Source organism: Oncorhynchus nerka, linkage group LG14, assembly GCF_034236695.1.
Source record: "Oncorhynchus nerka isolate Pitt River linkage group LG14, Oner_Uvic_2.0, whole genome shotgun sequence".
In the NCBI taxonomy this organism is placed as follows: Eukaryota; Metazoa; Chordata; class Actinopteri; order Salmoniformes; family Salmonidae; genus Oncorhynchus; species Oncorhynchus nerka.
Genome location: NC_088409.1, coordinates 75,432,988 through 75,505,076, shown reverse-complemented (window position 1 = coordinate 75,505,076; position 72,089 = coordinate 75,432,988). Strand labels below are relative to the sequence as shown.

General features: G+C 42.9%; 2 protein-coding genes across 3 annotated transcripts; both read right to left on the bottom strand.

Annotated features, from left to right (window-relative positions):
* Window positions 1–28,232: 28,232 nt before the first annotated feature.
* Window positions 28,233–41,611, bottom strand: LOC115141905 (homeobox protein BarH-like 2). The gene is made up of 4 exons (XM_029681285.2): window positions 41,180–41,611; window positions 33,326–33,641; window positions 30,180–30,264; window positions 28,233–29,867 (listed from the first exon to the last, which is right to left on the bottom strand). The coding sequence occupies exons 1-4, from the start codon at window positions 41,364–41,366 to the stop codon at window positions 29,568–29,570; spliced, it is 888 nt and encodes a 295-aa protein (XP_029537145.1). The 5' UTR covers window positions 41,367–41,611; the 3' UTR covers window positions 28,233–29,567.
* Window positions 41,612–56,885: 15,274 nt separating this feature from the next.
* LOC115141904 (RNA-binding protein 7-like) lies at window positions 56,886–59,427 on the bottom strand. 2 transcript variants are annotated; one of them, XM_029681284.2, is made up of 5 exons: window positions 59,215–59,427; window positions 58,574–58,736; window positions 58,388–58,469; window positions 58,194–58,269; window positions 56,886–57,955 (listed from the first exon to the last, which is right to left on the bottom strand). In XM_029681284.2, exons 1-5 carry the CDS (start codon window positions 59,305–59,307, stop codon window positions 57,608–57,610), a joined length of 762 nt encoding a protein of 253 aa, XP_029537144.1. In that variant the 5' UTR covers window positions 59,308–59,427; the 3' UTR covers window positions 56,886–57,607. The 2 variants fall into 2 exon arrangements, with proteins under 2 accessions (XP_029537144.1, XP_029537143.1); XM_029681283.2 differs by having other exon boundaries at window positions 56,886–57,973; window positions 59,215–59,424.
* Window positions 59,428–72,089: the final 12,662 nt, after the last annotated feature.

Here is a 72,089-nt window from a genome sequence, read left to right as displayed (position 1 = left end):
ATTTCCCTTCGAGTTTTTTCTTGGTCAAACACATACAGGACACCGTATCTCCTCCGGTCTAGGACCGGATATTTTCGTTGAGTTTCTAGCCGGACATTTTTCCAGACGGACAGCTAATGATCTTTACATCGCCTCCTGATGAATTTTATCGCTTATTAACGTTTACTAATACCTAAAGTTGCATTACAAACGTATTTCGAAGTGTTTTGTGAAAGTTTATCGTCGACTTTTTGAATTTTAAAAAATGACGTTACGTTTTGAAACAATGTTTTTTTCGTTTATCACACAGTCTACATATAACGATATCTAGGCTTTATATGGACCGATTTAATCGAAATAAAGACCCAAATAGTGTTTATGGGACATCTAGGAGTGCCAACAAAGAAGATGGTGAAAGGTAATGAATGTTTTCTATTTTATTGTGCGGTTTGTGTAACGCCGAAATGCTAATTATTTTGTTTACGTCCCCTGTGGGTCTTTTGGGGTGTTGCATGCTATCAGATAATAGCTTCTCATGCTTTCGCCGAAAAGCATTTTAAAAATCTGACTCGTTGCCTGGATTCACAACGAGTGTAGCTATAATTCGATACCCTGCATGTGTATTTTAATGAACTTTTGAGTTTTAACTAATACTATTAGCATTTAGCGTAGCGCATTTGCATTTCCAGAGCTCTAGATGGGACGCAAGCGTCCCGAGTAGAAGCAACAGGTTAACAAAAGGCTAAGATTGAGAGCTAATATATTTATTTCATTTCATTTGCGATTTTCATGAATAGTTAACGTTGCGTTATGGTAATGAGCTTGAGGCTATAAATAGGATCCCGGATTTTTTTTATTTTTGTATTTATTTATTTAACTAGGCAAGTCAGTTAAGAACAAATTCTTATTTTCAATGACGGCCTAGGAACAGTGGGTTAACTGCCTGTTCAGGGGCAGAACGACAGATTTGTACCTTGTCAGCTTGGGGGTATGAACTTGCAACCTTCCGGTTACTAGGCCTACGCTCTAACCACTAGGCTACCCTGCCGCCCCAGGGATTGCTCGTCGCAACAGGTTAACCCCATCGCGACGTCCCCCAAAGGCTAACTTTCTAGCCCCTGCTATCTGCTTGCCTGCTAACCCGGCCTGCTAACAGCTAGCCTGCCCCGGTCTACTAACTGCTAGCTTGTTTAGGCCCGATCTGCTAACTCCTAGCTTGTTTAGCCCTGGCCTACTAACTGTTAGCTTGTTAGCACAGGCCTGCTAACTGTCTGAATTGCCCTGTCCCCAGCCAGCCCAACCACTCACTGGACCCATATTTATTTTCAATCTCTTGTCGATTTTAATTTGATTATACCTTCCGGTAACCTGCCTCACCCAATGTGATACGGAATCGCTGTTATTTTTTATTTTAGAATACATTCAAGAACCTCCCGAAGCTAACCAGCTAATTAGCTACAAGCTCTTTAGTCATTGTTAGCCACTGCTAGCAGCTTTTACCTTCTGCACAGCCAGCACTGTTTTTAGCCTGGATAATACTCGCCAGTTTACCAGTATCGAACTGTCTCTCCACAACAACGCCGGATTCCTGCCGTAATCCCTGGACCACTACTTCTGATCTTCACAGCTAGCTTGCACCCAGTACCGAAGCTATCCCTGAGGCCCACCTCCCGGCCTACTCAACTGTTCACCCGAACCCCACTCATACACGGCTAGAGTCCAATACTCCACCGGATACTTGCTGTAAACTCTGGACCTTGGCTAACGCCACTGCCACGAAGCTAGAACCAGTTAGCCGTGAGCCAGGCACATCTCCCTGCTAGCAAACTAAATTCTACAATACCTCTTTCGCCATCTGGCTCGGATTCTCTGTCGACACGGCCCCCGCCGCACCACCACGACTAGTCTGCCGACGAATACTCCATCCGCTGTGCCTTCAGAGCAGACCCCCCCACCACCCCCGGGCTACTAACTTTAAACGCCATGTCGCCCACGTGCTAGCGTAGTGGCGGCTTCCCTGTTCCATCTACTGCTGCCCCCTGGACACTATGATCACTTGGCTACATAGCTGATGCCTGCTGGCCTGTCCATTAATCACGGTACTCCATTCTATTTATTTATGTTTTATCTGTTGGCCCCAGCCGCAAACTCAGGCTGTGTGGAGTAAATCCGACCCTCTCTGCCTAGTCATCGCCATTTTACCTGCTGTTGTTGTGTTAGCTGACTAGTTGTTGTTGTCTCACCTGTTGTTTTAGCAAGCTCTCCCAATCAATACCTGCAATTACTTTATGCCTTGCTGTATGTCTCTCTCAAATATCAATATGCCTTGTATACTGTTGTTCAGGTTGGTTATCATTGTTTTAGTTTACAATGGAGCCCCTAGTTCCACTCCTCACACCTCTGATACCTCCTTTGTCCCACCTCCCACACATGCGGTGACCTCACCCATTATAACCAGCATGTCCAGAGATACAACCTCTCTTATCATCACCCAGTGCCTGGTCTTACCTCCGCTGTACCCACACCCCACCATACCCCTGTCTGCACATTATGCCCTGAATATATTCTACCACGCACATAAATCTGCTCCTTTTATTCCTTGTCCCCAACGCTCTAGGCGACCAGTTTTGATAGCCTTTAGCCGCACCCTCATCCTACTCCTCCTCTGTTCCTTGGGTGATGTGGAGGTAAACCCAGACCCTGCATGTCCCCAGGCACCCTCATTTGTTGCTTTCTGTGATCGAAAAAGCCTTGGTTTCATGCATGTCAACATCAGAAGCCTCCTACCGAAGTTTGTTTTACTCACTGCTTTAGCACACTCTGCCAACCCTGATGTCCTTGCCGTGTCTGAATCCTGGCTTAGGAAGGCCACCAAAAATTCTGAGATTTCCATACCCAACTATAACACTTTCCATCAAGATAGAACTGCCAAAGGGGTAGGAGTTGCAATCTACTGCAGAGATAGCCTGCAAAGTTCTGTCATACTTTCCAGGTCCATCCCCAAACAGTTCGAGCTTCTAATTTTAAAAATGTATATCTCCAGAAATAAGTCTCTCACTGTTGCCGCCTGCTACCGACCCCCTCAGCTCCCAGCTGTGCCCTGGACACCATCTTTGAATTGATCGCCCCCCCCCCCATCTAGCTTCAGAGTTTGTTCTGTTAGGTGACCTAAACTGGGATATGCTTAACACCCCGGCAGTCCAACAATCTAAGCTAGATGCCCTCAATCTCACACAAATCATCAAGGAACCCACCAGGTACAACCCTAAATCTGTAAACATGGGCACCCTAATTTACATTATCCTGACCAACTTGCCCTCCAAATACACCTCTGCTGTCTTCAATCAGGATCTCAGCGATCACTGCCTCATTGCCTGTATCCGCTATGGGTCCGCAGTCAAACGCTCCCTAAAACACTTCTGCGAGCAGGCCTTTCTTATCGACCTGGTCCGGGTATCCTGGAAGGATGTTGACCTCATCCCGTCAGTTGAGGATGCCTGGTCATTCTTTAAAAGTAACTTCCTCACCATCTTAGACAAGCATGCTCCTTTCAAAAAATGCAGAACTAAGAACAGATATAGCCCTTGGTTCACTCCAGGCCTGACTGCCCTCGACCAGCACAAAAACATCCTGTGGCGGACTGCAACAGCATCGAATAGTCCCCGCGATATGCAACAGTTCAGGGAAGTCAGGAACCAATACACGCAGTCAGCCAGGAAAGCAAAGGCCAGCTTTTTCAAGCAGAAATTTGAATCCTGTAGCTCTAACTCCAAAAAGTTATGGGACACTGTAAAGTCCATGGAGAACAAGAGCACCCTCCTCCCAGCTGCCCACTGCACTGAGGCTAGGTAACACGGTCACCACCGATAAATCCGTGATAATCGAAAACTTCAACAAGCATTTCTCAACGGCTGGCCATGCCTTCCTCCTGGCTACTCCAACCTCGGCCAACAGCTCCCCCCCCCCCCCCCTCCCCACCGCAGCTACTTGCCCAAGCCTCCCCAGCTTCTCCTTTACTCAAATCCATATAGCAGATGTTCTGAAAGAGCTGCAAAACCTGGACTCATACAAATCAGCTGGGCTTGACAATCTGGACCCTCTATTTCTGAAACTGTCCAACGCCATTGTCGCAACCCCTATTACCAGCCTGTTCAACCTCTCCTTCGTATCATCTGAGATCCCCAAGGATTGGAAAGCTGCCGCAGTCATCCCCCTCTTCAAAGGGGGAGACACCCTGGACCCAAACTGTTACAGACCTATATCCATCCTGCCCTGTCTATCTAAGGTCTTCGAAAGCCAAGTCAACAAACAGATCACTAACCAAGACACCTGGGTGACTTCATACTAAATGTCATGTAGCTTGCCCATTCTTGAAGTTATCAGTCTGAAACTTTGCAAAGAAACTGTTGCCCTCTTGTGGACACCATCTAAATTACCTCCAGCTTCATAGCTGAATGTGTGGCTTTTCTCTTGCATTTCAAAGATGGTACAAAAACAATACAAAAAAAGTGTTTTTCTTTGTATTTTCTTTTAGCAGACCTACATTAATTTCACATTTCCACATACTTCAAAGTGTTTCCTTTCAAATGGCATCAAGTATATGCATATCATTGCTTCAGTGGCTGAGTTACAGGCAGTTAGGGTTGGGTTTGTCATTTTAGGTGAACTTTTTAAAAAAGTGGCTGATCCAGGACTGGTATAGAGGGAAAGTATTATTAACATAGAGAACAGGTATTTTAACATAGATAGCAGGTATTATTAACATAGAGAACAGGTATTATTAACATACAAGACAGGTATTATTAACATAGATAACAGGTATTATTAACATAGAGAACAGATATTATTAACAGAGGACAGGTAGTATTGACATAGAGGACAGATATTATTAACATAGATGACAGGTGTTATTAACATATTGTAGAGCACAGGTATTACATACAGGACAGGTATTATTAACATAGAGGACAGGTATTATTAACATAGAGGACAGGTATTATTAACATAGAGGACAGGTATTATTAACATAGATGACAGGCGTTATTAACATACTGTAGAGCACAGGTATTACATACAGGACAGGTATTATTCACTGTTTATCTTAGCAACTGCTCTGTTTCTTTAACCCTGCACATATGACAATGTAGTGAAGTACATGTTGCATAATGAGCAAGTTAGCTATTTGGATGCGGGTGTGGGTGAATGTGTATACTTTATCAGGTGTCTCTTTCAACTAAATGTTTTACTTCTTCCAAGGTATTGTTGTTAAGCAAATCATTTCTGACATTGTGTCAGTCCTGGCAAAAACTTTGTTAATTGCTATTCTGGGTATTTGACTTGCTCTGGGCCTGTTGATAAAGACAGTTATCAAGCATTATTTTGCCTCCAAGGCTGTCAGTGAACAATCATACATTGTGCCCTTCGTCACTGACCCACCTATAACATTAAAAAGACTATCAAAATACAAGATGTTCAACTGAGGTTAGGAATAGGAATATCTAAAGTCATTCATATCACACTTTTTTTAGGCAAGCATTTTAGAGGATAGCCAACATACTTTGTGTGTGTATGCTGAACATAAATATAAATGTAACATCAAATCAAATGTTATGTAAGCAGAAGGCAGACATTTTATGTGCCCCCAACTGATTGTGTTTTTTTGTTTGTTTATCTGCGTTGTTTGTAACTTATTTTTTACAACAATTTCAAAGATTTTACTGTGTTACACAGTTCATATAAGGAAATCAGTCAACTGACATACATTCATTAGGATCTAATCTATGGATTTCACATGACTGGGAATACAGAAATCCATCTATTAGTCTCAGAAACCTTTAAAAAAAGGTAGGGGTGTGGAACAGAACATCAGTCATTATCTGATGTGATAACCTTTTTGCCTCATGCAGCGCGACACACCTCCTTCACATTGAGTTGATCAGGCTGTTGATTGTGGCCTGTGGAATGTTGTCCCATTCTTCTTCAATGGCTGTGCAAAGTTGCAAGTTGCTGGATCTTGGCGGGAACTGGAACATCGATCCAGAGCATCCCTAACATGCTCAATGGGTGAAATGAGTATGCAATGCCATGGAAGAACTGGGACATTTTCAGCCTTCAGGAATTGTATACAGATCCTTACGACATGGGGCTGTGCATTATCATACTGATTAGGTAATGCCGGCGGACAAATGATACGACAATGGGCCTCAGGATCTTATCACGGGATCTCTGTGCGTTCAAATTGCCATCAATAAAATGCAATTGTGTTTGTTGTCCATAGCTTATGCCTGCACATACCATAACCCCACCTCTAACATGGGGCACGCTGGTCACAACGCTGACATCATCAATCCGCTCACCCACACAACACCATACACGTGGTCTGCCGTTGTCAGGCCGGTTGGACATACTGCCAAATTCTCTAAAATGACGTTGGAGGTGGCTTATGGTAGATAAATTAACATTCAATTATCTGGCAACAGCCCTGGTGGACATTCCTGCAGTCAGCAGTGTTGTGTGACAAAACTACACATTTTAGAGTGGCCTTTTATTGTTTCCAGCACAAGGTGCACCTGTGTAATGACCATGCTGTTTAATCAGCTTCTTGATATGCAACACCTGCCAGGTATATGGATTATCTTGGCAAAGGAGAAATGCTCACTAACCGGGATGAAAACAAATGTGCGTACAAATTTTGAGAGAAAAAAGCTTTTTGTGTGTATAGACATTTTCTGGGATCTTTTATTTCAGCTTATGAAACATTGGACCAACACTTTACATGTTGCGTTTATATTTTGTTCATTGTATTTTGCATGCTTTATTGTGAATCAAGGGGTTGCCATGCAATGGGAGGAAAGGTGGGAGGAGGGAGGAAATGATAAGAGGACAATGTCCTCACGCCCACTCCATGTCATCCACAACCCTCCAAATTACACAGGACATCTTAGATGGCCTGCTATACCTACACTACAGTATCTCCGGCTCTTGTCTTCACTACTACCATACCAATCCCCTGACAGCAGCAGGCCCTAAGTAAACCAGACTTAAGTCATGGAAGTGGAGCCCCCAATGGCTGTTATTAGAGCAGCACACAAACACTAACTCTCCCGCCTCCAATGTCACAGCACTCAGATTTATGGCAGCTCTTCCTCTCGTCAGTTCAACCTCCGTCCAGACTGCTGATGGGAAGGAGCAGCTCACACTTTGACAGCATGAAAGCACTTGTGTCGACACGACCTGAGTGATTTAGCACCATGAAATGCAGAGATATGGGGTTTAAATAACTATGGTTGACCCATCTGAGTGAGGCAGTCAAGGAAGGCAGAAGAGGTGTCCTTGAATCCAGAGTGTATTCTTGACAGCATGGTTATCAGGCTCACTAGTGTAATTTGCTGTGAAATTGATGACTACTTTACTTCTGTAGACTGTCCTATAATCTTTTGAGTGGTTTCAAGATTATTTAATCAAATTCATGAAAATGCGATCATTTAAGAGATACAGTATATACAATTCTATTTGTGTTTGTGGATGAATTTACTTGTACCAGGTGCCTTTTTATTAACAGTTGGGATTAGCTTTAAATTTCCATAAGTTTTTGCAATTGAAAAAAAGCTTTAAAAATGTGTATAATAACAAAGTAATAAACATAGTCAAAGGTAATATCATTTCCAAAATTCTGAATGGAAATCAGTAGCAGTTGTGTTGCCTTTTAGCATCCCTGAAACTGGAGCAGGTGAAGGTGAGGGGTCAAAGCAGGATTTAGAGAGACTACGCCTGGATGTCTGACCTCGCACTCTTGTGCTCCGCTGGTTCAACTGGTAGATAAGAAGTGAAATTGAACAAACACACTTCCACACCTCTCTGTTGCCTTTCCCATGTCCACTGTGAAATCAGGAGGTCCTGGAGCAGAGAGTTCACATATCTTGTGTGATATGATACACTGAAGGGCCTGGGGATCACTCTCCCATCCGATTTTTTCACACCAGATGCCCCAGAATGCCATTGCATATGATGAATGGAAGTGTCCTCTCAGATGACTTGTCCATCTGTCACTAGGATCGAGTTATAAAGAGTTGTGATATTGGGACAATTCGTTTCAAACAATTAACCCCCCAAATCCGAAGAAAATCCCCATAAGGCCTGTTCCTTTGGTGGAAGAAAGATAGTACAGTGACATTTTTTCTTTATTTCCATTTGATGACCATGAGGCCACATCTAGCACAGTGTTTCATCTCTCTCTCTCTCTCTCTCTCCCCCTCTATCATTCTTAAAACCATTTGGGTGGACATTTTGTTCATCTTTCTTTTGTTCCCTACGGTCTAATCAGGAAGAACCTCGTCCCTGCATATTAGGGAAATCAAATCATTACCACCTACACCACAGGAAAGAAAAACATCATCATTCTCTGATGCATTTTCAGGCTGCTACTAGAGTGTATGTCACTATGCTTTTTCACATTAGCGTGGATTACTTGTGCTTTGATTTATTTAGGTTCAGAGACAGCGCAACTTAACTGATTGATTTATGTGTTAAATGTTTTGTTTCCTATTTTTGTCAAATGCTAAAATGATTTCATTTCCTCACCATAAAAAATATATATATAATATGGTTATCAATGTTCATCAGTGTGTCATTTCAATGATCAGTGATGAGAGCCTTTTTTGTCAGTTAAAGAAATAACGAGCACAAATCATCCACACTATAACACAGCAACTTATCCATGCCCTTTTGTTTCATCAACTTTAACCCTTGTGTGGTGTTCATGTTTTTGTTATTCACCTAATGTTCATGGGTCTGATGGACCCCCAACTTCATTGGGTTTTTAAAAGAATACATAGTACTTAGATGTTGACTTATATCAATTACAAGCTATATAGACAGCATACATGGTTAATATTTTCCATTTACCTCTGCACGATCACATTCATCAATAAAAGTGCTATTTGTTTTTTTTAATACAATTAGATTTTTGTAAACAAAAATAAATTATAATCAAGATGAGTGGATGGGTGGAATAAATCATGTTTATCTTGAACAAATATAAATGAAACAAAGTTTTCATAACTATTGATGTTTAATGCTTTGAACTGGACAAATTTGACATGATAAATGATAAATAAGCCCCATTGAACACAAATGAAGGCCGGTCTACACACCACATGAGGGACAGAGTTTAACTGTGTGTGTGTTGCAAGTGTATTTGTTGCACTTAACGCATGTGTACTGTGTCTTCCTGTAGCGCTTCTTCTTGGGGTTTTTTTCTAAATATTTTTTACCCATTATTTTACCAGGTAAGTTGACTGAGAACACATTCTCATTTGCAGCAACGACCTGGGGAATAGTTACAGGGGAGAGGAAGGGGATGAATGAGCCAATTGTAAACTGGGGATTATTATGTGACTGATGGTTTGAGGGCCAGATTAGGAATTTAGCCAGGACACCGGGGTTAACACCCCTACTCTTACAATAAGTGTCATGGGATCTTTAATGACCTCAGAGAGTCAGGACACCCGTTTAACATCCCATCCGAAAGACGGCACCCTACACAGGGCAGTGTCTGGGGGATTGGGGAAAAAAAATTAGACCAGAGGAAAGAGTGCCTCCTACTGGCCCTCCAACAACACTTCCAGTAGCATCTGGTCTCCCATCCAGGAACTGACCAGGAGCAAAACCTGCTAACCTTCAGAAGCAAGCCAGCAGTGGTATGCAGGGTGGTATGCTGCTGGCATACCAACATTGTTGCTACCGGCTGCAATCTAGAATGATGAAAACACTTAGTTCAGGAATTTTACTAACATCTCACTCACTCACATATATAGTTACAGCAGGCCAAGGTGGGAGAGTCAGACACACACACATTCAACAACATCACTCATACTTACTTTTGCTATTGGAGTTGTTGGTTCTACTTCCGGGTTGGAGCGAGTGGTCGCATCCGCAGGTAGTATAACTTTTCATTACATTTCATTATAGTACAACGGTTTGATTTGTCTAATCTTAGCAATTTCTTCTTAGCTAGCTACATAGCCGTCATTGTATCAAAGATAATTGCGTAATTATCGTATTTCGTTGTCCTAACGTAGTCTACACTGCTATCTGCCCAGCAGCTAGCCAGCTAGCAAACGTCCACCGTTTACCGAATAGCAGCACTGTAGAAACGTTTACACTCAACTGAACGACTTGATTAGTGTCCGCTTCGCTCCACAGGTAGTATCACATTTTCATTTCATTTCATTACAGTACAACGGTTTGATTTGTTTGATCGTAGCTAGCTACATAGCTAGCTACATAGCCGTCTTTGTATCAAAGATAATTGTGTAGTCGAGCGATTTTCTAGGTTAGCTAGCCAGCTATTGTCGTTCTTTTAACGCAACATAACGTAATCAACACTGCTAGCTAGCCAGCTAGCCCCCGAATAGCAGCACTGTAAAAACTTTTACACTCAACGGAACGACTTGATTAGTGTAGTGTCAACAACGCAGCCACTGCCAGCTAGCCTACTTCAGCAGTACTGCATCATTTTAATCATTTTAGTCAATAAGATTCTTGCTACGTAAGCTTAACTTTCTGAACATTCGAGACGTGTAGTCCACTTGTCATTCCAATCTCCTTTGCATTAGCGTAGCCTCTTCTGTAGCCTGTCAACTATGTGTCTGTCTATCCCTGTTCTCTCCTCTCTGCACAGACCATACAAACGCTCCACACCGCGTGGCCGCGGCCACCCTAATCTGGTGGTCCCAGCGCGCACGACCCACGTGGAGTTCCAGGTCTCCGGTAGCCTCTGGAACTGCCGATCTGCGGCCAACAAGGCAGAGTTCATCTCAGCCTATGCCTCCCTCCAGTCCCTCGACTTCTTGGCACTGACGGAAACATGGATCACCACAGATAACACTGCTACTCCTACTGCTCTCTCTTCGTCCGCCCACGTGTTCTCGCACACCCCGAGAGCTTCTGGTCAGCGGGGTGGTGGCACCGGGATCCTCATCTCTCCCAAGTGGTCATTCTCTCTTTCTCCCTTTACCCATCTGTCTATCGCCTCCTTTGAATTCCATGCTGTCACAGTTACCAGCCCTTTCAAGCTTAACATCCTTATCATTTATCGCCCTCCAGGTTCCCTCGGAGAGTTCATCAATGAGCTTGATGCCTTGATAAGCTCCTTTCCTGAGGACGGCTCACCTCTCACAGTTCTGGGCGACTTTAACCTCCCCATGTCTACCTTTGACTCATTCCTCTCTGCCTCCTTCTTTCCACTCCTCTCCTCTTTTGACCTCACCCTCTCACCTTCCCCCCCTACTCACAAGGCAGGCAATACGCTCGACCTCATCTTTACTAGATGCTGTTCTTCCACTAACCTCATTGCAACTCCCCTCCAAGTCTCCGACCACTACCTTGTATCCTTTTCCCTCTCGCTCTCATCCAACACTTCCCACACTGCCCCTACTCGGAGGGTATCGCGCCGTCCCAACCTTCGCTCTCTCTCCCCGCTACTCTCTCCTCTTCCATCCTATCATCTCTTCCCTCTGCTCAAACCTTCTCCAACCTATCTCCTGATTCTGCCTCCTCAACCCTCCTCTCCTCCCTTTCTGCATCCTTTGACTCTCTATGTCCCCTATCCTCCAGGCCGGCTCGGTCCTCCCCTCCCGCTCCGTGGCTCGACGACTCATTGCGAGCTCACAGAACAGGGCTCCGGGCAGCCGAGCAGAAATGGAGGAAAACTTCGCCTCCCTGCGGACCTGGCATCCTTTCACTCCCTCCTCTCTACATTTTCCTCCTCTGTCTCTGCTGCTAAAGCCACTTTCTACCACTCTAAATTCCAAGCATCTGCCTCTAACCCTAGGAAGCTCTTTGCCACCTTCTCCTCCCTCCTGAATCCTCCTCCCCCTCCCCCCTCCTCCCTCTCTGCAGATGACTTCGTCAACCATTTTGAAAAGAAGGTCGACGACATCCGATCCTCGTTTGCTAAGTCAAACGACACCGCTGGTTCTGCTCACACTGCCCTACCCTGTGCTCTGACCTCTTTCTCCCCTCTCTCTCCAGATGAAATCTCGCGTCTTGTGACGGCCGGCCGCCCAACAACCTGCCCGCTTGACCCTATCCCCTCCTCTCTTCTCCAGACCATTTCCGGAGACCTTCTCCCTTACCTCACCTCGCTCATCAACTCATCCCTGACCGCTGGCTACGTCCCTTCCGTCTTCAAGAGAGCGAGAGTTGCACCCCTTCTGAAAAAACCTACACTCGATCCCTCCGATGTCAACAACTACAGACCAGTATACCTTCTTTGTTTATTCTCCAAAACTCTTGAACGTGCCGTCCTTGGCCAGCTCTCCCGCTATCTCTCTCAGAATGACCTTCTTGATCCAAATCAGTCAGGTTTCAAGACTAGTCATTCAACTGAGACTGCTCTTCTCTGTATCACGGAGGCGCTCCGCACTGCTAAAGCTAACTCTCTCTCCTCTGCTCTCATCCTTCTAGACCTATCGGCTGCCTTCGATACTGTGAACCATCAGATCCTCCTCTCCACCCTCTCCGAGTTGGGCATCTCCGGCGCGGCCCACGCTTGGATTGCGTCCTACCTGACAGGTCGCTCCTACCAGGTGGCGTGGCGAGAATCTGTCTCCTCACCACGTGCTCTCACCACTGGTGTCCCCCAGGGCTCTGTTCTAGGCCCTCTCCTATTCTCGCTATACACCAAGTCACTTGGCTCTGTCATAACCTCACATGGTCTCTCCTATCATTGCTATGCAGACGACACACAATTAATCTTCTCCTTTCCCCCTTCTGATGACCAGGTGGCGAATCGCATCTCTGCATGTCTGGCAGACATATCAGTGTGGATGACGGATCACCACCTCAAGCTGAACCTCGGCAAGACGGAGCTGCTCTTCCTCCCGGGGAAGGACTGCCCGTTCCATGATCTCGCCATCACGGTTGACAACTCCATTGTGTCCTCCTCCCAGAGCGCTAAGAACCTTGGCGTGATCCAGGACAACACCCTGTCGTTCTCAAATAACATCAAGGCGGTGGCCCGTTCCTGTAGGTTCATGCTCTACAACATCCGCAGAGTACGACCCTGCCTCACACAGGAAGCGGCGCAGGTCCTAATCCAGGCACTTGTCATCTCCCGTCTGGATTACTGCAACTCGCTGTTGGCTGGGCTCCCTGCCTGTGCCATTAAACCCCTACAACTCATCCAGAACGCCGCAGCCCGTCTGGTGTTCAACCTTCCCAAGTTCTCTCACGTCACCCCGCTCCTCCGCTCTCTCCACTGGCTTCCAGTTGAAGCTCGCATCCGCTACAAGACCATGGTGCTTGCCTACGGAGCTGTGAGGGGAACGGCACCTCAGTACCTCCAGGCTCTGATCAGGCCCTACACCCAAACAAGGGCACTGCGTTCATCCACCTCTGGCCTGCTCGCCTCCCTACCACTGAGGAAGTACAGTTCCCGCTCAGCCCAGTCAAAACTGTTCGCTGCTCTGGCCCCCCAATGGTGGAACAAACTCCCTCACGACGCCAGGACAGCGGAGTCAATCACCACCTTCCGGAGACACCTGAAACCCCACCTCTTTAAGGAATACCTAGGATAGGATAAAGTAATCCTTCTCACCCCCCTTAAAAGATTTAGATGCACTATTGTAAAGTGGCTGTTCCACTGGATGTCATAAGGTGAATGCACCAATTTGTAAGTCGCTCTGGATAAGAGCGTCTGCTAAATGACTTAAATGTAAATGTAAATGTGGGTTGGGCGGATGGGGCACCAGCATCCTCCTCCTGAATCCTCTTCACGATGACTGCAGAAGCTGGGGTCCTTGGGATATGTTGCTTCCTCTGGATTTGAGGTCTTACCTAAGCCTTGCCCAGCTCCTCAAGAAAGAGCCATCTCTTCTGGAGCTTCTTTTTGTTCCAATCTGGGTTCAACGCCATCCAGGTGACAAACACGTTGTACGCCAAGATGTCCAAGAAGTTGAAGACTATCACAAGTGGCCAGCGTAGGGTTCTTCTTTGGCAGTTGAGCCAGTCACCAGCTTGTCTACATTATCCACCCCTCCTTTTGTGGCATTGCAATCCATTTAAATCCATTTAAATTTCTGGTTTTTGATGTTCCTGGCCACAGATTCTCCCATCCCTATGCAGCGTACTCATGAGTACCACGTTTGCCTTTCTTTGGCATATAGGAGATTAGGAACATGTCGGCAGTGAACACAAACTTAGAGGAATTGATTGGCCTGTTCTATGTATTTAACAGCTGAGGTGGGATCTCTGGCTTGTTTATTCAAAGTGTTCCAACCATCGTCAGCTTCCTCTTGAGGAGCTCCTGTCCCAGCTTGTGCGGTCCACCCAGTTGTCCCACACTGACCTGATTGCAGCTCGCTTGTCTCTCTGCCTGTCACGGTTTTCATATGGTGAAGGAGAGTCGGACCAAACTGCAGCGTGTCGATTGCGATTCATGTTTATTTAACAAACGTAAAACACTACTAAACACGAACACTACAAAACAATAAACGAAACGAAAACCGAAAACAGCCTATACATGTGTCATCTAACAAGGACATCAAGACACTCAGGACAATCACCCACAATACAACCAAAGAATATGGCTGCCTAAATATGGTTCCCAATCAGAGACAACGATAAACACCTGCCTCTGATTGAGAACCACTCCAGACAGCCATAGACTCTGCTAGATAACCCCACTAGCTACAATCCCAATACATACACACCAAAACCCCCAGACAAAACACAAAACAATACAAAAACCCCATGCCACACCCTGGCCTGACCCAATACATAAAGATAAACACAAAATACTTAGGCCAGGGCGTGACAAAACCTCCCCCTAAGGTGCGGACTCCCGAACGCACCTCAAAACAATAGGGAGGGTCCGGGTGGGCGTCTGTCCATGGTGGCGGTTCTGGCGCGGGACGTGGACCCCACTCAATTAATGTCTTAGTCCCCTCTCCTCGCGTCCCTGGATAGTCCACCCTCGCCGCCGACCATGGCCTAGTAGTCCTCACCCAGAACCCCACTGGACTGAGGAGCAGATCGGGACTGAAGGACAGCTCGGGACTGAGGCAGCTCGGGACTGAGGGGAAGCTCGGGAGTGAGAGAAAGCTCGGGAGTGAGAGAAAGCTCGGGAGTGAGAGAAAGCTCGGGAGTGAGAGGAAGCTCAGGAGTGAGAGGAAGCTCAGGAGTGAGAGGAAGCTCAGGAGTGAGAGGAAGCTCAGGCAGGTAGATAGATCTACCAGATCCTGGCTGGCTGGTGGTCTCAGCAGATTCTGGCCGACTGGCAGATCCTGGCCGACTGGCGGATCCTGGCCGACTGGCAGATCGTGGCCGACTGGCAGATCGTGGCCGACTGGCAGATCTGGCAGATCTGGAAGTCTGGTTGACTGGCAGATCTGGAAGAGTCTGGTTGACTGGCAGATCTGGAAGATCCTGGCTGACTGGCAGATCTGGAAGATCCTGGCTGACTGGCAGATCTGAAAGATCCTGGCTGACTGGCGGATCCTGGCTGACTGGCGGATCCTGGCTGACTGGCGGATCCTGGCTGACTGGTGCTACTGGCAGATCCTGGCCGACTGGCACTTCTGGCGGATCCTGGCTGACTGGCACTTCTGGCGGATCCTGGCAGACTGGTGGATCCTGGCTGACTGGTGGATCTAACTGATCCTGACAGACTGGCGACGCTGGGCAGACTGGCGGCGCTGGGCAGACTGGCGGCACTGGCGGCGCTGGGCAGACTGGCGGCACTGGCTGCTTCATGTAGACTGACAGCTCTGGCTGCTCCATGCAGGCTGGCAGTTCTGGCTTCTCCATGCAGGCTGACAGCTCTGGCTGCGCTGAACAGGCGGGAGACCCCGGCAGCGCAGGAGAGGAGACAGGCTCTGGCTGCGCTGAACAAGCGGGAGACTCCAGCAGCGCAGGAGAGGAGGAAAGCACAGGCTGCGCTGAACAGGCGAGGTGCACTGAAGGCCTGGTGCGTGGTGCTGGAACTGGTGGTACTGGATTGAGGACAAGCACAGGAAGCCTGGTGCGGGGAGATGCTACCGGAGGGCTGGGGTGTGGAGGTGGTACTGGATAGACCGGACTGTGCAGGCGCACTGGAGCTCTTGAGCACCGAGCCTGCCCAACCTTACCTGGTTGAATACTCTCGGTCGCCCTGCCAGTGCGGCGAGGTGGAATAGCCCGCACTGGGCTATGCAGGCGAACCGGCGACACCGAGCGCAAGGCTGGTGCCATGTAAGCCGGCCCAAGGAGACGCACTGGGGACCAGATGCGTAGAGCCGGCTTCATGGCATTTGGCTCGACGCTCAATCTAGCCCGGCCGATACGCGGAGCTGGAATATACCGCACCGGGCTATGCACCCGCACTGGGGACACCGTGCGCACCACTGCATAACACGGTGCCTGCCTGGTCTCTCTAGCCCCCCGGTAACCACAGGAAGTTAGCGTAGGTCTCCTACCTAGCGTAGCCATACTCCCTGTGAGCCCCCCCCAAGAAATTTTTGGGGCTGACTCTCAGGCTTCCATCCGCTCTGCCGTGCTAGCTCCTCATAATGCCGCCTCTCTGCTTTTGCTGCCTCCAGCTCGGCTTTGGGGCGACAATAATCTCCAGGCTGATCCCAGGGTCCTTTACCGTCCAGTTCCTCCTCCCATGTCCATTTCTCCAGGTGGTGCAACCTCTCCCACTGTAGCTGCTGCTGCTCCTGCTGCTGCCGCCTCTGTTGCCTCTTCTCCTGTTGCACCTTTGGGCGGCTACACTCCCCTGGTTTAGCCCAGGGTCCTCTCCCGTCGAGGATCTCCTCCCATGTGCAGAAATCCTTCTTACGCATCTCCTCTTTGGGCTGCTCCTGCCTGTTGACACGCTGCTTGGTCCGTTTGTGGTGGGTGATTCTGTCACGGTTTTCATATGGTGAAGGAGAGTCGGACCAAACTGCAGCGTGTCGATTGCGATTCATGTTTATTTAACAAGCGTAAAACACTACTAAACACGAACACTACAAAACAATAAACGAAACGAAAACCGAAAACAGCCTATACATGTGTCATCTAACAAGGACATCAAGACACTCAGGACAATCACCCACAATACAACCAAAGAATATGGCTGCCTAAATATGGTTCCCAATCAGAGACAACGATAAACACCTGCCTCTGATTGAGAACCACTCCAGACAGCCATAGACTCTGCTAGATAACCCCACTAGCTACAATCCCAATACATACACACCAAAACCCCCAGACAAAACACACCACAATACAAAAACTCCATGCCACACCCTGGCCTGACCCAATACATAAAGATAAACACAAAATACTTAGGCCAGGGCGTGACACTGCCGCCGAGCTGGTCTGGTGTCTCGGTTATCGAAGTGTATAATCCTGGAAATAATGTGGAGGTTTTCCAGAGACATTGTTGCACTTAAAAGTAATCTGCTGTACATGTTCTTCACAGAAAATGAGCCAAGGCCAACGAGTCTCAGGTTGAAAAAATTATTCATTGTATCATTTTTCTTTCAGTAAACACTGAAAATGGGTCCCACAGACCTGAACACCACACAAGGGTTAAGCGCTTATGAAATCATCCATAAGGGCATGGACACATGAGATCCAACTGCCGCCACCTCCTCCCTCTCCTCCTCCCTCTCCTTCTCCTCCTCTTCCTGTGAGTCCTGAATACAGGGCGGCATGCCAGACCCAAGCAGATAACATCTTGAAGGAAACATTACAGTATTGCATACTTAATGCAAATTATCCAAATGTTTATAGCAACCAGCAACACAACATGGGGAGGGCTGGGGCGCAGAGTGATGTGCTGGCAGGCTTTCTCTTCATGGGACTGTGGTTTCTGATGGTTTGGACAGCTACTCAAGAGGCATCTGACTCACCTGAGTGAGCCCTGTGCTGCGAGATAATGGAGGTTTTGTTTGGGGAGTGCAGCAGGAGAGCATAGAGAGAACACACATACATACATATGCATACTGTGTGATCAGATAACTATAGGCAGGCCTAGAATCATATACTCATCAGCCACAATCACTGACACCTCCACACCATCATTTGCTATCCTATTCCTACTTACTGCCATTATCTCAAGTCCAACATTGCTTTGGACCCTTTTCTCAAGCTGGCAAGACCATAGCTTACATTTTCCATTATGTAACTAGAAGCAGCTGCAGTTTAATAAAGCTTGCAATAACTTTCCAATCGAAACTAATGCTTGTAAAACAAAATGGAATTTTAATGTTTTTTTTTTCTTTCTTTTTTCCTCCTCACCTCGGCTATTGTGGTGCTGGAACATGGCAGTTTGAATTACTCCTACCTCTGGACTCGGATAACTTGTGTTTTACTGATTGTGCCACAGCACCCATCGCCTGTGCCAAGGGTCCCTTAAAAATATATGAAGCAGGTAATTGTAGTACAGTCAAATACAGTCTATAACGTAAAATAGACTTGTGTTTTCGAACAGAAAAAAAGCAACATGTTACTTCTATGGTTAGTAATCCAAACGTGTAAATTATGGCTGCAGTCTTATAGAAATGTGTTTGAGATCTGTAGTGACATGCGCATAATAGGAGAGATGAATCATTCCTGCACTCTGGCTCACCAACAGGTGCTGTGTGTGCTTTGGGTGTTTGCGGTTAACCCTCTGTTTGTTTCGGTGCTAAGTGATGCATGCGGCAGGCAAGGGTGGCTCTGGGCTTGTTTGTGAGCTGATGTGTTGGCCGCATCTCCTACATGGTACCATTGTTCTATACTTCATTGTGATCACCACCACAATCCCTCCACTCAACAGAAAGAGCCTTCCTGTTCGAGGACCTGTCAATCACACAGCCACACAACCCTTTGGCTGATGGCTGACCCCTGCCTCCTCTCTGACATCAGCCAGGAAGCATTGAGGAGCAGGAGCCCTTCACAACGACGCTGACATGTGTCTCTGTCAGAGCAGTCGACAGAGGAGACTGTAAATGTGCTGTGAAAATGAATAGAAGCTCCTCACAGCCTGCCAATCACAAATATCCCTTATTTTTCCCCCTGTGCAAATATCATGAGACACATCACTCACCTAAGCTCATTAATGCCCAACACAACACAAAATGGCTGACAATAAACCCGTCCATACACACCTTTCCAAGTGGAAAGAGGCCGTAGCCATACACCCCTAGCCGGGGAAAATTGACTCTGTCAACACAGGAAAGTGTCCTAACTCGAGTGAGGATTCATGTCTGAAAACAAGAATAACCGTATTCAAAGAAAACTTGACTGAGAGGAAACAGGCTTTTGGGGAAGTTTTCTTTGGTAGCTCTACGAGGAGAGAACAATCAAGAGCCAGATTAAAACGTGACTGACTGTGGAGGGAGGGAGTCGTCTGACCGGCACGGCTCCTGACTGACTGTGGAGGGAGGGAGGGAGTCGTCTGACTGGCACGGCTCCTGACTGACTGTGGAGGGAGGGAGGGAGTTGTCTGACTGACACGTCTCCTGACTGACTGTGGAGGGAGGGAGGGTGTCGTCTGACTGGCACGGCTCCTGACACGGCTCCAGAATGACTGTGGAGGGAGGGAGTCATCTGACTGGTACGGCTCGTGACTGATTGTGGTGCGAGGGAGTCGTCTGACTGGTACGGCTCCTGACTGACTGTGGTGCGAGGGAGTCAACTGACTGGCACGGCACCTGACTGACTGTGGAGTGCGGGAGTTGTCTGACTGACATGGCTCCTGACTGACTGTGGAGGGAGGGAGTCATCTGACTGGCACGGCTCCGGCACACAAAACTATCGGCACATTTCATTTCTATTGGGCTCAGGAACTATGAAAAGGGCTTTCAACAAATACGTAATTGCGCAGCATTCCTGAAACTAAGTTGATCCCGCATTACACAGTCGGCGGTGTTGCACTTTTTCCCCTCTCACAGAGACATTTCCTTGGCTTTGACTACGGCTTCACTTATAAACCTGCGTCTCAGTGTAAAATATAGATTACAAGCCAATTGAGCTTGGTTTCCATGTTGCCTAAATTAAGTGCATTAGGAGCTGTTCTTTATCATTAGAGAAAACCATGAGTGAAATCCTGGCAAAGGGAAGGAGGTGACTGGGAGGGAGAAAAGGGGGCGAGGGGAGTAGGGTTGTGAGTTAACAAAGCCACTGCAGCCAATATATGTTGCCATGGTCTCGTATTCACACCCCCTGTTGCTGGAGCCTAATGTTGCCATGAAAGCTGTCCCCCCCTTGCTCCATTGCTGAGAGGGTTTGAGGGTCTGTGTATCTTATGGAAGGAAAAACAATATAATACCAGGGGACTAAACCAGCCAATGGAGGGAGTTCCCAGAGGCCAGACCAGTCCGTGATAAAAAATAATCACATAGGCCCTGGTGGCTTTTGTGTGAACTGGCCGCAGCCTACTCAGCTGTGCCTCAGGATGAGTTACGATCAAACTCTGCGACTACTATGACAGTACCCACCACCATTTTAGCCCCCATGCAATTTTAGTGTTGTTTAAATTTTACTGCCAGCCATGATAGTTTGCTTGATTGTTGCAGGGCACGATCTGCCTGGGAGACGAGTCATTAACGCCGGGGCTGGCCAAAGGGAGGGCTGGGATAAGTGCGATTGTTTTGGACCGAGCTGGTGATAATCAACTTCACTCACAAGCCATTTGATATACACTAGCAGTCAAAAGTTTTAGAACACCTACTCATTCAAGGGTTTTCCTTTGTTTTTACTATTTTCTACATAGTAGAATAACAGTGAAAACATAAACTATGAAATAACACATATGGAATAATGTAGTTACCAAAAAGGTGCCCGCTGCCTTGATGACAGCTTTGCACACTCTTGGCATTCTCTCAACCAACTTCATGGAATGCATTTCAATTAACATGTGTGCATTCTTAAAAGTTAATTTGTGTAATTTCTTTCAGTCTTAATGCGTTTGAGCCAATCAATTCTGTTGTGGTATAGGGGTGGTATACAGAAGATAGCCCTATTTGGTAAAATACCAAGTCCATATTATGGCAAGAACAGCTCAAATAACCAAAGAGAAATGACAGTCCATCATTACTTGAAGACATGAAGATCAGTCAATCCAGAAAATGTCAACAACATTGAAAGCTTCTTCGAGTGCAGTCGCAAAACCCACCAAGCGCTACGATGAAACTGGCTCTCATGAGGACCGCCACAGGAATGGAAAACTCAGAGTTACCTCCGCTGCAGAGGACAAGTTCATTAGCGTTACCAGCCTCAGAAATTGCAGCCCAAATAAATGAGTCATAGAGTTCAAGTAAAAGGCACATCTCAACAGCAACTGTTCAGAGGAGACTGTGTGAATCAGACCTTCATGGTCGAATTGCTGCAAAGAAACCACTACTAAAGGACACCAATAAGAAGAAAATACTTGCTTGGGCCAAGAAACACTAGCAATGGACATTAGACGGGTGGAAATTTGTCCTTTGGTCTGGAGTCCAAAATTAAGATTTTTTTTGCAACCACTGTGTCTTTGTGAGAAGCGGTGTGCATGAACGGATCTTCTCCGCATGTGTATTTCCCACCGTAAAGCATGGATCAGGAGGTGTTATGATTTGGTGGTGCTTTGCTGATGTGGTGGTGCTTTACTTAACCTCTCTAGGGGGTGTGGGACGCTACCGTCCCACCTGGCCAACATCCGGTGAAATTGCAGAGAGCCAAATTCAAATTAAATTACTATAAATATTTAACTTTCCTGAAATCACAAGTGTAATACATCAAAATAAAGCTTAACTTGTTGTTAATCCAGCCGCTGTGTCAGATTTCAAAAAGGCTTTACCGCGAAAGCAAACGATGTGATCATCTGAGGACAGCACCCAGCACACAAAACATTACATACAGTTACCAGCCAAGTAGATTAGCCACGAAAGTCAGAAATTGCAATAAATGAATCACTTACCTTTGATGATCTTCATATGGTGGCACTCACAAGACTCCCAGTTACACAATAAATGTTTGTTTTGTTCGATAAAGTCCCTCTTTATATCCAAAAACCTCCATTTTGTTGGTACGTTTTGTTCAGTAATCCAATGGCTCAAATGCAGTCACTGTCACGCCCTGACCTTAGAGAGACGTTTTATTTCTCTATTTGGTTAGGTCAGGGTGTGATGTGGGGTGGGCATTCTGTGTTTTGTTTTCTATGTTCCTTTATTTCTATGTTTTGGCCGGGTACGGGTCTCAATCAGGGACAGCTGTCTATCGTTGTCTCTGATTGGGAATCATACTTAGGTAGCCTTTTTCCCCTCCTTTTGGGGTGGGTAGTTAACTTTGTTAGAGGCATCATAGCCCTGTTAAGCTTCACGGTTGTTTTGTATTGTTTATTTAATATTTTTTTATTGTTTTTGTTGGCGATATTCTAATAAAAAGGAATATGTACGCCCACCACACTGCACCTTGGACGCCCGTGACAGTCACAACAGGCAGACGACAATTCCAAATAGTATCCGTAAAGTTCGTAGAAACATGTCAAACAATGTTTATAATCAATCCTCAGGTTGTTTTTAGCCTAAATGATCGATAATATTTCAACCGGACAATAGCGTCGTCAAAATAAAGATAAACAAGAAAGGCGCGCTCTCGGTCATGCGCAGGAAACAGCTCTGGGGACATCCCACTATCCACTCACTCAAAGTGGTCATTCTCCCTCATTTTTCAGAATAAAAGCCTGAAACAATGTCTAAAGACTGTTCACAACTAGTGGAAGTCATAGGGAACGGAATCTGGGTCCTATCCCCTTAAATGGTGGATAGGCTTTCATTGGAAAAACAGCCATGTCAAACTAATGGCACTTCCTGGATGGATTTTCCTCAGGTTTTCGCCTGCCATATCAGTTCTGTTATACTCACAGATATTATTTTAACGGTTTGGAAACTTTAGAGTGTTTTCTATCCAAATCTACCAATTATATGCATATCCTAGCTTCTGGGCCTGAGTAGCAGGTAGTTTACTTTGGGCATGCTTTTCATCCGGAGGTGAAAATAGTGCCCCCTACCCTAGTGAGGTTAACAAGCATGGCTACCACAGCATTCTTCAGCGATAAGCCATCCCATCTGGTTTGGGCTTAGTTGGACTATCATTTGTTTTTCAACAGAATAATGACCTAACACACCTCCAGGCTGTGTAAAGGCTATTTGACCAAGAAGGAGAGTGATGGAGTGTAGCATCAGATTACCTGGCCTCCACAATCCCCCGATTGTGGAGATGAGTCGGACCGCAGAGTGAAGGAAAAACAGCCAACAAGTGCTCAGTATATGTGGGAACTCCTTCAAAACTGCTGTAAAAGCATTCCAGGTGAAGCTGGTTGAGAGAATGCCAAGCGTGAGCAAATCTTTCATCAAAGCAAAGGGTGGCTATTTGAAGAATCTCAAATATAAAATATATTTTGATGTTTAACACTTTTTTGGTTACTATATCATTCCTTATGTGTTATTTCATAGTTTTGATGTCTTCACTATTATTCAACAAAGTCGAAAATAGTAAAAATAAAGAAAAACGCTTGAATGAGTAGGTGTTTTAAAACTTTTGACCAGTATTGTACCTGCAGCAAGAACGAGTCTGAGAGCCTGGAGGTGGGAGGTGGGAGGGAGGCAGCGCCCACCATCTCACAGACAGACAGACAGACAGACAGACAGACAGACAGACAGACAGACAGACAGACATGTTGACCAGGGCATTAGCTAGAGCAAGACAACAGGGAGGCGGACAGCACTGTAATCAGCATAGTATATACATTAGCTGGAGAAGAGATCGTAAAGTGGAGTAATAATTTATTTGGCTGTATCAAGGTGTTGATGTTAAGAGGTTGACCTCTCTAGATGAAAGAATATGATTGCTTAACAACAGGAGAGGATACAAAGATAATCAAATTCATTGAGTTTTTGAAGTTTGCTGTTAGTTAATGAGGAAAACAGGAAATAGGTTGTGCTCATTTAAAAATGCATCCTAATAATAATAAGCCTGTTTGAACTGATTATAAAATAGTTCATCATTTTTTGTAACAGTATATGTCAAATACAACTGATACTGATGGTGAAAATGATATTTGAATGCCAAGCTTTATGAATATTTCGCAATCACGCTTGAATTGAAGTGGGGTGGACCAACGCATATGTCATCATTATGAATGTTTATATACTTGTTCACGGTAATGTTCTCCTCTGCTGCTGTTGAAAACAATAGGGTGATTGTTCCTGTTGTCGGCAGGATCTCCCTCTATTGACTTTAGTACGCCTGCTGTGCCTCCTTCCCTTGGTATTTAGAAATTGCTTCCCCTGTCATAACAGAGAAGGGAATAAAACACTGAGTGCATGCCTCAAATCAACAGGGCTAATTGTCTGCAGAGCGTGAGTTAAGATGACAGGTGAAGGTGCGCGATGGATGCTTTACCGGGGGGGATTGCTGATTGACACCAGCACCACTCTATGACCTGTGTCTGAACCTGTGACAAAATTGCAGGCTCTTTGTTTATTTTATTTTTTTTACCTTTATTTAACTAGGCAAGTTAGTTAAGAACCAATTCTTATTTACAGTGACTACCAAAAGGCAAAAAGGCCTTAAAAAAATATAGGACAAACACACATCCCGACAAGAGAGACACCACAACACTACATAAAGAGAGACCTAAGACAACAACAGAGCATGGCAGCAACACATGACAACACAGCATGATAGCAACACAATATGGCAGCAGCACAACATGGTAGCAGCACAAAACATGGTACAAATATTATTGGGCATAGACAACACCAACTCTTCAATAAGACCTCTGGTGTTTTACCCAGGGCTGTTTTTGTAACCCTTCATTACCTCGCCATACAACAATTACCCAGCAGCAGTGCTCAGCTCCCTGCCTGTGGAGACCTGCCGCTCCGCTTGGCTCAGTTCACAGCTCATACAACAGGCCTGCCTGCCTAGCTGGCTGCCAACCACAGCCTTTGTTTTCACAAGGCTTTAATAGGGACATGTTGCCCTCGGTAATTAAAAGAGATCCACTGTACCTGCTCGAATCTATCTGTTTTTCTAGTTCTAATTCAACCAGGTGGCTTGGTTGAGTGAATCACTTCTCATTCACATCAACCTGGCTCTGACTGGCAAGTGGCATACTACATTTAAAATAGTCAAACATATTCACTACTATTCAAAAGATTGGGGTCACTTAGAAAAGTCCTTGTTATTGAAAGAAAAGCACATTTTTTGTCCATTAAAATAACATCAAATTGATCAGAAATACTGTGTAGACATGGTTAATGTTGTAAATGACTATTGTAGTTGGAAACGGCAGATTTTTTTATGGAATATCTATACAGGGGTAGAGGCCCATTATCAGCAACCATCACTGTGTGTTAGCTAATCCAAGTTAATCATTTTAAAAAGGCTAATTGATCATTTGAAAACCCTTTTGCAATTATGTTAGCACAGCTGGGAACTGTTGTCTTGATTAAAGAAGTAATAAGACTGTCCTTCTTTAGACTTGTTGAGTATCTGGAGCATCAGCATTTGTGGGTTCGATTACAGGCTCAAAATGGCCAGAAACAAAGACTTTCTTCTGAAACTCGTCAGTCTATTCTTGTTCTGAGAAATTAAGGCTATTCCATGCGATAAATTGCCAAGAAACGGAATATCTCATACAACGCTGTGTACAACTCCCGTCACAGAACAGCGCACGCGCATCTGTCTCTAACCAGAATAGAAAGAGGAGTGGGAGGCCCCGGCACACAACTGAGCAAGAGGACATGTACATTAGTGTCTAGTTTGAAAAACCGATGCCTCACAAGTCCTCAACTGGCAGCTTCATTAAATAGTACCCGCAAAACACCAGTCTCAACTTCAACAGTGAAGAGGTGACTCCGCGATGCTGGCCCTCTAGGCAGAGATGCAAAGACAAAGCCATATCTCAGACTGGCCAGTAAAAATAAAATATTTAGATGGGCAAAAAAACACAGACACTGGACAGAGGAACTTTGCCTAAAAAGCCAGCAGTTGCCTCTTCACTGTTGACATTGAAACGGGTGTTTTGTGGTTACTATTTAAGGAAGCTGCCAGTTGAGGACTTGTGAGGCGTCTGTTTCTCAAACTAGACACTCTGATGTACTTGTCATCTTGCTCAGTTGTGCACCAGGGCCTCCCACTCCTCTTTCTATTCTGGTTAGAGCCCGTTTACGCTGTTCTGTGAAGGGTGTAGTACACAGTGCTCTTCAATTTCTTGAAAATGTATCGCATGGAATAGCCTTCATTTCTCGGAACAAGAATAGACTGACGAGTTTCAGAAGAGAGTTCTTTGTTTCTGGCCATTTTGAGCCCGTAATCAAACCCACAAATGCTGATTCTCCAGATACTCAACGAGTCTAAAGGACAGTTTTATTGCTTCTTTAATCAGGACAATATTTTTCAGCTGTGCTAACATAATTGAGAAGGGTTTTCTAATGATCAATTAGCCTTTTAAAATTATAAACTTGGATTAGCTAACACAACGTGACATTGGAACACAGGAGGGATTGTTGCTGATCATGTGCCTCTGTACGCCTATGTAGATATTCAAAAAAAAAAATGTATCTGCCGTTTCCAGCTACAATAGTAATTTACAACATTAACAATGTCTGCACTGTATTTCTGATCAATTTGATGTGATTTTAATGGACATTTCTTAAAAAAAAAAAAAAATGTAATGTAATTTTCTAAGTGACCCCAAATTTATGAATGGTAGTGTACATCAGTCAAAACAAATGACTGGGGACTAACTGTACAATGCACCAGTCAATAATGAAACTCAGTAATTCCTTGGTGGATCCTCTTCGTGATCCTTGGCATCTTCACCTCTGTTTTCGGGCAGTCGACTGGCATAGAAATATGATTGACAGTCGTCATACTCAATGATGAAGTATTACTTTTTATTCCATGGCTTAGAATGATGGGGTCTTGACAAAAACAATGAAAGTGAAAACTTGGCATAGTTTGGATCCAGTTGCTCATATCCAGCCTCTTGTTCATGCTACACTCAGTGTTCTGGCCAATGTAAATATAAACTGAGTTGTCTGATGCTCTGACAATGTCTTGTTAAGGTTGGCAGTTGGCATCATGCTTATGCCCCTTCCACCGCATGCCCCTGAAGACTCATATTTGTGTAGCTTTAATACCGTGGAAAGATCTTGCCTTGACTGTTCTTGCCTTGCCTGAATAAAAGCTACTTTTTCCCCCTCCCCTCAGTTCTCCACCTTGGCCTTCCTCAGATCTGCACGCCCACACACAGAGCTGCCTCTCACCCCCACACCGCACCATCACTTCCTGCCTATAGGGCTGTACTGACAGTCCAAGGAAGGAACCAGGGGCTGCTGTACACCTGTAAATACACATTCATAGAAAGCATCATCAAAGTGTTTACCCATGGCGTTAGAGCACATTGCATCTCACTCAGTGCCAACCTGCACTGTTTGTTTTACAAATCATCCATGTCTGGTATCGTGCACTAAAAATACACTTTAGAGCATAACTAGCTTGCCTGGCCTGGGTCAAAGAGCAGTGTCTCAGTGAACTAAAGGCCAACGTGTTTGCAGAAAAGATCAAGATGATAAAATCACAAAACAGAGTGCATAAAAGGCTTTGTTCTCTAAGCCTGATTTATGGTCAACTCTTCAATAAAGTATTACATGCACAGTGAAACTTTGTGAATTATTTAATTTTACTGCAATATTGCAGTATTGAAATAGTTTTTAATAAATAAAAATGTCAATTTCAAACACATGATATGATGTTGTGTATGTTTAACAATTTACTTGATTTTCACAAATCAAGTTTCATTAGCTACAGTGATGTCAATGGATAGATGAAATATGTATTTTTCTATGTGACATGAGGCACAGTTGTCTTTCATATGCATTGCCTCGCGGCCTCGCCTTCTGGCGTATGCAGGGGATCTGTCATATCTATGACAAGCTTTTTGTGTCAACTCAGCTCGAACCTCTTGCTGCATGTCGACAGAGGGTTTCATGTATATGTAGTTGCATTGCATATCAGATTAAACCAAAGATTCCCTGTAGCATAGTGAGAGCATAAAGATATTTTTATGGATGAAGATTAAATAAGCCTAGGAGTACACTCAATTCTGGTTCAAATAGTGTTAAAATACAAATGTGGTTTCCTGAAAATCAAATAACCTTGGAGTCCATGCTTGTGGTCTGGTATTTATTGTTTTTAAAATAGTAATTCATATGATAATAATAATAATGGTGGACTTTCATCATTCATATGGAAATGATTGCCATTTTATTACGTGTATTTAAAAGCACAAAACACATGGTAAAAATAACAACATACAGATCAATAGGCATTTGGTTGTTCATGCAAAAATAACTATTCAGTAGCTTTCTAACAAGCATTATTTACATCAGAAAAATACTGTACTAGTTTATATCAAACTAAAAATATAATTTTTGTTTTAAAAAAGGAACTCTTTACAAATAGACATCTTTGGAAGGAAACAACAGGAGGCCAAAGCGGAAAATAAAAGTGTTGACAAGCAGCTGAAGACAGTTTTATGTGGGGAGTCTGTAAGGCAGAGTTGGAGGAGTGCTCCTTTGATGCAAAGGCCTGCGGGCTGAGAACCTCTCTAAAAGATTTTAAATGTTTGGCAGTTTCCTCGTTTCTTTGGCACAGGCTGTGATTTATTCAATTGTACAGTCTCTGACAGCTTAAGAGGCTTCCCTCGTGGCAGTAAAATCATTCTGCCCCAGAGTCAAAAGAGAAAGGTAAAGGATTCGATACACCTTATTTTTCTCCAAATGAAAATATAATAATTTACATATACTCTATATTTTTCTTTCCAGAATATTGCTACAGTATGTTACAGTGCATGTCTTTATAGATACAAATTGAAATATATTGTTTTGGAAACATCAAATGCAAAAGGAACATAACATAAGTTCATTGAACAATTAAACGAGACGATGCTGTGGCTCTGGGACAGAAATACAATTTCGTTCAAAGCTGTACAGAACAGGTACAACGGCAGTGTTAACTGTAGTCCAGAGCATATCGTAATTATGTATTATTTTTAATAAGCAAAAGTGAAACACTGTAAAATAACACTTAATTTATTATTAATAAACCTTGGTGTTTCTACACTGATAAAACTTGTGATATCCTCTGAGAGAAAAAGGCACCATGACCAGTGTGGTCATTTCATGTTATGTTATAACTACAATACTCAGGCAAACTGTTTAGCATGTGACTAAAGGAGTCCTCTTGCAGTAGAACAAGCAGGTTTGAGGCTGGGGAGGTGATACTGTTGACACAGGGACAAAATGCACTGTACAATTCTGGATTTTTCATTTCTATGTACTGTATATGCCTGACACTATATGTAAACTCTTTTCATTCCAGTATACGGCGGAAGTGATATGGCAAAACCCAAATGATCTACCTATGAATGTCATCCAGTACAGTCAAACCTCAAACACGACTGAATAATCTACACCAGACAGGCTTTTTTCAGCGATCCTGAGCCACTACAGTAAGTGTTTCTGTATTCCAGTCAGCACCAGTCTTTAGCTGTTTCATTCATACATTAATAATTGTCTTATTTAGCTGGTGGCATTTGTCTCTGACTGCATTGGGAGTGGCTGCTCTCGCTGAACTTGACCCTCGCTCACCGTCGTGGGATTGTGGGTCTCTGTTGCCCCGGCGACCGTGCTGAGGTTCTGGGGTTCCGATTGGGGAGCTTTTCCGTGGGCCAAGGCCTCTTCGGCTGCGATCCTCATCCTCTCATCCTCAGCCAGCCTGGCCAGCCTTTCCTCTGCCTCTATCTCCTCGGTGGTGGGGATGGAGTTCTTCTTGGGCCTGCCCTTGGGCTTGGTGGGGGCCTCCTGTCCGCCCTTCAGCACCTGGAGCAACATAACGCACACAGACACATGGCTCAGTGGTGTTGTGATAAATGATGGCTGCGGTCAAAGGCAACCATGGTTATTATAGTAATTAAGGGAAGATGTATGACTCTGAGCTGCCCCACATAGGGTCATTAATCTGGGGAGTTAACGATTTGAGACTTTTGTTCTCTGAGCTGCTGACCTGACTAGACTAGACTTTTGTGTCCCAGTCCCTCATCATCCCTCCAACTCAGTCATTTCCACCCTTACCACTCCTTCCCTCTACACTGACCCAGGGTCATTGTTGTTATGTGTGTGTGGCGCTCTCACCATTTTCTTCCACTTCATCCTTCTGTTCTGGTACCAGGTCTTCACTTGAAGTTGTGTGAGGCCTAGGGACTGGGCCAGGTCTAGTCTGCAGGGAAACAAAGACACACAGTACACACAGCAACTCAGGGTACATGTTTTTGAAACTTGAGTTCATTCTTTATAAGATGAAAAGCAGCAGGAGATAGACAACAGATTTACACAGAGAGGGTGTAGCTGGAGTAATCAAACTAAAATTAACGAGTTACTTTAGCTTTCCAATCACCTGTTGACTATCCTGCCCTGAAATGCATGCCATCATTAGCCATATACATTGTATCATCTAGATGGCGTTCCCTTTGGAGACTAGCTTGCATCCTAATCATGACTTTATAACCACATTCTGGCATGGTGCATCAAAGTACTGTAGTCTCTTTGATACACCCTCTTATGGTCCAGAGAGAGACTTTACACCTGCATCATATAGGAGAACCCTTATTGAACATATGTAAGGGAGTTCAGTTATCCAATCATAGCATCTGTATCTGGATGTTCAGGGGGGTATGGAATCCTGGACACTTCCACCACATGTTCTGATCCATGACTAATAAGGATATTGGTTGGCGTGTAACATGATATCCCAGGAAGGGGGTCGGTGAAAGACGGATCAGCCTACAGAGGGAGGGGGCTTTATCTGGTTTTTGAAATGAGATTTCCGCCACATCTTAATTCTAAGTCCTTCACACTCAAATGAGTGGAACTGGCTTTCATTTGATGTAAAGAGAGAGAGAGAGAGAGAGAGAGAGAGAGAGGTGTGGGAGGGAGAGGGAGAGAGAGAGAGACTAGATTACTACTGATCCATCAGCTTGCCCTCTGATCTTGTCTCCTCTTCCTATCTTCTCATCCTCCCTTCTTTGCCGCCCTCACCATCTCTATCTGACCTGATTTGAAAGTATTACATAGAGGAACTTCAGTCCATACAACTGTAGACAGTATAGACAGCCACACGGCCTCAATGATTGAGTGCAGAAGAAAAGTGTGTGTGCATACTTTTAAAAAAACAACACTCTACACTAAAAACACAGGCAAACTGCCCAGTGGAGAGACTAGAGGCAAGGAAAGTAATTTCAGGAGGGGAAAGCACCTCAGTTATTTATGGTCATTAGTCTTCTATGGAGGGAAACCACACACTTACAGCAACAGACTGCCATACAGTACTGTAGAATGACTCTGCTGGAGGCACTTAGAAGTCCTCTGTTTGCTGTTCAAGTCTCTAACCTGTATCAGCAGGGATTTTAGTTGCAGCTTAATGCATAATGATAATGATGATGATGCTGATTATACTAATCTCAATTAAATAAAATCATTACTGCCTAATGGTTTAAATCATTACAGTCTGTGGTGTGGTGTTAGGGGCTTTTTATATGCTGTTTTCCTCAGAGCATTGTCTCAGTCAAAGACCACAGTGTCTCCAAGCCAAGAAATAGCTAAAGAAAAAAAAGCAGAGACAAGGAGTTATCTTTGGATCATAACAAAGTGAACTGGGGAGCATGCCACACTTGTGATGTGGGCTATGAAAGGGGATTTTCTCTGTTTATGTTTTCCATCCAGCTGTGGTTTTAATTAGTTCATCACAGCCAGTGGGAATTTGATTATTGGCATTATACAGATTTGTCAGGGTGGGTCGTTTGGATCACCGCTGGGCTATTGTAGTCTACCTCAGCCTGCCTGGGAGTTCACAGGGGAGGTGTGGTGTGGCTCATTGGCTAGAACAGAGAAGTGTGAAGAATTGAAGAAGAGATGCATTGTGGGAGCTTTCCCCAGGATGAGATGTGTATAAACAGGTTAGTTGACAACATCACAAAAATAATGCGCACATTTCAACATGTCAGAACGCAGTGTGTTGTTGTGATTCTGGATGGCCAGATTGCTAGCAAAAATAACAAGAATCTGCCATGTGGGGAATCGTAGTTGGCTAGTTTCAGCTTGTTCTTGATACTATGTCTTGTTTTGACGTGTTTTTACTGATGTCACGTCTATGCTAATATGGCTAGCTAGCTAATCAACAACTGTAACGATGTGTTTTAGAGACAACAAGTGCTCATCCTACAAATGTATTTGTTTTCAATAAACATTGGAGACTAAAGATAGTTTCTAAGCCAACCCAGCCTGTTTTGATTCATAAATCGCCAACCCATCTATAGACAGGGTTGATAACAAGCATGCTCTCACAATTTTTCTCAGATTCTTCAGGGCCAAGGAGCAGGAACAGGCAGGTTTTAGAATAGTCAAGTTTCAGTAAATACACTTTAGTACAAATCTACAACAATATAAAAAATAACTGATCATTTTCAAAGCATTTTGTGGCTGTTGAGTTTTAGTAAAATAGTGATTCATCTTCTCGCTCTGAACAAGCTGTTGTAACCATGTGTTGCTGAGGTTTACTAGCTGTCTGGTGTTCTTGTTGCTCGACCAAAGGAAAATCTGAGGTTTATGGCTCAATATTAACTTGGGTTATAATGGAAATACGTCCGGTAGGCCAAATCTGAAAGTGGAGTTTAAAATAAAATGGAAAATGTGTTATGGCCGTATGTCAGGTCTCGAAAATGACCCAGGGACTGGAACCTACGACATGGATATTAACATGAATATTACCTCGTCTAAATACAGTGTATAAAGCTAAATGCATTTTATATACACCTGCACATATATTACATGATTCGCAGTCAATCAATGGAGTATATTTCTGTTTGCTTGTGTTGGCAGATGTCCCGATTTTCTTGAATAGAGCAGTGTTTCTTTGTTGAGGCTTTTTGCTATTCAAAAGCTTATGGTTAAAACGTTGCTCTTGTCTCAACTAGAATGCTGAGGTAATGCCTGGATTAGATAACTTAACAATACATGATATATTACCCAGGACATACATCAAAATGTTATGATGTTGATGCTGAACCTCTAGTCAGCTATTGCATTTGTTTTATGTTTTATGACGTTTGGTTGCTTTCACAGAATTTCTCATTTTCACCAGCTTGACTGACCGAATGAAATACGGTATGACATTTGAGAGGTAGTATAATACTGATCTATCAGGAGGTAGCTTCTTTCAAGTAACCAATCAGACTCTGCTTTCATTTTGGCCTATCAGTGGCGAGATGCAATACGATACTGACCTATCAGGGGTGGAGAGGTACTTCTGTTTCTGGAACTTCTTCTCCAGGCCCATGAGCTGCAGCTCAGTGAAGATGGTGCGGCTGCGTCTGGGTTTCTTCAGCCGGGGGGTACTGTGCTCCGTGTCTGACTCGCTGCTGATGCTGACAGGTGTCTCGCTGTGGGAGGGCTCGGAGACCCGGGAGTGGTGCTGGGGGGAGAGAAGGGTCAGATTGGGAACCTGGCCGGGGGAGGAGGGCTGGGAAAGGTGAGGGGGCAGGTTGGGCGGCTGCCGCGTGATGACTGAGAGGAGGGGGTAGGCCCGCAGTGAGGAGGACCCTAAAAAAGCAAAAATAGAGATAGGTCAGAGGCAGGGTAAAATGCAGAGCATTAAATACAATTGTACTTTTATATTCTTATTTTTAGTAGTGGTTTTATTTGGTACTGTATGCATCACCACAGATGGTAGTTTTTATAGACCTGTAATAATCATTTAGACTGGGTTCCTTTTCATTGCTCTTTTTTTACGAAAAGTGGTTTGACCTCTTTGATGTAGAAGGTTGTGATCTTAATGACGCACTGTGTGTTTTACTCTGCTACTCTGAACCCACCAATAAAAAAAATTCCTTGGCCAGATAAATGTGTCTTTGCCACCCTGAACACACACAAACACACTCACACACACACACACACACACACACACACACACACACACACACACACACACACACACACAAGGCTGTAAATCCAAAGTGACTATGCCCCTCGCCGTTTAACTCTCTCCCCCATGATTCATCTCTCTCTCTCTCGTCTTGCTCTCCGCCCACCCCCCACCTCTCTCTTTTCTCTCTATCTCTTTATCTATGCAGACAGAAGCAGCGAGACGCCAGAATCAATAAAAAGTAACAAATGTCTGGGGTGGCCACCCACTGGAGCCAAGACCAAGGACGGCGCTCTAGCATAAACATAATATCTGGTGGAAAAAACCGTATGGCTTCAAATAAACAGCAGATCCCCATGGCATAATTTATGACTGAACTAAGACTGACATAGTAACTAATGCTCTGTCTGCTATGTGGCAGGAGAGAGGGATGTGCTTAGGAAGAAGATATGGAGAGAGATAAAATCCAATGACGGAGTAGAGAGGACATTATGCTGTCACATTACAAACACAGAATAGTCTTTCCCCTTGTGTCTTCCTAGATGCCTGTGGTGGATCTGCCTCTCTTATCTCTCCACCAACACATACTGTAGACAGGCTATATTATTCAAACCCTAGATTCACAACTGAGAGGATACACCCAGGCAGACCGTGGTCTTAAATTTGTATCCCCTTTCTCTGACATTTTCAGTAATGTTCAGCAGTTATGGGAGCTGGTGTGACAGGGGGTTGGTTGGTTGGTTGGTTGGTCTGGGAGGTAATGGTCTGGGGGGGATTACTCGCTGCAGCCTGCTCCTACCATATCTACATCCCCTATTCTCTCAGACAGCACCTCGGGCTCATCCCTATACACATGACATCACGCAAGACATCATCGCAGGGCACTGAGCTCATCACTAATCGTTCACCTCAGAGAATAGCTGCTACTGCTGCTGTCTGGACATGATGCCTCCTTCCCTCCACAACGCTCTCCCTCTTTTTCTCTTTCTCTCTTTCGTTCTCTTTCTCTCTCTTTCTGTTACTCTCATATATTACCGTTGTCTTTGATGTTGAGATTGTGACAAACTGAGGGGAACTGTGCAGATGTCCTAACTTGATTTTTATTAAATGGCATATTTATCTCTGTTTTAAACACATATATTTATATTTCGGAAATATATTGGTATTATTATGGAATAATCCAAAATACACAGATATATCATAACATAATAAGTCCAAGTGATGAATTGTTCCTGTCATTTTAAATGAGAAGATTGATTGAAAAGAAAGAACGGAAACATCTTGATTTCTTTCACGTTCTTCAGGAAATCTCCTGTCAGTGCAGAGCTTGAAGTTGTCTTTAGAGCTGTGACAGCTGTGTCTTTTGGATGCTTGTCAGCAGGGAAAAATCAGACCTCATGATGACTTTCCACTGACAACTGAGCTGGCTTCCTGAGCCCAGATCTGACACATTGTTGACAAGCGCCAATGCCCGGTCAAAAGTCTACAAATAAACCATTTGTGTAGCAGGGAGAGTGCACTCTGTCCATGCTAAAGCACACTGATACTCTTGACAAGCACAATCGGAATGATCGGACTGGCACGTGCTTGTGGTAGTCATTACAGAATAAATACTTCCTAATAATAGACCAAGAATAGTCTGGAAACATTTGATACACACATGCCTGTTTATCATACATTATCGATAATGTAATCGTTATTTAAGTTTTTAAAATGTAGATTTTTAGAGTTTAAATCACATTATACACAGTACCAGTCAAAAGTTTGGACACACCTACTCAATTAAGGATTTTTCTTTGTGTTTCCTCTTATCTACATTGTTGAATAATAGTGAGGAGATCAAAACTATGTAACAACACAAATAGAATCATGTAGTAACCAAACAAGTGTTAAACAAATCTAAATATATTTTGGATTTTAGATTCTTCAAAGTAGCCACCCTATGCCTTGATGACAGCTTTGCACAATCTTGGCATTTTCTTAACCAGCTTCAACTGGAAAGCTTTTCCAACAGTCTTGAAGGAGTTCCCACATATGCTGAGCACTTGTTGGCCGCTTTTCCTTCACTTTGTGGTCCAACTCATCCCAAACCATCTCATTTGGGTTGAGGTCGGATGATTGTGGAGGCTAGGTCACCTGATGCAGCACTCCATCACTTTCCTTCTTGGTCAAATAGCCCTTACACAGCCTGGAGGTGGGTTGGGCCATTGTCCTGTTGAAAAACGAATTATAGTCTCACTAAGCGCAAACCAGATGAGATGGCGTATCGCTGCAGAATGCTGTGGTAGCCATGCTGGTTAAGTGTGTATTGAATTCTAAATAAATCACAGACCATGTCACCAGCAGAGCTTCTCCATGCTTCTCGGGTGGAAACCACACATGCGGAGATCATCCGTTCACCCACTTTGCGTCTCACAAAGACACTGCAGTTAGAACCAAAAATCTCAAATTTGGACTCATCAGACCAAAGGACAGATTTCCACCAGTATAATGTCCATTACTTGTATTTCTTAGCCCAAGCAAGTCTCTTCTTATTATTGGTGTCCGTTAGTAGTGTTTAATTTGCAGCAATTCAACCATGAAGGCCTGATTTGCGCAGTCTCCTCTGAACAGTTGCTGTTGAGATGTGTCTGTTACTTGAACTCTGTGAAGCATTTATTTGGGCTAACATTTCTGAGGTGCAGTTAACTCGAATGAACTTGTCCTCTGCAGCAGAGGTAACTCTGGGACTTCCTTTCGTGTGGCGGTCCTCATGAGAGCCAGTTTCATCAAAGTGATTGATGGTTTTTGCGACTGCACTTGAAGAAACTTTCAAAGTTCTTGAAATTTTCCAGATTGACTGACCTTCATGTCTTCAAGTAATGATGGACTGCCATTTCTCTTAGCTTGTTTGAGCTGTTCTTGTCATAATATGGGCTTGGTCTTTTACCAAATAGGGCTGTCTTCTGTATACCACCCCTACCTTGTCACAACACAACTGATTGGCTCAAACGCATTACGCACTAATTAACTTTTAAGAAGGCACACCTGTTAAAATGAAATACAATCCAGGTGACTACCTCATGAAGCTGATTGAGAGAATGCCAAGAGTGTGCAAAGCTGTCATCAAGGCAAAGGGTGGCTACTTTGAAGAATCTCAAATATAAAATATATTTTGATTTGTTTAACACTTTTTTCGTTACCACATGATTCCATATGTGTTATTTCATAGTTTTGATGTCTTCACTATTATTCTACAATGTAGAAAATAGTAAAAAATAAAGAAAAACGCTTGAATGAGTAAGTGTATGCAAACTTTTAACTGGTACTGTTTAACATTTGAAGGCATTGACAATGGCAGTTACTCAGTAGAATGAGTCACCATTTTACTGTTTGCAGGGAAATCTCCAGCAACAAGCTCATTAGTTGTTTGATTTTTACTCCTTATTTTCTGCACCTTTTCTCTTTGTTTAATTGGATTCCAAGATGATGATTCAAGACTTGGCACTCAGAGGCCAAATGAACCTACAGCAACATGTATTGCTTTTGTTACATCATGTGGTGACAGGTTGAGAAGTGTTACATTAGACATATATTTCTTCACTCAACAGCCGTCTTGCCAAGCCAGCCCAAGTCAAACACTGCAGGGATGGGATGGGCAACAGGGTATGTTACTTTTTAATCTGTTTCAACTCTCACAGATCAGTTAAGTGCCAATTTCAACTCAAATTTGGGTTTCATGAGACGTTTTGATGTTTCTAGAATGTTATGAGTAGTGTTGTGATGCTATTTTCTCATTTTCAGATGGTACTTGTGTACCAATACGACGACATTGTGTGTGCAGTGCAGCCTGCATTACAATCTACTGTAAAAATGTTCTGTGTGTGTGTGTGTGTGGTGGTTGCATGGGTCAATACTTACTGTGTTAACAGAGACATGATCCTACTCCTCAAGCTAGCCTCATGGTTAATAGCGGGCCTTATTGTCTGTGGTGGATTAACTGTTAAAATGGGATGAAAACACTTGGCTCTCCCTGCTTTCTTCCCTAAACCCTCAGCGGTGGCGTATGACTATGCTGCAGTACCTGGGCCCCTCGAGGTCCACACCCTCCTATTTGGCCGTTTTTCATCACGCTGTCATGTGAGATTACGCCAGAGTTGATCTTTATCTCTCTCACCTCCTTACAGAAATCCAACTAAAAGCCTTGCCCTGGGTTCTGCTGAGAGATAAGACTCCAAATGAAATATTGTAACCCGTCATTACACTGTTCACAGCTCCCCACCAAGGTAATGTTCTGCTGGAGGTCAGGTCTGTCTAGCAGGTCTATCACTCCTGTAGTTTTACAAGGCACAAAACGAGAGCAGAGAATACGCTCTGAGCTCATCAACTGGTTTTACTGTGTACACTGTCGTAAGGGCATTTGGCTTGGTACAGGTAAATGGACCGTTGTGAAACATAAAGCAGGGAGCAGAGAGGCGTGATCTGTGACAGACAAAATCATCACAGAACAGAGGGGGTTGCCGGATCAAAGAGAGGAGTAATCGCTTTGTTGACATGTTGAGTGGCATCCTACTAGTTGATGTCATATTACATCAAGAACAAACAAACAGCTGTTAATTTGGGTAAAAGCCCTCCAGGCCTCACAGCCTGGTTTGTTGCCTGCCCAGCACCACTGTCCTATAGCAGCCTCTACTGGTAACTGCTGGAGCAGAAGAAAAATATAAAAATATAGAGTCCACGTTCACTGATGGGGACCACATCGGGCCAATGGCCTTTCACTGGCCCTGGGCCTATAAGCCTGCCAGCTTCTATATTGAGCGTTACAAGACATTGAAGTGCGGGACTATACTGTGTCTCACACCTCCTCAGCTACGAATAAGTGGTGGGCACTGGGTAGTGAGATGTGGGCTGGTTACTCTATCCATCCATCACAGGGCTGCCAAAACCCTTTACAGTGCCCTCTGGCACACACCGAAACCCCACATTGCCTGCTATTTATACCTTTGTCACTGTCATCATCAAATTGCAGCGGCTATTATTTCATAGTTTAGGCAATTATCATAATAGTTACTTGAGAGATCAGTAGTCAATGTTGTTTTGACTCATAACAGCAGGATAACCCATTAAGAATGGATTCCGAAATGCTGCTGCGATTGAAGGACAAAAATGTGATAGTCTTTCATGCCAAATGCTTTTTAGGAAAATGAATTTGTCAATTCCCTGTATAATTATAACACGGTGGTGAAAGCTTTTATGACTGACTGCAGAACAACAGTAATTGTGTTTAAATGACCGTTAGTAAGCCATGATAAGTGGGAAGAAAAGGGAGTTGATGATGATGATTTACAGAAATCAAGTGCTGCTAGATATTTTGTAAACAAAGCATTATCTGTGTCTTTACACTTTGTGCCAATGTTTTGTTTTTTGCTTTTTCAAATCTGCTTATATTGATTAAGGAATTATTTTATGCAATAATTATTTGTTTTGATTGGCCTTTCTGGATACTGAATGAAGAATGAAGGTAGTCTTCCTCACTGAAACAGTTGGATCAAGTGCACATAACCCATGAATTTATGAGTGGTGCTGCAATTTACGAGATGACAATTGCAATGAATCTCTCTTCACAAAGCAACAAACTTCTATGAATAAAGGTCATTGGGGCTGACTTGCAGACTTTATCAGCATACTGTAAACTTTCATGGTGTTTGCACAATGAACTGTAGTGGCAGGAGGACAAATGTCCATCAGTGATGACATACTAACCTTGCCCTTAACCACCATGTACCTGCCCTTACCAATATCAAACCGTGGAACTCTGGCCACATCTTGCACCCCCATATACACAGAAAGAGAGTTAGGTAGAGGGCATTGCCCATGCTTCAGTAAATGCAAAGTGGCAGCAGTGAAAGTAATTAGGCAAGACTGGGTTTAGCACAGACTGGATAAGAGCGTCTGCTAAATGACTTAAATGTAAATGTAATGTAAAATTAATCCTTCTGAATGAGGACATGTGGCCTAGTGGTTACGGCTCTAGAAACCAAAAGCCTGCTGTTCAACTAAATGCAGGGTTGGTTGTTGTGCGTTCTGAGTCTGTGTCTTTTGTCAGAAGAGAATATGTTAAGTTAAGTGTCAACATAATTAACGGGGAACCAGGTTTCACTTTACAAACCACCTTGATTACAACACTGGGACTTGGTTCATCCTGTATCTATAACATGAACATAAAAGACTGATGCTGATAATGATCTGAATGTCAGCATAATATATTAAACTAATAATCTAGACTGATTGGAGGGATTTACTGATTTCTTGTGAGACAGTATATTGAGGAATTGTTAAATAAATGTTATAGGTCCCAGTGCATTAGGTTTTAATTGTGAATGAAATAACATGGAATTACAGTTAAACTGTGAAATAATGTTTTGGGTTGGAAAAGGATTGATTCATTTCTGCTGTTTTAAAAGGAAATTAAAACTATCAAGTCTAATAAATAGGTTACTAAAACACTGGGGTCTACATTAAATCTACTATACATGTTGCATTTATTTGGTGCTTTTGATTTCATAATTTCACGGGTTAAAGTTACATGACAAAATCTCTGTAAATAGCAGGCTATCACAATAGTATTCTCCATAATATAGACCTTTGATAAATATAGACAGCAGGCCAAACACGAATATGAAAGTCCACCATGAGTAAAAGTGCAAGTCAGACCAGTCGCCTGAATTCATTTTACACATGGTCCATTTCTATAGTGCATTGTTAAACATTAATTGACAATCATGACGTCTAATGTGATTCTGGACCTGTCCCTGTTCCGTATTTTCTTATATTAGAGTAGATTTATCGAAAATAAAGTCATGCAAATGCAGCTCAATTTCTCTAAAGCTGTTATTTGACATGTAATAGATTCTGCACAGGTGTGTTGCGTCATGTTATGGTCTCTACTGACAACTGAATGTAAGATATGTTGTCAATACTCCTAATATAACCATTAGCCTTAAGCATTTCGTGATATGAGTAGACACATGATGGACGATCGCCTGAACGTTACAGAAGAATAAGAAGAATATGCCTATAACTCACTTTGTTCATGATAAACAAAATCAGATGTAGTTTTAGTACAATGATGATTAGCATTCACTGCATGCATAGAAATATTATATATAAACCATTAACACCATTATGCATTCATCAGCATCCCTTGATTTGACAGAGTTCAAACATATTCACTTACCCGAACATGAGTGCAGAGGTTTAGGCCTAACGATGAGTGAAGGGCATGCTGAGTAAAGGGAAAGTTTCTCAAAGTAATCACAAGTTTCCTTGGAAAGAATTTCGTCAATCATAAAAGTCTTGTAGCGACGCCTGGCTGCTTTCAGCTGTACGGGGGAGGAGAGTCTCAACTCGGCTTGACAGTGCATGATTTCCCGATGTGCTTGGCTTTCGCACTGTGCCCAAATATTAACTCAAAATATCAAAACGAAACCAGTTCAAACTTGAGAGTTGGGTGTCTTCTAGAGAATTATTGATGCATTTTAGTTTTCCGTTTTCGGAACAGGCTTGCTTTGTTCTATCCCTGAGCGGTACTAACTGCAGTTGCCTTCAACTTGAGCGCAGTGCGCTTCAGAGTGGTTATTATGATCTCAGTACAATGTGCCCGGACGCGCCGCTATATATAAACGATCCCCCCATACACATCTTTACTACATGACACTGCAGATGTCAATCAACGTCTCTCTCGCTCTCTCTCCCTCTCTCGCACTGTCCCTCTCTCTCCCACTATTCAATTCAATTCAAGGCGCTTTATTGGCATGAAAACACATGTTAACATTGTCAAAGCAAGTGAAGTAGATAATATACAAAAGTGAAATAAACAATAAAAATGAACAGTAAACATTAATCTCACGGAAGTTCCAAACGAATATAAAGACATTACAAATGAAATATTATGTATATATACAGTGTTGTGACGATGTGCAAATGGTTAAAGTACAAAAGGGAGAAAAAAATCAACATAAATATGGCTTGTATTTACAATGGTGTTTGTTCTTCACTGGTTACCCTTTTCTTGTGGCAACAGGTCATACATCTTGCTGTTGTGATGGCACACTGGTATTTCTTTCACCCAGTAGATATGGGAGTTTATCAAAATCGTTTTTTTTTCGAATTATTTGTATATCTGCGTAATCTGAGGGAATTATGTGTCTCTAATATGGTCTAGTATGGTCTAATACGCACTATCTCTCTATGAATGACAGACACACTCTCTCTCTCCCTCAACCGCTCCGCTCCCTCTATCTCAGCGCAGCCCAAACCGGTCTCGCTCCTTTGGTCTTCCCTATATACAGTCTAATTGCACAAGGAGTTTAAAATCTATATGATATGATACAATATCTCAGATGACCATTGGATGTATTATTATTATTATCATTATCATTATTATCTGCTTTAGTATTAGGCCTAACCTTTCATCAGCTAATTATTGTGTTCATATTATTTCTCGAAAATTAATAGGACTACTGATTTTGAGACGCAACTCTCAACCTCGGAAATTACCTGGATGTGCATAGTTAATTGTAATAGAGAAGTGTGTAGCCTACTAAATAGAATGAATTGAAATGTTTGGTCATACAAAAGCATGATATTTTGTCACACGCTTCAGGCCTATTATGTTAGGCCCAACTGGTGGGATGTACAATTAATGTATAGGTATGCTACGTATGCATGTAGTCTATTTGATGCATTTGGGCTCACACACAAATAAAAAATATACTACTATTAATGTAATAGCTATTCTTTAAAAGCAATCAAGTGATAATAAACACGACTATAAACGAATATACTAACTGATGGAAATAAAATTAATGAATGTGTATGTAGGCTATGTAGGAATTAATGTATTTAATCAATTTGGGCTTACACATCAATCAAAATCATATTATTATTATAGTAGCTATTCTTTAAAAGCAATTAAGGGATAAGAAAAACGACTATAAACGAACAGTAACGCTAAACATGTTTTGCAGTACAACGCTGATTGCAGTCTACCGCGGGTATAATTATTGTGAGTTGAAAGAGAACCTTTTAGCCTTTGTAATTTCTTATGCACTTGTTTTACGATCGTCTTTTCTATTCCAAATTTACATTCGCAGCCTAACACAATAACACACTAACGGTATTTTTTTAAATGGTAATAGCAGATTATTATTATTTTATTGTTATTGTTATTTTATTGTTATTTGTTTATTATGCCGTTATAACGATTTGTAGTCCTATTTGTCGACAAATTTGACGTTAAAACCAAAAAGCGATGGCTTGGATATATTTGCGGTTTAAGTAAGGTTCTGTTCCTTTTTACTTGCAAAGAAAAATGACGTCATTCAAAGATGTATTATTTACCCTCAATTTAACTTCTGGCTTTATTACTATCAAGTGTTGTCAAATACCTATTGGCTATAGGATAACTTCCTAAAAGCGAATACCTATCTATTTTAAATGAAACACAGAGAGGACTAGGCAATTACTGATTCGTTTGTGTTTGTGGGTAACTGCCTAGATATATGCCTACTGTCTTTCACATTTTATCTTTTGGGTCTTCAAAATGTAATTTAATTTAATAATCTAGATTATTTAATTAATTTTCACCAGGAAATAAACAGTTTTAGGCTATATATCAACTGCAGGGCCATCGAAAGTAATTACAGAAAATTGGGCAAAGTATACAAGAACACTGATAATTCGGTAAGTAGGCTTAGAGAAATACATTGTATTTGATTGGTCTTTATTGAGTCTTATATGACCCTGCAACAGTTTAGGCATGTCAGAAATAGTTTTATAGGTGACTGATAACAATACTCCAACCGATGCTAAAATGTCCAATAAAATAACCGATTATCTTACTCATAAAGTGAATAAATTAATATCACTCAAAAGTCCATTATAACCTATTTTCATTACTAGTTATAGATGCAAGGGATATTAGTAATCACTAACACATCAATTGACAAGTGTGATTTCTTAGCTGGCAGGCTGTATATTTCCGTATGTTTTCCAATATGCCTTCAGGGGCTTCGTTACGGTTGGACGAGGAAACTTCAACAGCGCTCCACCTTTGCTCTCAGTGGAACGTTTAAAATGTATTCCTGCTGAAGTATCATAAACTGAGATTGTAATACAACATATTTAATTAAAAGTTACAGATAGGCTATAATGAAAATATAGGCTCATATATCACCCGATTGCTTCCCTGAAACGGCTCAGATAACCAACTCAATGTGCAGTTCAAATGACATTATGTACATTTCAGATGCTCATTTTATTATGTGTGTTTAAGCAGAAGAAAGACCACAGCAGCGCTAACATCAGACGATAGTGTCAAGTTTACACTTTGAAATGGTGGCATGAACAGAAATTATTATCATTTTTCCAAGCCGTGGGGGTAAATATTACCTCCCTGCCAGTGGCGTGTATTCAGGGATGCCAAGGCAAGCCATGCAAAAAAATGGACTAAGAAAAAATGAATAATAGTTTATCTTTTGTCTCTGTGTTTCATAATGTTCCTTCACTTCCCAAGAGACTGAATGTATCTCACAGGAGAAAGCATCCGAGCGAGGGAAACAGCGCCCCTCTGTCTCTCTATGTGTAGCCCATCTATCTGATGCGGTCTGGTCCAAACGAGTATGACATTGTTGCCGCCCGTAGCATCGAGGGCAAGGAAATCCAGAGGCCAGATGCCTCTCTTGACAAAAAAAGTTTAACATTTACCAATCAGCGTTGAGCTAAACCGAGCGAGACGAGCTGTGAATGGTTACGGGGAACCAAAAAATGTGTCAAGAGAAACCAGTTTGTATTTCGCTTCACTCCTATCAAAGCCAATTTAGAGCACACCTTAACAGAGAAGCTTGAATTGTTACATCTTGTTGTGCTGTTGTTCTCCGGTGGCTAGCTAGCCAGCTAGCTAAAATGGCCCCTTTCCTAAATTAGACATGGATGGAGATAAGGATTTGGACTATATTGTTGTAGCCCTGGCCTGAGAGGATGGAAGGGCAATATGTAACTAGATGTAGAAAGCTAATGTTAACTAGCTAACGTTGTCCATGATTGGAAGTTAGGATAGCGAGCAAACATTTTAGCCAGGTAGCCTAGGCCAATAAAAAATAAAAGCGTGTACTCTATGACCGTTTCGTCAACATTAAAGAGGAGAATGACATCGGCCTGGTGAATCAACATATTTTCTACTTGCACGAACGCGCACACACAGAAATCAGAGCCATGGACAGCCACATCATATTTAGCTTATGTTGCTTGGACTAAATTGTTTTTTTCATCTTTTGTTATTGTATTCGACTAATGTTACGAACCGGCTCGTAGGCCATAACAAAGAGAGAGACAACGCAGAGATACATAAATAACTAAAATGTATGTATTAAGTAAAGTAAACTATATAAAAATAACAATGGTGTGCGTAAGTGAGTGGATGCGTGCATAAATGCATAAATGAGTGGTGTTGAGAGGTGCCAAAATGCCACACCAGCAAAAAAAGCTGTTCTCTCCACGTGTGTCCCCACCGACATCCTACTAAGGAAAACAAGATCAGGGAGAAAGAATACGGCAGACATAGTGGGAGAGGGTCGTAACACTAAGCAGAGGTGATTTGATGATGTTGACGTTGAAATGTTGCTGGAATAGTGGAGGCAGCTCCTGTTTTGCCCGCTTGCTTGACCATGCTGTAGTTCATGTGTAACAGAATAACTTTAGACCGTCCCCTCGCCCATACCCGGGCGCGAACCAGGGACCCTCTGCACACCCCTCGCTCCACAAAAGCCGCGGCCCTTGCAGAGCAAGGGGAACCACTACTTCAAGGTCTCAGAGCAAGTGACGTCACCGACTGAAACGCTATTTAGCGCGCACCACAGCTAACTAGCTAGCCGTTTCACATCCGTTACACATGTAACTGTCTGTTACTGTACATACAATATGCTTTGTGTTCTTCACTGGACAGAGGTTGCTATCCGGTTTTGTGATAAAACAAAGGTGTGGTTGCATTTATTCTGCCACTGTGTCGTATTGTCGCTACCTTTAGGCCTATACAGTGGATGTGGAAAGTATTCAGACCCCTTGACTTTCTCCACATTTTGTAACATTACAGCCATATTCTAAAATTTATTCAATTGTTTGTTTTCCTCATCAATCTACACACAATACCCCACAACGACAAAGCAAAAATAGGGTTTAGAAATGTTTGCAAATTTATATGGAGAAAAAAACTGAAATATCACATTTACATAAGTATTCAGACCCTTTACTCAATACTTTGTTGAAGCACCTTTGCCAGAGATTACAGCCTCAAGTCTTATTGAGTATGACGCTACAAGCTCGGCACATCTGTATTTGGGGAGTTTCTCCCATTCTTCTCTGCAAATTCTCTCAAGCTCAGTCAGGTTGGATGGGGAGCGTCGCTGCACAGCTATTTTCAGGTCTCTAGAGATATTCAATCGGGTTCAAGTCTGGGCTCTGGCTGGGCCACTCAAGGACATTCAGAGACTTGTATCTGGGATCTACATCTGTTTATATTAGTTACTGTGCTGTTACTAAGCAGTAATGCATTACGGCAGTGTTACGTTACTACACCTAATAGGAAATGCACATGCGCACTGGGGTGCCGCGAACTGTAGAGCACGAGGGGTTTTGACTAAACGAAAACTAACTACTCCCGTCTCCTGCCTGGTCATTTCTCCACAACACAAATATTACAGTGGCGACGAGGTGATTAAACTACATAAACGGACATTGCTTGAAGGGAAGAATGTTGCGTGAGTAATGAAACTCAAAAGAATTATGTAATTCGTCAGTTATTTTTTATTTTCTTTCGCCAGTAGAGAAGGCTAAGCACTGCTAGCACTGCTAGTACAGTATTCAGGAGCTGCCAAGTAGCAAGACTATTGGAGTCCAGAATAGCGACACTGCCCTCTGATGGTTAAATTTAAAAAAGGAATTCAACCCATTGAAATTAGGCGATCTCAGTGGAGAAATATTGGCAAGAAAAGAAAAGGAAGAAGGAACGTAACACAAATGAGTGCAGTGAATGAAGTAATTGCAGAAACTTCTGAAGTGAAGAATTAGATGAAAATTAAGGAATAAGGAAACTGAACAATTAACTGTGAAAATGGCAACCATTGGTCGAGTACCAGAGTTTGAGGCTACAAAAGAGGATTTTGATTCCTATTTGGAGCGTTTTGAGCGTTGGCTGGCTGCAAATGAAATCAAAGATGGAAAGAAAGCAGACGTATTTCTCAGTGTTTTGGGTCCAACTGCGTATGGATTGCTGAAAGGTCTCATTGAACCAATGAAAGCAGTGGAGTTGAACTATGCAGAACTGACTGAAACTCTTGCAAGGTATTTCAAGCCTAAGCCAATTCTCATTGCAGAACGTTTCAGATTTGACCAACGTCACCAGAGTCAAGGGGAAACCGTGGCTGACTACATCCTTGCTTTGAAAAGGCTGGCAAGTACATGTGAGTTTGCACGATTTCTTGATGATGCTCTCCAAGACAAGTTTGTATGTGGTCTCACAGGTGAAGCATATCACAGAAGGCTCCTGTCAGAGAAGGACCTGACCTTTAAGAAAGCCTGTGATATAGCACTTGGACTCGAGCTTGCCCACAGGGATACTATTGAGCTATCGGGACATGCAGAACGTCAGAAAGGTGTTCACAAGGTCAGTGATGCACGTGGTGGAAAAAGCTCACAAAAGTCACACTTTTTTCAGTCCCGTCCTCAAGGTTACACAAGAACAAAGCAGCCCACATCTCAAAGGTCTAAGCCAAGTTGCTACAGATGTGGGGGAGATAATCATCAGCACAGTGAATGTCGATTCCAAACTGAAAAGTGCCACAATTATGGACATTTACAGAGAGTGTGTAAGGCCTCAAAACGCACAGCAAGAGCGCACAAAGTGTCAGACGCAGCACAAGAAGAGGAAGGTACAACTGAAACAGTAGTGGAACTGTTCACAGTGTACACAGCTCAACAACTAAAAGATGGAATCTATCTCAACATGGAGTTAGCGGGAAAACCAGTAAAAATGCAGCTGGACACCGGAGCGTCTGTATCTCTGGTTCCAGAGAGACTCTACAAAGAAAAACTGAAAGAGTGTCCTCTTCAGCCTGCGTCCATCCGCCTTTCTTCATACACTGGTGACACTATTCCTGTGTTAGGGCAGATCCAGGTACCAGTCTGGTATGAGGGGAAGGAGTGGACGCTACCGCTTGTCATTGTTAAAGGAGAAAAATCAGCCTTGCTGGGCAGAAACTGGCTACAAAAGATCAAGTTGAACTGGGGAGAAATCTTCAGTCTCAGAAATGACAAACCAGGGAGTCAGGCTACACTCACTAACATGCTGGAGACGAACAAAGAACTTTTCAAAGATGGCTACGATGAAATACAAGACTTCACCCCAAAAGTCAGAGTGCAAGAAGCAACCAAGCCTATCTTTCACAAACCACGTCCGGTTCCCTATGCTCTTAAGGAAGCAGTAGAGAAGGAACTGGAACGCCTACAGAAGAATAACATAATCACAAAAGTATCGAGGAGCGACTGGGCATTCGCTTATCAGCAACTGAAGCTGGATCCGGAGTCAGAACAGTATCTGACCATCAATACACACAAGGGGCTATTCAGATTCAATCGCTTGGCCTATGTAATCTCGACAGCTCCAGCGATATTCCAACAAACAATGGATCAGATCTTGGACGGTATAGACCATGTTGTGTGCTTCATGGGCGACATCCTCGTGTCAGCACCAACCATTGGAGAGCACCTTGTAGTGCTGGACAAAGTGATGTCAAGACTGGAGAAATATGGAGTGAGAATGAAACGCAGCAAGTGTGAGTTCCTCCAGGACTCAGTGGAGTATCTCGGATACAAGATTGATGCACAAGGCCTGCACCCAACCAACAGCAAGGTGGAAGCAATCGTAAATGCACCAGCACCCACAAATATCTCAGAGCTGAGGTCATTTTTGGGGCTCCTGAACTATTACGGAAAGTTTGTGGCAAACTTGTCCACATTGTTGCATCCGCTTCACCAACTGCTGCAGGCCGATACAAAGTGGAATTGGTCCCCACAATGCGAAGAAGCATTCAAGATATGCAAACAGCGTCTGCTAAAGAGAAAGTGGCTTGCCCACTACAACACAGAGATGAAGCTGAGACTCGCGTGTGATGCATCTCCATACGGAGTAGGAGCAGTCATCTCACATGTTCTACCGTCAGGTGAAGAACACCCTATTGCATTTGCATCAAGGACTCTGTCACCAAGTGAGAAAAATTATGTTCAAATTGAGAAGGAAGCCCTGAGCATAATATTCGGAATGAAGAAGTTTCACAAATACCTCTACGGAAGGAAGTTCCAACTGCTGACAGATCACAAGCCTCTGTTGGCCATCCTTGGACCAAAATCAGCTATACCAACCCTTGCTGCACTTCGAATGCAACGTTGGGCTCTGATATTGTTAGCCTACGACTACGAGATTGAGTACAGACGATCCAGTGATCACGCAAATGCCGATGCACTATCGAGACTACCGTGCAACAGTGACTCCGACAGTGAAGATGATAGAGCAGTCTTCCAGATCTCTCTCATTGATGAACTGCCCATATCTGTTTCTGACATAGCAGAGGAAACAAGGAAAGACCCAGTGCTTTCCAAAGTCTTGGACTTAACATTAGGCGGTTGGCCAACCTTCGTAAATGACGATAACCTTCGTCCATTCATCGACAAGAAAGACCAGTTGTCCACTGATCAAGGGTGTGTTCTGTGGGGATCAAGGGTGGTGGTACCTCACAAATTCCAGAGGAGACTGCTATCTGACCTGCATGAGGGACATCCAGGGATCACTCGAATGAAAGCACCCGCTCGCAGTTATCTGTGGTGGCCTGGACTGGATCAGGACATTCAACAGCATGTAGGCCACTGCTCACCTTGTGAAGCTGCTCGCAACAAGCCTGCTGCTGCGCCTCTTCATCCATGGTCCTGGGCTGCTACACCTTGGGAACGCATCCATGTGGATTACGCCGAAATTGACAAGCAACATTTCCTTGTTGTCGTTGACAATGGCCCTCCATTCACGTCAAACGATTTTGAAATGTTTCTCAAGAACAATGGAGTAAGGCACATCCTGTCACCACCTTACCATCCGGCATCAAACGGAGCAGCGGAGAGAGCCGTGCAAACCTTTAAGAAGGCCTGGACTAGACTCGAGGTTCAGTCTGTGTCCACCCACCAAAGGATTCCACGGTTCCTGTTTACTTACCGTAACACACCACACACAGTAACGGAATGTACACCAGCTGAACTGTTTCTGAAACGCCAACCACGTACCCGCCTGACATTGTTGAAACCAGACTTGTCAAGCACTGTGGCAAAGCACCAGCTACAGCAAAAGAAAGCTCATGACAGATACTCTAAGACTGTCAGAGAATTCAAAGAGGAAGAGAGGGTGATGGGACGTGATTTCAGACACCCCAAGCACCTGTGGAACTCAGGTGTGATCTTGCAACGCAGAGGACCTTTGACTTACCAAGTCCAAATTGGTCATCGCCAGGTCAACGTTCATGTGGATCATCTGCCATGGTCCAACGCCCCAGCAGAGACATGCCGAGAGAACAAGAACAATAACGACCCCCAGGACTATTCTCCTGACTGTGGACGTACGGGAGAGACAGAGCCTGACCTTCCACCCGAACCTGGCCCACCACAGGAAGCCCAGGAGGAGCGGAGATATCCTATTCGACAGTGAAGGGCACCTCAAAAGCTTGATCTGTGAGTTGAGCTGGTTAAGGAGGTAACGGACAGTAAAACAAACACTTTAATATGTCCTAGATAAAAGGAAAGAAAAAGGACATTACCTGGGTTAGTTATTAGGGCACTGGGTTAGTTATTAGGGCACAAACTCCATCTTCGGGGCAGAATAATCCCCTGGATTTGTGCTGGGCTCTGAAAAGTCTGCTTCAACCCAGTAGTTGAAAAATGTTTAAGAATGCATTGTTCAGATATTGCATTAGTAGTTACCTAACATATTTACCTTGTTCTCTGGGAGTTAAACACTATGGGGGAGGAGTGTAGTATCTGGGATCTACATCTGTTTATATTAGTTACTGTGCTGTTACTAAGCAGTAATGCATTACGGCAGTGTTACGTTACTACACCTAATAGGAAATGCACATCCGTACTGGGGTGCCGCGAACTGTAGAGCACGAGGGGTTTTGACTAAACGAAAACTAACTGTACTCCCGTCTCCTGCCTGGTCATTTCTCCACAACACAAATATTACAGTCCCGAAGCTACTCCTGCGTTGTCTTGGCTGTGTGCTTTGGGTTGATGTCTTGTTGGAAGGTGAACCTTCGCCCCAGTTTTCATCAAGGATCTCTCTGTATTTTGCTCCGTTTATCTTTGCTTCGATACTGACTAGTCTCCCAGTCCCTGCCTACTGAGAAACATCCCCACAGCATGATGATGCCACCACCATGCTTCACCATAGGGATGGTGCCAGGTTTCCTCCAGACATGACGCTTGGCATTCAGGACAAAGAGTTTAATCTTGGTTTCATCAGACCAGAGAATCTTGTTTCTCATGGTCTGAGAGTCCTTTAGGTGGCTTTTGGCAAACTCCAAGCGGGCTGTCATGTGCCTTTTACTGAGGAGTGACTAACGTCTGGCCACTCTACCATAAAGGCAGAGTTCTGTCTTACTATCCAGGTCTGTGCCCAAACAATTTGAGCTTCTACTTTTAAAAATCCACCTTTCCAGAAACAAGTCTCTCACCGTTGCCGCTTGCTATAGACCACCTTCTGCCCCCAGCTGTGCCCTGGACACCATATGTGAATTGATTTCCCCCCATGTATCTTCAGAGCTCGTGCTGTTAGGCAACCTAAACTGGGACATGCTTACAATCTAAGCTTGATGTCCTCAATCTCACACAAACTATTGAACCTACCAGGTACAACCCCAAATCCGTAAATTTTTTGGCACCCTCATATCATCCTAACCTTCCCTCCAAATACACCTCTGCTGTCTTGAACCAGGATCTCAGCGATCACTGCCTCATTGCCTGCGTCCGTAATGGGTCTGTGGTCAAATGACCGCCCCTCATCACAATCAAACGCTCCCTTAAAGACTTCAGCGTGCAGGCCTTTCTAATCGACCTGGCCCGGGTACCCTGGAAGGATATTGACCTCATCCCGTCAGTAGAGGATGCCTGGTTATTCTTTAAAAGTGCTTTCCTCACCTTAAATAAGCATGCCCCATTCAAAAAAATTAGAACCAGGAACAGATATAGCCCTTGGTTCACTCCAGACCTGCCTGCCCTTGACCAGCACAAAAACATCCTGTGGCGTACTGCATTAGAATCGAATAGCCCCCGCGATATGCAACTTTTCAGGGAAGTTAGGAAACAATTTACACAGGCAGTTAGGAAAGCAAAGTCTATGTTTTTCAAACAGAAGTTTGCATCCTTTAGCACAAACTCCAAAAAGTTCTGGGACACTGTAAAGTCCATGAAGAATAAGAGCACCTCCTCCCAGCTGCCCACTGCACTGAGGCTAGGAAAGACTGTCACCATCGATAAATCCATGATATTTGAGAATCTCAACAAGCATTTTTCTACGGCTGGCCATGCGTTCCACCTGGCTACCCCTACCCCGTCAACAGCCCTGCACCCCCCACAGCAACTTGCCCAAGCCTCCCCCATTTATCTTTCACCCAAATCCAGATAGCTGATGTTCTGAGAGATCTGCAAAATCTGGACCCCTACAAATCAGTCGGGCTAGACAATCTGGACCCTCTCTTTCTAAAATTATCTGCCGAAATTGTTGCAACCTCTATTACTAGCCTGTTCAACCTCTCATTCGTATCGTCCGAGATCACCAAAGATTGGAAAACTGCTGCGGGCATCCCCCTCTTCAAAGGGGGAGACAATCTAGATCCAAACTGCTACAGACCTATATTTATCCTACCCTGCCTTTCTAAGGTTTTCGAACGCCAAGTTAACACAGATCACCGACCATTTCAAATCCCACCGTACCTTCTCCGCTATGCAATCTGGTTTCCGAGCTGGTCATGGGTGCACCTCAGCCACGCTTAAGGTCCTAAACAATATCATATCCGCCATCGATAAGAGGCAATACTGTGCAGCTGTATTCATTGACCAGGCCAAGGCTTTTGACTGTCAATCACCACATTCTTATCGGCAGACTCAACAGCCTTGGTTTCTCAGATGACTGCCTTGCCTGGTTCACCAACTACTTCTCAGACAGAGTTCAGTGTGTCAAATGGGAGGGCCTGTTGTTCGGACCTCTGACAGTCTCTATGGGGAGCCACAGGGTTTAATTCTCGGGCCAACTCTCTTCTCTGTATACATCAATGATGTTGCTCTTGCTGCTGGTGATTCTCGGACCCACCTGTACGCAGACGACACCATTCTGTATACTTCTGGCCCCTCTTTGGACACTGTGTTAACTAACCTCCAGACAAGCTTCAATGCCATACAACTCTCCTTCCGTGGCCTCCAACTGCTCTTAAATGCAAGTAAAACTAAATGGATGCTCTTCAAACAATTGCTGCCCGCACCTATCCGCCCGTCCAGCATCACTACTCTGGACGGTTCAGACTTAGAATATGTGGACAACTACAAATACTTAGGTGTCTGGTTAGACTGTAAAATCTCCTTCCAGACTCACATCAAGCATCTCCAATCCAAAATTAAATCTCTAATTGGCTTCCTATTTCGCAACAAAGCCTCCTTCACTCATGCTGCCAAACATACCCTCGTAAAACTGACCATCCTACCAGTCCTTGACATCGGCGATGTCATTTACAAAATAGCCTCCAACACTCTACTCAGAAAATTGGATGCAGTCTATCACGGTGCCATCCATTTTATCACCAAAGCCCCATATACTACCCACCACTGCGACCTGTACGCTCTCGTTGGCTGGCCCTCTCTTCATATTCGTCACCAAACCCACTGGCTCCAGGTCATCTATAAGTCTTTGCTTGGTAAAGCCCCACCTTATCTCAGCTCACTGGTCACCATAGCAGCACCCACCCGTAGCACGCACTCCAGCAGGTATATTTCACTGGTCACCCGCAAAGCCAATTCCTCCTTTGGCCGCCTTTCCCTCCAGTTCTCTGCTGCCAATGACTGGAGCGAATTGCAAAAATCACTGAAGCTGGAGACTCATATCTCCCTCACTAACATTAAGCACCAGCTGTCAGAGCAGCTTACAGATCATTGCACCTGTACATAGCCCATCCAACTACCTCATCCCCATACTGTTATTTGTTTATTAGATTTTTTTGCTCCTTTGCACTCAGTATCTCTACTTGCACATTTATCTTCTGCACATCGCTCACTCCAGTGTTTAATTGCTAAATTGTAATTATTTCGCCACTATGGCCTATTTATTGCCTTACCTCTCTTATCTTACCTGGCCGGGCAGCCAACTTTAGGAAGAGTCTTGGAGGTTCCAAACTTCTTCCATTTAAGAACGATGGAGGCCACTGTGTTCTTTGGGACCTTCAATGCTGCAGAAATGTTTTGGTACCCTTCCCCAGATCTGTGCCTCGACACAATCCGGAAAATTCCTTCGAACTTATGGCTTTGTTTTTGCTCTGACATACACTGTCAACTGTGGGACCTGATAGAGACAGGTGTGTGCCTTTCCAAATAATTTCCAATCAATTGAATTTACCACAGATGGACTCCAATTTTTATTGTGTGAATATTGATGAGAAAAAAACAAAAGACTTGAATCCATTTTACAATAAGGCTGTAAAGTAACAAAATGTGGAAAAAATCTAAGGGATCTGAATACTTTCCGAATGCACTGTCTATCACGGTCACAAGGAATTAACAGGTTATAGAGCAAACAATGTAATTATCACAACACATAGGTTGTAATATGACTTTTTTGGTGGGTGGAGTTGGCTTCCCCAGTAATTTTACCCATGCACCGCTACTGCAGACCCTATTTAGATCACAGCCACCATGTTCAAAGTGTGAAGGATTATGGGGAAGAAAACATGGAGCTCAGCATGGGAAAGATTGGGCTCTTTTGGGTTTGGTGGATTGATCAAAGGGAAAAGATGAGAACAACTGTGAGAGACTGCTGCTGTCTTTAAAGTTGGGAGGCTGGATTGCGGGGGAGTCAATGGGTTTTGGGTACATTGGGGGTTTGGATACTTTAGCACCAATGAACCCTGCAACCTGAGTGCAAGGATTTGAGTTGATGGAAGCAGAATCCTGGGCTGCAGGGAGGGAAGGGAAAGGGGTGTGCTTCTATATGAAGGCGCATCATGCACCCCAGAAAATCTGAGGGGGCACAAAGTGTGTGAGGATGGCTGGACTATCTGGTCGGCACCATCTGTACATTTTTATAATTGAGCATTTTTCACTTGAAACAGCTTTTTCCTGCAATCTAGAGCCATAATCATTAAGTTCAAGTTTTTTAAAAAAATGCATTTTTTCTGCATATCTAAGCATACCTCTTGAGCAGTCTATATCCTCTTGACTGGTTTAAAAAAATAAAAAAAAGAAACAAGATATACTTCTCTGCTAAAATCTGGGTAAAAGATTGAAAGGAATATGAGTTTTAAGTACATTTAGTAATTGCCTGTTTTTCTAATGTCTACCAACCTTGCCAGATAGTTTGACGATAGCCTGAGATGGATTATTGGTATCTAGTTATGAGGTTGGGAGATTGGGAACCTATCTGGGCTAAACTTCATAAAATTCCTAGGTGGCAGTAGTATTATATAGAAACAAAAATGTATTTTTTGTTGTTAAACAGGACAAATCTGAGGCAGTACGTACCCGTACCCCCTATGGGCATGACGCATCAGTCTATAAATCCACACAGGAGCGGCCACTGACTGTGCCTCTAATCCGTCTGCTCTAGTGCTAGAGACGCCAAGCAGATCAATCAATTAAAACAGTTAGGCCCCAGCCAGCAAGGGTAATTACAGCCTTTCCAGTACTGCCTGTGACAGGGAACTGAGGATACTCTTCATTAGAGCCACTTCCAAACATCGGAGCGGAATCTGACACTTGCCAGATTAAGCAAGACAAAGGATTTAGTGTAGTGGGAGCAAATGCACTTCCACCTTTGGACCCAGAGCATTATGGGGGATGTACATGTTGATACATAACGGGAGCAGTTGTTAGCGGCCTAAGCACTTTTGGAAGGGTATACTATGACCTCAACATGGACATTAAGGGATTTCGGCAGGCACTTTGTTGTACGCAAACCTTTTTCAAAGGGCCACACACATACAGCCGGGCCACTAATTGTAACATGAGGTTTCAAGCCTGGGCTAAAACAATGCCCAACGTTAGACTAATTCCATGGCTGAAATTTTTTAAATAATCATATCCAAAGGTGACCAGGCATTAACGATACAGCCTACCATAAATAACACCTAATTTGGTTGCTCAAGTGATGGAAAGGTGACACTTCAATGATACATGTCAGCAATGATATGATTGTTCCACCATCTTGACAAGTTAGATTGCATAGAATATCTGTCACACTTTGTAACTTGACTATGTAAGCAGTTAGTGCCAAAGATATAAACCTTCACTTAAATGCGCATGCTAAATAGAGTCGACTACAGTTGGCTTGGTCATCTTCCTGCGTCAATAAAGGGGTGTGTGTGGCACAACCTGCAGATTACTTACTAACCCACTGCATAAGCATATTGGTTACACATGGCCCATTAAAAGACAGACGAGTCAGGCATGTGTGCGTGATTAACTGCATAGTTCACATCTGTGACCTCAGGCACATCTGTAAGAAGTACCAGTTGTAGTAACATTTCAATAGATGTTTTCAGAGTAATGCTTTTCCTGTAAACAGAAGGAAAAAAAGATAAGAGAAAAAAAAATGGTAGACAAATTATTTTTATGCCAACATCTAGTTTCACATGTACATGGAACCTGTTGGGTATCTTACAATTGTAAAGTCCTCACATTTAAAATAGACTAATTCAAAAATCACACTTGCCATTTAAAGTTGTAACATAAGAAACACATGTCACAGTAAATTTCAGCCTAGAGTGCTGCAGGTGGAATTAGATTACATAGCTGAAATAGTTCCCTAATTGTTTAAATACCTGAGCAATTTACCAAACAGTTGAGCACCATACCTTGTAGAAATTAAATACCAATTCTTGACAAGCGGCACAGCTTTTCTTTTTTTTTTTTACTACAAAAAAATAAAAATAAAAAAAGACAACCGCCCCTTCTAAGGGGTATAATAATCAGATTTAACAATTCTCCAGAGGATGGTATGAAAAGCAAATTCATCTCCCAATACATTTTTTTCAATTTGCCACAGTAAAACTGGAAAACCTCATTGGTAATTAAAAATAAATGAATCTTGTTTTTACTTGAACACAGTTCAGTGCATTTAAAAAATAAAGTCATTATCCTAAACATATGACTAACAGATTATTTAAAAACAATGCATCTCCTGAGCTTGTAATTGTGTTTTTTTTTCTCAATATGATCAGGATTTACACATTGAGTGTGGCATCCTGTAAAATTATAAAATATAGGTCCTTTAAAGTGAAAAATATTCACAATAGTCCTTAATTTCCACAGTGCATCAGTATCGTCTCCACCGACCATCTCTGGAGCCGTCCCTCCACCTGTCATCTCTGCTACGGCCGCCTCCGCTGCTCCCGCTCCTGTCGTCATGGTGATAGTGTTCACCTCGCTGGTCATCCCGCTGGCTGCGGTGGTGCCGGTTGGAGCCGGTTTCAGAACCTCCTGGGTAGCGCTGGTCCCTGCCGCTGTCCTGCTGGTACCCCTGCCTGTTGCCGCGAGGTGAGGAGCTGTCCTGTTGCCAGGACCCACCACCTCCACCACTCTGTAGCTGCTGTGGTGGTGGCTGCCCCAGAAGCCCGATGCCGCCGGCTGGGAAACCTCCATTCACGCCCAGGAGCTGCTGCATCTGCCACATGTTGTTCATCTGTTGAATTCACTTTTACTGATCCATGTCAACTGGTTAAATGATCATGATACAGGCCACTATGTAGTACAGTTTGTCATATGCTCAGGATACAATGAAATGGTTACTTGCAGGGTCACGTCGCAACAATGTGACATAAGTGTCACTACTGGAAATGAGGATAGTGCGTAATTGAATTGCTTGACAAGAGTAATGTCAGTGTGGATGAAGGTATGCTCACCATTGCCTGTCTCTGCAGACTATCGGGAGAGGAGAAGGTCCTCTGGATGGACCCCTGGTCTGGGCTCTTGTCATATCTGCACAATAAAAATGTAATTCTATATCACAGACAAATAGAGGCTATTGATGCACAATACATTCCCTACATATGCATACTAACATTGTTGGAGGATTTTGCATTATGTTACAACATACCTGCCCCCAGCCCCATGTGGATTGGGAGTATTCACAGGGCTTTGATTCTGGGAGTTCCCTGGGCTGTTAATGTGACTGCTTCCTGTAAATATTTACCCAAATAATGACATTTCAATTGCAGGCAGACCCTAGTAAAACATTAGCAAATCAATTTATATGACTAGTATGGGGTTTACATTAGTTTACCTGCTCTGAACTGTACTTTGAGAGTTCTTCCAAATAGAGTTGCCCCATTGAGCAGGTTCATGCCATAGGGTACAGACACCTCATGCTTGAAACAGACAAATCCAAACGCTTTCTGTTTTCCATCATTGTCTTTAGGAATTTTCACTTTGAACATAGGTCCTGCCTGCGTCAAAGAGAAGACAAAACAGACGATGGAGAACACAACTGTAAAACATTTTAAAAGTTAGCCACTGTGCTCGCGGACTTGGTGTGCTAGCTCTGGTCCACGCGGATGCATCGGATCTGAACTGCATGTGCAATCCGGGGCCTGCTCAAGTGTTTTATTTCGTGTTTTGGAGAAACGAAACCCTGTGCGCTGGGGATTTATGAAAGGCAACAGATCAGAGGCAACTTGTAGTTGTCGTACAATGGACCAGCGCTAGATATGTGTTCGCTAATATAGCTAGCTAACGTCGTTGCTGCATACTAGTAGGTAGTTAGCTAGCTAAGGCTGAATGAACTATATTGATCTGGATAGCTAGATAATTACACGGGTCAGAAGCTTCCTCATCATTAGTCGAATAAGTTAGAGAAATTATCGCAATTCATTTAGCTAGCTAACATTAGCTATGTCGTATCTAGATAGTTCAAAGCTACTGCACCTGTAAAAAGAGCTCGAATAAAAGTTCTTCCGTCACTTTTGGATCCAAATTTCCAACAAAGAGAGTCCGGTCTGCTTCATCCGCTACTCCCATCTTGCTTTAATGATATCTAATGCACTTTATCAGTATGTAAACAAATTACAATGCACGATTTTTATACAGTTGTTCCGTGGTACGACCGTAAAGTAAAACTGCCATCATTCGTCAACTCGAGTTGCAATAACCATGATGTTTTGCGACATATGCCATTGAGCTCCGGTAAAAAAAGGGCATGCCATCAAATAAACCAGTGGTGGAAAAATGACCTAATTGTCATATTAAAGTACAAGTAAAGATTGAAAATAACTGAAGTGAAAGTCACCCAGTAAAATCCTACTTGAGTAAAAGTAAATAAAATAAAATGTTTTTACATATACGTAAGTATCAAAAGTAAATGTCTTTGTTAAAATATACTTCCTTATCAAAAGTAAAAGTATAAATAATTTCAAATTCCTTATATTAAGTAAACCAGATGGCACCATTTTTTTATGTACAGGTAGTTTACTATTTATATTTTTGACTACTTTTACTTCACTACATTCCGAAAGAAAAGTATGTACCATACACTCTCCAACAGTCAGACATCATTTAAAAACAAAGCATGTGTTTAGTAAATTCGCCAGATTAGAGACAGCAGGGATGACCAGGGATATTCTCTTGATAAGTGTGTGCATTAGACCATTTTCCTGTCCTGCTAAGCATTGAAAATTAAATTAGTACTTTTGGGTGTCAGGACAATCAATGTATGGTACATACTTTTCTTTAGGAATGTAGTGAAATAAAAGTAGTCAAAAATATAAATAGTAAAGTACTTTACACCACTGCAAATAACAACATGTCATTAGTTGAGTACACATGAGCCTCACCCCTATTAGCTTCCTGTCATGTTTGTATTTACTGAATGTTACAACACGCTGAACATCATTCAAGGATTCTTGAGCCTCCCTGGATCTCTAAATGCTCGCCTATGAAAAGCCAACGGACATTTACTCCTTAGGTGCTGACCTGTTGCACCCTCTATAACCACTGTGATTATCATTTAACCCCTTTGGTCATCTATGAACGTTTGAACATCTTGAAGAATAATCTACCCTTAATGGCCATGTACTCTTAGAATCTCCACCGGCACAGCAAGAAGAGGACTGGCCACTTCTCAGAGCCTGGTTCCTCTCTAGGTTGTCTTCCTATGTTCCTACCTTTCTAGGGAGTTTTTCCCTTTCACTGTGCTTCTACATCTGCATTGCTTGCTCTTTGGGGTTTTAGGCTGGGTTTATGTATAAGCACTTTGTGAAATCTGCTGATGTAAAAAGGGCTTGATTGATTGATTTGATTGACTGTCCCCAGCTTTCCGATGTGCCGGTGGGCAAGGTGTGAAACCAATACACTGGTGATAACTCATCCTGGCCTCAGAGTCATATGAAATATACTTTAAGACAGCTTAACAGCTCCAAGACTTAATACACATATTAATGGTCTATAAAGAAAGGAAAGTAGGGAAGTTGGTCCGGGAGGATGGGCGGGAGTAATCCGGGACCTTCTAGCAATCTAAAGGTGTTGTTTTCTAGTCGTGTCAGGGAATCAAATCAAATTTTATTTGTCACATTTGCCGTAAAAAAAAAGGGTAGCCTAACAGTGAAATGCTTATGTACGGGTCCTTTTCCAACAATGCAGAGATAAGATAAAGATATATATATATAGATTTAAAGAAATAGTGACATGAGAAATTAATACACAGTGAAAACAACTGTAACATTTTAGCTAACCTTTCTCCTAACCCTTATTCTAAATGTAAAACCTAACCTGCTACGTAATTCAACTAACCAAATTTGTTTTAGATCCCCTAATCTTTCACATAAATTATCCAAACCTTTGTTGTTAGTTCACCTAACCACCAACCTAAATTCTACCCCTAATTCTCCTTTGTTGTGACACAACAAGCAACCTGGTCTCAGAGAAAGACATATAATAAGACATCCTTTAAGACATATGAAACATTAACATCATCCAATTCATATGTTATTGTACGATCAGTTAAGACTTACGATAATATCAAATTGTATTAGTCACTTGCGCCGAATACAACAGGTGTAACAGGTGTAACAACCTTACAGTGAAATGCTTACTTACGAGCCCCTAACCAACAATGCAGTTTAAAAAATACAGATAAGAATAAGAAATAAAAGTAACAAGGAATAGTAACAATAGCGAGACTATATACAGGGGGGTACCGGCACAGAGACAATGTGCACGTGTTAGTTGAAGTAATATGTAGATGTACAGTTGAAGTACACCTTAGCCAAATACATTTAAACTTAGTGTTTCACAATTCCTGACATTTAATCCTAGTAAAAATGATCTGTCTTAGGTCAGTTAGAATCACCACTTTATTTTAAGAATGTGAAATGTCAGAATAATAGTAGAGAGAATGATTTATTTCAGCTTTCATCACATTCCCAGCGGGTCAGAAGTTTACATACACTCAATTAGTATTTGGTAACATTGCCTTTAAATTGTTTAACGTGGGTCAAACGTTTCGGGTAGCCTTCCACAAGCTTCCCACAATAAATTCGGTGAATTTTGGCCAATTTCTCCTGACAGAACTGAGTCAGGTTTGTATGCCTCCTTGCTCGCACCAGCTTTTTCAGTTCTGCCCACACATTTTCTATAGGATTGAGGTCAAGGTTGGTGATGGCCACTCCAATACCTTGACTTTGTTGTCCTTAAACCATTTTGTCACAACTTTGGAAGTATGCGTGGGGTCATTGTCCATTTGGAAGACCCATTTGCGACCAAGCTTTAACTTCCTGACTGATGTCTTGAGATGTTGCTTCAATATATCCACATAATTTTCCTACCTCATGATACCATCTATTTTGTGAAGTTCACCAGTCCCTCCTGCTGCAAAGCACCCCCACAACATGATACTGCCACCCCCGTGCTTCACGGTTGGATTGGTGTTCTTTGGCTTGTAAGCCTCCCCATTTTCCCTCCAAATGTAACAATGGTCAAACAGTTTTATTTTTGTTTCATAAGACCAGAGGACATTTCTCCAAAAAGTATGATCTTTATCCCCACGTGCAGTTGCAAACCGCAGTCTCACTTTTTTATGGCGGTTTTGGAGCAGAGGCTTCTTCCTTGTTGAGCGGCCTTTCAGGTTATGTTGATATAGGACTCGTTTTACTGTGGCTATAGATACTTTTGTACCTGTTTCCTCCAGCATCTTTACAATGTCCTTTGCTGTTGTTCTGGGATTGATTTGCACTTTTTGCACCAAAGTACGTTCATCTCTAGGAGACAGAACGCGTCTCCTTCCTGAGTCGTATGACAGCTGCGTGGTCCCATGGTGTTTATACTTACTTGCTATTGTTTGTACAGATGAACGTGGTACCTACTGGCATTTGGAAATAGCTCCCAAGGATGAACAAGACTTGTGGAGGTCTACAATTTATTTTCTGAGGTCTTGGCTGATTTCTTTTGATTTCCCCATGATGTTAAGCAAAGAGGCACTGATTTTAAAGGTAGGCCTTGAAATACATCCAAAGGTCCACCTCCAATTGACTCAAAGGATGTCAGAATTTATAAAGCCATGACATAATTTCTGGAATTTTCCAAGCTGTTTAAAACCTCTCTTGGATATGTGGGATGGTAGCGTCCCACCTCGCCAACAGCCAGTGAAAGTGCAGGGCGCCAAATTCAAAACAACAAAAATCTCATAATTCAAATTCCTCAAGCAAACAAGTATTTTACACCATTTTAAAGATAAAATACTCGTTAATCCAGCCACAGTGTCTGATTTCAAAAATGTTTTACAACGAAAGCACCACAAGCGATTATGTTAGGTCACCACCACCTCACAGAAAAAGACAGCCATTTTTCCAGCCAAAGAGAGGAGTCACAAAAAGCACAAATAGAGATTAAATTAATCACAAACCTTTGATCATCTTCATCAGATGAGACTCATAGGACTTCATGTTACACAATAGATTTATGTTTTGTTCGATAAAGTGCATTTTTATATTTAAAAAAAATCTAATTTTACATTGGCGCTATGTTCAGTAGTTCTAAAACATGCGGTGATTGTGCAGACGGCCACATCTATTTACAGAAATAATCCTTATAAATGTTGTTGAAAATACAAGTGTTATGCATGGAATTAGAGATATACTTGTCCTTAATGCAACCGCTGTGTCAGATTTTTTTTTTTACTTGCGGAAAAAGCAAACCATGCAATAATCTGAGTACAGCGTTCAGACAACAAAGCAGCCAAAAAGATATCCGCCATATTGGGTAGTCAACACTAGTCAAAATTAGCATTATAAATATTCACTTACCTTTGATGATCTTCATCAGAATGCACTTCCAGGAATCGCAGTTCCACAATAAATGTTTGTTTTGTTTGATAATGTCCATCATTTATGTCCAAATAGCTTCTTTTGTTAGGGTGTTTTGTAAACAAATCCAAAAGCTCGTTCAGGTCCAGCCAAACATCGGACGAAAAGTTCAAAAGGTTCCATTACAGCCCGTTGAGAAACTTGTCAAACGATGTATGGAATCAATCTTTAGGATGATTTTAACATAAATCTTCAATAATATTTCAACTGGAGAATTCCTTTGTCTTCAGAAAAGCAAAGGAATGGGAGATACCTCTCATGTGAAATGCGCATGATCAACGCGTGACTGCTGGCAGACCTCTGACTCATTCCTCTCTCATTCAGTCCCACTTCACAGTAGAAGCCTCAAACAACGTTCTAAAGACTGCTGACATCTAGTGGAAGCCTTAGGAAGTGCAACATAACCAATATCCCACTGTATATTCAATAGGGACTGGGTTACAAAACTACAAGCCTCAGATTTCCCACTTCCTGGTTGGATTTTTCTCAGGTTTCCACCTGCCATATGAGTTCTGTTATACTCACAGACATCATTCAAACAGTTTTAGGAACTTCAGAGTGATTTATATCCAATACTACTAATAATATGCATATATTAGCATCTGGGACAGAGTAGCAGGCAGTTTACTCTGGGCACCTTATTCATCCAAGCTACTCAATACTGCCACCCTGTCACCAATAAGTTAATGGCACAGTCAACTAAGTGTCTGTAAACTTCTGACCCACTGGAATTGTGATACAGTGAATTAGAAGTGAAATAATCTGTCTGTAAACAATTGTTGGAAAAATTACTTGTGTCATGCACAAAGTAGATGTCCTAACCGACTTGCCAAAATAATTGTTTGTTAACAAGAGATTTGTGGAGTGGTTGAAAAACAAGTTTTTAATTGCTTCAACATAAGTGTATGTAAACTTCCGACTTCAACTGTAGGTAGAGTTACTAAAGTGACTATGCATAGATGATAACAACAGAGAGTAGCAGCGGTGTAAAAGAGAGGGGGGGCAATCCAAATAGTCTGAGTAGCCATTCGATTATATGTTCAGGAGTTTTATGGCTTGGGGATAGAAGCTGTTTAGAAGCCTCTTGGACTTTGACTTGGCACTCCGGTACCGCTTGATGTGCGGAAGCAGAGAGAACAGCCTATGACTAGGGTTGCTGGAGTCTTTGACGCATTTTGGTTCTTCCTCTGACACCACCTGGTATAGAGGTCCTGGAAGCCAGGAAGCTTGGTCCCAGTGATGTACTGGGACGTTCGCACTACCCTATGTAGTGCCTTGCGGTCGGAGGCAGAGCATTTGCCATACCATGCTCTCGATGGTGCAGCTGTGGAACCTTTTGAGGATCTGAGGACCAATGCCAAATCTTTTCAGTCTCCCGAGGGGGAATATGTTTTGTTGTGCCCTCTTCACGACTGTCTTTGTGTGCTTAGACCATGTTAGTTGGTGACCAAGGAACTTGAAGCTCTCAACCTGCTCCACTACAGCCCCGTCGATGAGAATGGGGTCATCCTCTTTTTGCTGTAGTCCACAATCATCTCCTTTGTCTTGATCACGTTGAGGGAGAGGTTGTTGTCCTGGCACCACACGGTCAGGTCTCTGACCTCTTCCCTATAGGCTGTCTAGTCGTTGTCATCATCAAACTTAATGATGGTGTTGGAGTTGTACCTGGTCATGCAGTCATGAGTGAACAGGGAGTACAGGAAGGGACTGAGCAATATACGTACTCTAATTCGTATGACATTGTGCAACATATCATACTAAATGGAGTGTCACAGATTTACATGCTGATGAATGCGAATTGCCATGGGACCACATTGCCTAACTTCTTCTGTAGATCGCTGACATTTCCTGCAGCAAGTGCCTATCCTTACTAACACCTCTATAGAGTAGAGAGGGTGATGATTCAGACATGCTGTAATAGTGTGCCCTCCTCACACTCTGTCCACAGGTCTCCTCAGCCCCTTGGAAGTCGATGTGCATGCTGATGAGATTTTCCTGGACATGTACATTCCCCAGTCCAGTGCATGCGATCGGATCACTGACTCAAGTACATTGCGATGTATGCCCCTGGCCTTGTGGTGATGGCAGCATCATTATAGTGTTGAGGTCAAATGAGCCATGTGAAAAGCTTGACTTCCTCCCTAATCAGATGGCACTTGTGTGTGGCTGCTATATTAATTAGTTTCATTAAAAGTCTAATGATTTCCCCCATCCCTGGAGAAATCCCATAGCGATTGTGATTGTGGCTGGGTATAAGGACCACACTGGAAAGATAAGAGTAGAATATCAATGGGACTCTTTTGAAGGCTGTTCTTATTTACAGGATCCCCACTAGAGCATTTATTTTCACAGGATTTATAGTTGTCATTCATAATGGGGCAGTAAAATATATAGTTTAATACTAAAATCATCATTTATTTTACAGGCCAGTTTGTTATGGGCATCACGTGTCGTGTACAGTATAGGGTAGTTAACACTTGATGTATCAGCACTTTCACATGAAATATTTATGATTTCAAATGCATCAAATCTTTGTCAGTTGGTAGCGATAAAAAATCTATACCATAAAACCACACCTGTGCAGAAATGCACTTCGATGACTAAGGCACATTAATCTATTTTTGGACCCAGTAACTATTAACCCATATATCTCCCGGATGCCTTTTCCCTTTTTATAGCATTGGATGGAATTCAGGAGAGCACTAAGGAACAGCAGTTCCACAGAACCAGAAAATTGGCGGAAATTGGAGTAAAGTGGGGAACAACAAGCAGACAGGCTGATCTAGTTGCTTTGAGTTTTTAAAAAAACTAAGAGATGCTGAATGCAAACAAAGGTTCTGCTGACCCTTTTTTATTTCACAAATACGTCTGTTTAGCAGTTTTTCCATGGAATTTTGGATGAAATCTTGTATATGATATGAAATACCAATTGGGATTGCTCTCTATTCAAGCGGCATAGCATTATTTTGTCGTGGCAGGGAGTTAAGCCATTGGTTTCTCACAGGAGTGGCAGCAGATGGCAGTGTTGTTCCGATGATAGACTGCATCCTCATGAAGAACACACTGGTTTCATTTGCTTGCGGTAACAAGGGCATAGCCTACTATCGAGCTTTTGTAAAAGCAAAAAAGAGAAATAGAAAACAATCTTAATGGAAAAAGAAATATGCACTTTTTAGTCTAGCTTTACTGGGTGTTCCTGGATTCTATTTCATAGACAATCTCTTTCGTACATAACACAGCGTTAGATAGTGGAACTGACCAATGATGGAGTGCAGATAGGGATTGAATATATTGGAACAGCAACATTGTGTCAACGTTGAAAATATGCAACTAGCTTGGTAAATTGTAAACTGTTCAACTAATTATTATCAGAATGACCTCATGGCTTATTTAACTATGTAAATAATCATCTAGATTTACACAGTACTTGCTGCAAGCAATATGCATTCACTTAGTAAACACCCACAGCTATAGTATATACCTCATCTCTTGTCTCGCTGTGGTAAGATACATTGACATGTTGGCCCTAGCTGTATCTCTCATCTTAATCTAGTAAGCACAGCATATAACATGCACTATGCAATGTTAAATGTGTATAATAATTAAGGAGACACTTACAGTAAGTGTATAGAAAGATTTAAATGTTGGCATTGCACTTCTTGCCAGAGAAATGAAATATCAAAATGTTACACAATTAGCATGATTAACATTGGCCACTTTGGTTTCGGTCTCTGCCCCCATATCTTGGAACCTGCATTATTTTTGATTGAAGTGAAGAACAAGACCAAAGGGGAATATCACTGTGGTGCGAGATGAGAGTGAATGAGCATTTAAAGAAGTGAGACGCGATGACCAGGCCAGCCCAAGAACTAGGCCACCCGCCTATGGTGACGTCACGTATGGGTTTTGTTCCTCTACATTAGTCCCCTCTCCTTTAACCCCTGGGAAGAAGTGACTGTTGATGTGCCGATACACTGGTGGCTGGTCACATCCCTTCGCCCTTGCCTCTGCCTCAATTTATCCATCCTTTGGTTCATTAACATTCATCATTCATGTAGAATGAAGTGATTTGGGATCATTAAATGTACATGAATATTTGTCGGATTAAACTTTAATTAAGCCATCCCTCTCCAACGGCGCATGATGTCATCAATCGGCTTCCCGTTCAATGCGCTCAGCTCTGGTTTAATAGCCTGTACCTTTTATAAGTGCTACTCAGTGCTTATCCCACCATGCCAGCTCCCCCTTATTTTCCACTTCTTGCACTCTGACTGGCCAGTCTAGTCTAAGATGATTTTGAATGGTTTTAGGTAGCACTGAGAGGGTGTATATCAATCACACTTAATTCAGTGGCAGAGCCTTGCACTTTTTGTCCATTTCATGCAAATGTCAGTAATTATTCCCTGTATTCATGGAGGGTGATTTTGTGTACATTTGGATATACGTAAGTGCTGTGCGTACTGCAGTGGCATAAATTACTTCAGTAAAAATACTTCAAAGTACTACTTAAGTAGTTTTTTGGAGTATCTGCACTTTACTGTTTATACTTTTGACAACTTTTACTTGTACTTCACTACATTCCTAAATAAAATAATGTATTTTTTACTCTACATTTTCCCCAACACCCAAAAGTAAATGGTCCAATTTATGCGCTTATCAAGAGAACATCCATGATCATCCCTACTGCCTCTGATCTGGCGGACTCCCTAAACACACATGCTTTGTTTGTAAATGAGTGTTGGAATGTGCCCCTGGCTATCTGTGAATAAATAATAAAAAAAGAAAATGCCATCTGGTTTGCTTAATATAAGGAATTTGAAATGATTTATACTTTTACTTTTGATACTTAAGTACATTACCAGTCAAACGTTTGGACACACCTACTCATTCAAGGGTTTTTCTTTATTTTTACTATTTTCTACATTGTAGAATAATAGTGAAGACATTAAAACTATGAAATAACACATGGAATCATGTAGTAACCAAAAAAGTGTTAAACAAATATTTTTTATATTTGAGATTCTTCAAAGTAGCCACCCTTTGCCTTGAAAACAGCTTTGCATACTCTTGGCATTCTCTCAACCAGCTTCATGAGATAGCCACCTGGAATGCATTTCAATTAACAGGTGTGCCTTGTTAAAAGTACATTTGCAAAAATGTCTTTCCTTCTTAATACGTTTGAGCCAATCAGTTAGGTTGTGACAAGATAGGAGTGGTATACAGAAGACAGCCCTATTTGGTAAAAGACCAAGCCCATATTATGGCAAGAACAGCTCAAATAAGCAAAGAGAAGCAACAGTCCATCATTACTTGAAGACGTGAAGGTCAGTCAATCTGGAAAATTTCAAGAACTTTTAAAGTTTAATCAAGTGCAGTCGCAAAAACCATCAATCGCTATGATGAAACTGGCTCTCATGAGGACCGCCACAGGTAAGGAAGACACAGAGTTACCTCTGCTGCAGAGGATAAGTTCATTAGGGTTAACTGCACCTCAGAAATTGCAGCCCAAATAAATGCTTCACAGAGTTCAAGTAACAGACACATCTCAGCATCAACTGTTCAGAGGAGACTGCGTGAATCAGGCCTTCATGGTAGAGTTGCTGCAAAGAAACCACTACTAAATGACACCAATAATAAGAAGAGACTTGCTTGGGCCAAGAAACGCGAGCAATGGACATTAGACAGGTGGAAATCTGTCCTTTGGTCTGATGAGTCCAAATTTGAGATTTTTGGTTCTAACCGCTGTGTCTTTGTGAGACGCAGAGTAGGTGAACAGATGATCTCCACATGTGTGGTTCTCACCGTGAAGCATGGAGAAGGAGGTGTGATGGTGTGGGGATGCTTTGCTGGTGACACTGTATGCAATTTATTTAGAATGCAAGACACACTTAACCAGCATGGCCACAAAAGCATTCTGCAGCGATGCGCCATCCCATCTGGTTTGCACTTATTGGGACTGTCATTTGTTTTACAACAGGACAATGACCCAACACATCTCCAGGCTGTGTAAGGGCTATTTGACGAAGAAGGAGAGTGAAGGAGTGCTGCATCAGATGACCTAGCCTCCACAATCACCCGACCTCAACCCAATTGAGATGGTTTGGGTGAGTTGTACCGCAGAGTGAAGGAAAAGCAGCCAACAAGATCTTAGCATATGTGCGGACTCCTTCAAGACTGTTGGAAAAGCATTCCAGGTGAAGCTGGTTGAGATAATGCCAAGAGTGTCATCAAGGAAAAGGGTGGCTATTTTGAATAATCTAAAATCTAAAATATGTTTTGATTTGTTTAACACTTTTTTGGTTAGTATATGATTCCAAATGTGTTATTTCATAGTTTTGATGTCTTCACTATTTTTCTACAATGTAGAAAATAGAGAAAACCCTTTGAATGAGTTGGCGTGTCCAAACGTTTGACTGGTACTGTATATTTAAAACCAAATACTTTTAGACTTTTACTCAAGTCGTATTTTACTTGGTGACTAGAACTTTTACTTGGTTCATTTTCTTTTAAGTATCTTTATTTTTACTCAACTATGACAATTGGGTACTTTTTCCACCACTGGTGTACTGTAGCTTTTCTTACATATTTGATTGAGTGAACAGGACACACAGAAACACACCACACACAATTAGTTCTTGTGACATTGTATCAGCCAATTTCAAGGTCTCCAAGGATGGATGGAGGAAGATACTGAGGCCAGGTCTCCAATCAATTTATTTATTTATTTCATATTGCACCATGTTTGTTATCTGAATATCACTGCTGCATGCTGCCACCCTGATATGCTGTGGCTGTTTCCAGACTGTGACTCTGAATGCACAGAACTATTGTGTAGGCAGAAGAGTTCCACCCTGCCTGTTGCCATAGTACTAGGCTACTGGAGTGCTGAGTAGAAGCGCTTGGCATCAGCACCTTGACACCAACTGCGGCTAGGCGACAAGCTTACCAGCCCCACATCACTTACGTCTGAGAGCCCTCCTTTAGTCTCAGGAGGTGTTTAATTACTTAAATGAACTTAAATAATTATGAGCTTGGGAAGGAGTGTAGGTCGTAATAAAATGAATGAAGGGGGCGGCAGTTCCTTTTTTACATAGCCCACCTCCTTTTCCTCTTCACTGTTTCATGGAGTTGAAGCGTCAGCACATTTCTCACGCTCTGCAAACCCTCTCACCATGACCGCCTGTTGAGACACAAAATAATGCCGTCTGCCTAAGGAGCCATATGGAGAGTACTTTATAGAGGGAGGATGGGGGGATAATGACAAGCCTGCAGGAATAATTAATAAGAGATGGATATCCAGAGTATCAAGCCCATCGCATCTCACAGCGGCTCTTAAGATCCCACTCCCTCTCCTCCACTCCCGCTGCTTTTGAAGCCGAAAATGCCTTTGGAGAAGATAATGAGCTCTATCAAAATATGTATTTTTATTTTAAATACACTTTTTTTTAAATTCATATAACCGACAGTGTGGTGTCCCACATTTCAGCTGTTGAGCAAAAGATTGCATCAGAACCAGTCAATATCACAGCTGAGACAACGTTGCATTCAGGAAGAGAGGGCTTCAGATCTGAATGTCCTCTGAGGGGGAAAAAATGACCCAGTTTTCCTTTGAAGGCATCATCAATATGGTGATCAGGTGATCAGGGGTACGATCAGCTAACACTAACTATTTGTTCTGTCAGTGGATCTGAAATTGGTTGCTTGTTTGTTCATTGATAACCAAACCAACAATAATTTCTCTGATGACCACCTAGAGAGGCAATGAGTTGGTACAAATTAGGGATCAATGGTTAGTCCCAGGAGGAGATCGTGGTTCCCTTACAATCAAATGTCAGATGTTTAAACAACCCCACTGAGGAATTCCCATCAAACCACTGGAGAAGCCTTCGGAGTGTACATCCCACTGGCACGTGCCATGATTGAGAATGTTTCTTTCCATGCTACAAACTTGGTATATTCAACTGGATGACATTAATATCTATCCAAAGGGTGAACATACATGGTAAAGACAATGATGGACCATGTCTACCGTATAATACGTACATACATGACAGGATGCTTATCTACCATGGTCCAGCCTTGGGACCAAATTGCCACCTCCACAAGAATGATGCAATTGCAGGAGTGAAATAAGACTGCATTTAGACATGTAATTTCATGGAGAATCTATTTGTATAGCCGGGGCATTTATGGAGTGCAAAAGAAGGTCAAAGAACCCTCAATCGTGTTGGTAACGCTCTGTGTGTAAATTAATTGCTGGTAGAGGCTTTAAGGAATAATTGAATTTACTACCGGCCTTATCTCGGCCAAAAATTGCACAGCTAACCTTCAGTGAGCTCTCAGGAGACCTCTGTAGTTTTTTTCTCCTCACCCCCAAGCTCTACCTTTTTATCTTCACTGTCGGGATAAACCGCATTACTTAAAACCCATGCAGGAGCAGGAGCT

What these genes read in the sequence shown, in the direction of transcription:
- LOC115141905 (XM_029681285.2), bottom strand. Translation starts at nt 41,366, where the DNA reads ATGCACTGTCAAGCCGAGTTGAGACTCTCCTCCCCCGTACAGCTGAAA. An exon ending in ACCTCTGCACTCATGTTCGG is followed by an intron (nt 33,642 to 41,179) that starts GTAAGTGAATAT and finishes TTGCTTTTTTAG; the next exon opens with GGTCCTCCTCACTGCGGGCC. An exon ending in GGATGAAGTGGAAGAAAATG is followed by an intron (nt 29,868 to 30,179) that starts GTGAGAGCGCCA and finishes ATGTTGCTCCAG; the next exon opens with GTGCTGAAGGGCGGACAGGA.
- LOC115141904 (XM_029681283.2), bottom strand. Translation starts at nt 59,307, where the DNA reads ATGGGAGTAGCGGATGAAGCAGACCGGACTCTCTTTGTTGGAAATTTG. An exon ending in TATTCGAGCTCTTTTTACAG is followed by an intron (nt 58,737 to 59,214) that starts GTGCAGTAGCTT and finishes TCTTTGACGCAG; the next exon opens with GCAGGACCTATGTTCAAAGT. An exon ending in CCACATGGGGCTGGGGGCAG is followed by an intron (nt 58,270 to 58,387) that starts GTATGTTGTAAC and finishes TTTATTGTGCAG; the next exon opens with ATATGACAAGAGCCCAGACC.